The sequence below is a fragment of the Scomber scombrus genome, chromosome 3, assembly GCF_963691925.1.
Source record: "Scomber scombrus chromosome 3, fScoSco1.1, whole genome shotgun sequence".
Taxonomy (NCBI): Eukaryota; Metazoa; Chordata; class Actinopteri; order Scombriformes; family Scombridae; genus Scomber; species Scomber scombrus.
The window spans coordinates 12,178,476-12,249,780 of NC_084972.1; the positions used below are offsets into that span (position 1 = coordinate 12,178,476).

General features: G+C 39.2%; 5 protein-coding genes across 5 annotated transcripts; 3 read left to right on the plus strand and 2 right to left on the minus strand.

Annotated features, from left to right (window-relative positions):
- Positions 1 to 7,005: 7,005 nt before the first annotated feature.
- Positions 7,006 to 8,069, minus strand: LOC133978049 (cytokine-like protein 1). The gene is made up of 4 exons (XM_062416374.1): positions 7,870 to 8,069; positions 7,724 to 7,768; positions 7,200 to 7,346; positions 7,006 to 7,107 (listed from the first exon to the last, which is right to left on the minus strand). The coding sequence occupies exons 1-4, from the start codon at positions 8,005 to 8,007 to the stop codon at positions 7,006 to 7,008; spliced, it is 432 nt and encodes a 143-aa protein (XP_062272358.1). The 5' UTR covers positions 8,008 to 8,069.
- A 671-nt stretch (positions 8,070 to 8,740) lies between these two features.
- LOC133978204 (limbin-like) lies at positions 8,741 to 19,820 on the minus strand. Its single transcript, XM_062416586.1, has 23 exons — positions 19,755 to 19,820; positions 19,401 to 19,479; positions 18,326 to 18,510; positions 17,930 to 17,986; positions 17,606 to 17,792; positions 17,382 to 17,482; positions 17,170 to 17,235; positions 16,940 to 17,074; positions 16,660 to 16,799; positions 16,091 to 16,415; positions 15,697 to 15,936; positions 15,315 to 15,490; positions 14,947 to 15,106; positions 14,669 to 14,845; positions 14,227 to 14,537; positions 13,935 to 14,109; positions 13,172 to 13,315; positions 12,710 to 12,937; positions 12,191 to 12,423; positions 11,998 to 12,085; positions 11,630 to 11,805; positions 9,478 to 9,579; positions 8,741 to 9,235 (listed from the first exon to the last, which is right to left on the minus strand). The coding sequence occupies exons 2-23, from the start codon at positions 19,417 to 19,419 to the stop codon at positions 8,833 to 8,835; spliced, it is 3,828 nt and encodes a 1,275-aa protein (XP_062272570.1). The 5' UTR covers positions 19,420 to 19,479; positions 19,755 to 19,820; the 3' UTR covers positions 8,741 to 8,832.
- A 1,510-nt stretch (positions 19,821 to 21,330) lies between these two features.
- On the plus strand, positions 21,331 to 29,256 carry LOC133977829 (evC complex member EVC). Its single transcript, XM_062416120.1, has 20 exons — positions 21,331 to 21,510; positions 21,618 to 21,743; positions 21,990 to 22,076; positions 22,452 to 22,675; positions 22,807 to 22,891; positions 22,995 to 23,093; positions 23,219 to 23,347; positions 23,444 to 23,605; positions 23,751 to 23,967; positions 25,283 to 25,431; positions 25,615 to 25,713; positions 25,874 to 26,086; positions 26,262 to 26,371; positions 26,594 to 26,795; positions 26,973 to 27,197; positions 27,341 to 27,476; positions 28,428 to 28,530; positions 28,655 to 28,781; positions 28,891 to 28,981; positions 29,065 to 29,256. The coding sequence occupies exons 1-20, from the start codon at positions 21,331 to 21,333 to the stop codon at positions 29,211 to 29,213; spliced, it is 2,913 nt and encodes a 970-aa protein (XP_062272104.1). The 3' UTR covers positions 29,214 to 29,256.
- A 2,208-nt stretch (positions 29,257 to 31,464) lies between these two features.
- On the plus strand, positions 31,465 to 34,595 carry minar1 (membrane integral NOTCH2 associated receptor 1). Its single transcript, XM_062416456.1, has 3 exons — positions 31,465 to 33,468; positions 33,963 to 34,181; positions 34,401 to 34,595. The coding sequence occupies exons 1-3, from the start codon at positions 31,465 to 31,467 to the stop codon at positions 34,593 to 34,595; spliced, it is 2,418 nt and encodes an 805-aa protein (XP_062272440.1).
- Positions 34,596 to 39,409: 4,814 nt separating this feature from the next.
- LOC133977733 (rac GTPase-activating protein 1-like) lies at positions 39,410 to 44,873 on the plus strand. The gene is made up of 16 exons (XM_062415994.1): positions 39,410 to 39,500; positions 40,055 to 40,257; positions 40,524 to 40,678; positions 40,965 to 41,034; positions 41,202 to 41,255; positions 41,448 to 41,525; positions 41,687 to 41,804; positions 41,940 to 42,088; positions 42,244 to 42,408; positions 42,513 to 42,608; positions 42,786 to 42,984; positions 43,126 to 43,231; positions 43,432 to 43,564; positions 43,773 to 43,881; positions 44,430 to 44,538; positions 44,716 to 44,873. Exons 1-16 carry the CDS (start codon positions 39,416 to 39,418, stop codon positions 44,789 to 44,791), a joined length of 1,905 nt encoding a protein of 634 aa, XP_062271978.1. The 5' UTR covers positions 39,410 to 39,415; the 3' UTR covers positions 44,792 to 44,873.
- Positions 44,874 to 71,305: the final 26,432 nt, after the last annotated feature.

Sequence of the window (71,305 nt, forward strand, 5' to 3'; positions counted from 1 at the left end):
AATTCATATTAACAATATAGACTGAAAACAAAACAAATTTACTTAAAATATACTGTCATCATTTTCTTGCATTCAAAATACAATTAAACTGTGTTGGAAATATGAGAAAAAGTATACTATGCTGTATTTTCTAAAAGCAGTTTACTATGCTTTCATGCACTGAAAAAAGGCACTTTGCATTCAATTGTTAACAGGTTGAACAGGTTAAAATAAGTGTACTACTAGTTGTATCTATGTTATACCTTAATATATTGAAATTACATGTGTTGGAGATTTTGAGGTACTTTAGACTACAAATGGCACACTATCCTTTAAATACACTTTATTCTACTCCATAATTAAAAATGCATTAGTCCACATTATTCACCCTGACAAAAATGGTACATTTGCCACAACTAAAAACTTTCAGATCTTCTGAAGCATATGAATAAGTTAAATGAAAAACGGTGAAAATGCTTTTCTGTAACAAACTGTTTTAACATTTTTTTTAAATACATAAACACACAAACCGAAAACAGTTCTTTCAATGCTGTGTTGTTTTTGCTTTCTTGTTGGAAAAGTCCTCATTGTTGCATTTTCTCCATATGGGCAGCTCCTGTCTCAGATTTACTTGCTGCAGTTAACACTGCCATAATAGTTCCCACACATTGTTTACAAGAATTTTCAAAACTTTTCCATACTATGTCAACAAAAACTGAAAATGTATAATCTTCATAAAATTTGAATTTAATACAGAGCTGGTGTATTTGATTAAAAGATTATTCATTCCAGTTTTGGAGAGTATATTTTGCATCCACTCTGAGATGTTCTAGACACTTTATGTCCCCTAGGAACTCCAAGCCTACATACCAGGTTTTCACCTGCCCCCCATTCCCAAATCTGGATGTGCAGGACCATCTGTTTGAGTTGGAGAGCTTTGTTGAGGCTTTCCTCCAACATCATTATATAACCAGCCTGTCTGGACACCTCTCTGACAACAAACGATTTGAAGTGGGGCACAAATCCAAATGTGGTGGACTTTGTTTCCCCACAACTAAATTTGGTGGCTATTCCACTATCTGAAACAGGGCTCTGAAAACGTCACCTGTGTTAGTACATGAGCTGTAAGAATGATGTGAGTCCGTCGTTTTCAGTGCCCGCATCACTTCAGCTGACAGCAGATCATTGGGTGCAATGGACTGGTTGAGCATCAGTTGAAGTTGTCTCACAGCTATACCAATGCTTGTTCTGCTGGCTTCAGCAGGCATGAAATATGTGCTGACGCTGGCAGTCTGTTGGGGGGCTTTTTAGTTTCTCTTAAAGCTTTTTCACTTTAGCATGGCTGACAGTGCCGCTTCCCTCATGTTGCCAATGTCAAACGTTCTAGTGCAGAGCCTGCATCCAGTGCTGCTGGGGACTCCCTCTTTCTTGAGCCAAGTTTTTATTTATGTTTGACAGCCATACAGTATTAAACACACTTTCCAGGCATTTTTGTGGATAAGCGCATGCTAACGTTACTCACTCAGACAACTAGCTGCATACACCAATGTGTATCACGTGATACGAGGTGAAGTTTCAACGATCATGGAGATGCAGTTTGTGACAGGTGACTAGTGTTGATTGACACCCACTGCATAATGTACATGTTTTGGGATTTATAAGCAGTGTACAGTGTATACATTAAACATTGAAAAGTTTTCCAAAACATTATTTTAAATACAAATTTTTCTGGGCCTGGGGTACAGTTTTCTAATTTCATAACTTTTGCAGAAATTTCATGACCATGAGAACCCTTATCTAGAAGAAATGACGGACTTAATGAGTAAGCTATGAGAAGGTGATAGCACAACATAGACAACGTATTTTCAGCTCTATTGTGAAGAAACTGAGTGTTTGTAACATACTGAACATACAAATCAAATAAGTGGATTAAGTTTTGATTTTGGTACAATTATATTAGCCTTCACCATTGTAATCCATTAGAACTACTTTGAAACTATGTTGATTACAGCTGTTGTCCTCTATTAAGGATAACCCAGTTATATGTTGCACACATATATTAAATATGAACTCTGCATTATTTTAACTTTTCCTAGTTTTGTACAGCTAAAACCACCTGCTGTTTGTAACGTGCATGCAGGTGGAAGTCACCATCTCCTCTGTCTTCATGATTGATCTTTTCACATCCATCTAAATGTTTTGTTGCTTTCAAAAAACTTTTTAAATAATTTCTCTGAAATTATCTGGAAAAACACACACAAGTTATTCCCACTTACTCTACTAACTATAAGTATCTATAATGAGTAATCATAGCAACAGGTATGCAGTCAAAACCTAAAGTAGTCCTTCAGTGCCTCAGTATTTGCCTTTGTATCAGATCATCTCACATCTCGTTCACTATTCACTAAGGTGACCAGATTTCTGAAATGAAAATCGGGGACATTTTCAATGCGGCAGTGAAAAATCATTAAATATTATCATTATGAAATTAAAAATGGGAACAAGTACTTTTCATGTATTTTAACCAGCTTTTATTACACAAAAGGACCAGGTTAATAAATCAAAATATCAGCACCCACAAATATCATGTATCAGTAGCGCACAGCAGTGTCAAAAACACAAATATAGAATAATACATGAGAAAAAACATCCCTCTTCCAAAGTTAAGTGTCATGTGCAAAGACAGCTGCCAGACCAGTAGCTAGTAAATATCATCAAGATGTAATTAATAGTAATTACCAAGTCAAAACATATAAAAAGATGTAAGTGGATCACATAATGTGTGCCACTGGAAACTGTGGGCCTGGCCCAAATAGTACAAAAAAGTCACAACAAGAAAATACATCTCTAGTAAGAAGGCAGGGATGTCCTGTGTCACCATATTTATTTTTGATATGTGCTCAGTTGCTCTCTGACTTCATCAAGCAGAGCCCCATCAAAGGGATATCCATAGCAGGCAAGGAAATCATCATTAGTCAACTAGCAGATGACACTTCCTTATTTTTAAAAAATGCCTCACAAATTTCTGTTGCTATTAACCGAATTTCAGCTTTTTCCAGTGCATCCGGACTTCACCTGAATTTAAGTAAGTGTGAACTGTTACCACTTAAAAACTATACTCTTTCATCTATCTCCAATATACCTGTAAAAGAGTCCGTCACCTATTTGGGAATCACCATCAACAAAAACACAAGTAACAGATGCTCTCTGAATTTTACCCACATTATAGAAAAAACACAGAAAAAATTCAACTCGTGGTTTCAGAGAGATCTGTCCCTTCAGGGCAGAATTCTTTTATCTAAAGCAGAGGGCTTATCCCGGCTTACATACACAGCAATATCTCTGGAAGTAAATAAACAGACCACTACTGCCATTGACAAAATTCTTTATAACTTTGTGTGGAAAAACAAAATCCATTACATTAAAAAATCAAGTTTAATGAACTCATATGAGAATGGAGGTTTTAATTTTTTAGATTTCTCCACTCTTAATAACACATTCAAAATCAACTGGATCAAACAATTCATCAGAAACCCAACTTCAATCTGGAACTTCATTCCCAACTATATATTTTCCAAAGTCGGTGGCCATAATTTTCTGTTACTCTGTACCTACAATATTGAAAAACTTCCCATAAAACTAGCCAACTTTCATAAACAGATACTTCTTTCCTGGTTTTTGATTTATAAACATAACTTCACCCCCCACAGATATTATATTTGGAATAACAGGGACATACAATATAAACACAAATCACTTTTTCTAGAGAACTGGTTCACCCACGGCATTATTTTGGTTAGTCAGATTTTCAATTCTAACGACACACTATTATCATATTCAGAATTTCTAAACAAATATACACTTCCTATTCCTCCGAAAGAATATGCAATAGTATGTGATGCGATACCCTCTGGTGTGATTATGTTACTAAAAAATGTTTTGTTACCTGAGTCTGACCCCTTACCTCTGGAGCCTGTACAGACTGAAGTTGGTCGAATCTGCTTCTCAGCAAAAAACAACCGTACTGTACGTGCATTATTTCAAAAAGAAAACATCAGTACCCCCAATGTTGTCTCATACTGGAATAATTTATTCACAAACCTGATCTGTAAAAACATATGGTCCCTCCCCTACAAATATTTTATCACAAATAAAATCAAAGAAGTATCCCTTAAACTAATCCATCGTATCTATCCCTCCAATTTATTTATGCAAAGATATAAAAAAGACATTAATGAACTCTGCTCATTCTGTAAACAGGCTCCAGAAGAATTTCAACATCTTTTCTGGTCATGTCCTCATCTGCAATCCTTTTGGAAAAATGTAACTACCTTTATCCGTCAGCATTTCGACAAAAACTTTGCTTTGGACTATAAAAATGTATTGTTTGGTTTCTTTTCAGTCACGGCTTCCCAATTAAACCAATATTATATAATCAATTTGATATTATTCTTAGCCAAAGCTCATATTCACAACCGCAAATTTACAAATCAAATACTTTGCACTCACCGTTTCAGAAACAAAATCAAACAATACATCAACCTAATTAGTCAATCTGAAAATAAGAAAGCCATCAAGACCATATCACTATTTTCTCTGTTTCCACGTTTTTGAATAGACCTCTGTTTGCCTAACATAAAATGTACTTATCCTTTGTCTTCTCCTGCCTGTCATGATACTATGTAACTGAACCTGTTGACAGTATTCCATTTTTTATCTGTAACCCCCTCATCCCTCATTTCACAATGTACATCCCAACTAACAAATCTTCAATAAAAAATAAAAATAAAAAAAAAAAGGAAGCGAATAGTATCGGATCTGAGCAGCGCCATCTTGAAAATTTCAGGTGCATGCTGGGTAAAAAAAAACGGATTCTACTTATATGGGCATCAGGAGGAACACGAGGCGCCCTCCTGAACCTGTGAACCAATCAACCTGTCAATCACAACGTAGCCACGCCCTAATGCATACCCTCCTTTATCGTCAAATATAAAATCAGGGAGGCCAACATTTCACAAATGAACATCATACTGCATTGAAGAAGGCTTTAAACTAGCGATTGAGACCATATACACATTTTGAAAACGTTTACTGAGTTTATAAATCAAGTGAGAAGTTGGTGAATTCTCCATTGACTTGTATAGAGACGGAAGTCCTTTTGACACCAAAACGGTCTCCCCCTGGTGGCCTTTTGATAGAATGCAGTTTTAAGTTACTTCCTCGTTCGCATCATTTCAGAGGACCCGAACTCCCCGCCTGGTTTGGACGAGAGGGTGCAGCTGACCCTGACGCTAGCTATTAGCTTGCTAGCACAAAAAGTACATCCTATTGTCTTTTCCTAACCACTTTTCCTTGATAACACGTCACGAGATCAAGTAGCCTACAGATGTGATGGAGAATTCATGGGGACATAGGAAAAGATCCTACAGCACTTTCTAATAAACTGTGATAATGCTAATGCTAATTTTCGCTAGCAAAAACAATTTAAACAAAATATACTTACCAGGGGTAAAAAACTTGGGACAAAACATCTGACTCCTTGGAGAATCATTGATTACCACCAAAATGTTATGATTAACTTTCACAGACTGAAAACACACTGAAATGGAGAACGCTAAGGCTACACGTTTACTCTGTACGTTGTCGCTGTGTCAATCCCATCATAGTCACGCACTAAAGTATATGTTAACCATATTTATCGTCAATTTTAAATGAAGTGGGCTCCATATTTACAAAATGAACATCATGCTGTATTGGAGTAGACTTGAAACTGGCAATTAAGACCATAAACTCTCTTGGAAAGTTACTGAGGTAATAAATCAAGTGAGAATTAAGGTAAGGTAAGCCTACAGACAGACATTAATGCACTTAAAAAAAGAAAAGTAGTCTATATATTTTTATAGTCTTATTAAAAATATATTTTTAAATGAAGTGCTTTTAACAAATACATTACAAATTAAGTTATGTTATCTTATCAAAATGCTTTACAAAAATGTACTTTCAATACACTTTCATTGTATTCGTACGCTTTTACTAATGACATATTATGGAGACACACCAAAAAGTACACTGTTACTAAGCTTCAAATGTACTTGTTTGAACTTTTAACACACTTTTTATGCTAAAATTTAAATATAGAACAATTTACTCATCTTTCACTTGTGGCTGGTTCACACAGTGGACATGGACCAGTTTTGTCTCATGTGCTGTTTCTCAGAAGCAGCCTGCAGACATTCTGGAGACAATTTTAGAACATAAATCAACAAAAACAAGTTGATAAGTTGATACATACAGCGGTTTATTACACAATATAAGAAATGTATTGTCATTGAGTACATATAAAGAAGGCCCAGTAAAATACAAAAACTGCGAATGTTTCTACTGTGTCTGACAGTGAGAGCTCCATTATATCAATTTTTCTTAAGAACATGAAAACATTGACTTGCCTTGAGTACAAGCAGCAGCATTGTGGTACCTTCTTAAAACAAAAGTAAAAACACATCGGATGCAAGAAACTTCTGAAGGAACACACTGTTCAACTGTGAGACAGCAATGCTTAGGAAACCTTTTTCTTACATAACATTCTCAACCACCTTGTTCAACCCTTCAAATGTTTACTAAATGCTGTATAATGCTCCTTTAAGACATGTTAGTCAGACTGAGGGTTATGGCAACATGACATATTTCTCTTAATGACACTTGAACCTTTGATCAGCCCTAGTAAGTAAGCAGCAGTTAAGCACGACTCACAAGCATCTTTTATTGCTTTATTATTTCAAGGTCTCCATCGGCATGGTTGGCATTCAGCAAATTTCCTGTGGAAAGTTCTGCACCCCTTGCTGGAATGTAACCACACATGTCCACTAACATGAGTCTGCAGCTAACACACGCAAACAACTAGGTAGAACATGAAACAGTAATGTAATAAGCTTTGGTGTTTATTGTACATGCTTTAGCATTCCACATATTGCAGTTTTTATGAATGTTAAAGGCCAGTGTGCATCTGTTGTCTCCTCTCCGTGCTGCTCATCTCTCCTCTTGCAGAAGCTGAAGTCTGTCTTCTCCCAAGTAAGGGCTGCTGTGTCCAGTATCAATACCCTCGCAATCATTTGTGAAAAATACCATGTCCTGTCAAGTACACAAAGACATGATGTGATCAAGCCATTCTCGAGCTCAAAAACAAGGATCTCAAGGTCTAACACGCTGCAAATGTTCCTCACCCGATAACAAATTCTTGTGATGATCGTGTGCAAGTTCTGGACTTTGCGTTTCAGCAGCACCATTCGGGGACGCTCTCTGCATTCCTGGCTGGGATGGTTCAGCAGCAAGTAGAGAAGGTCACGGAGCTTGGTTGTGACGCATGAGTTCTAGAGAGATAAAGCCACAAGTGTGTACTACTGTGTGTGTCAATCAGTGATTCCTCATCAGTGATTTTGTTTTTGCCTGACAATACAGACTGTACTAACACCCAGTAAATGTAAACTCACTTGGTTTTCTTTTGTTCTTAAATATTAAATTCATTCTAATTTCACAAACCCTCAAACTTATAAACAACAGGGCATGGATGCATCAGATAAGATTTTGTCACATCTAATATCTGTCTGGAATGAATAAGTAAAAATGATTGTAAGTGAAAAAGAGAAAAATGTAACAATTTCCAGTTTCCATTACTTTCAATAAAACCCATTTCCAACACACCTGTGTCTCCCACACTTTTTGCATAGCACTGATGTTATAGACTTACATGCACATCAATGAAGATCGTTGGTAGGACCTCAGCACACGTTTTCTGCCAATACAACAAACATTATCGTTAGGATTCACAAAACTTGAAAATAAACAGCTTTTTCCTGCAAAAGACGACAATGCAATAAAGGAGGGAGCTCTTACCGTGCGATGGTAGTTGTGTATTTTATCCAGCAGATCCATCACTTCTTTACCCAGGCCAAGCGCTCTGGAGTAGCAGGTCGGAGGTGCGCACTCCGACAGCCACACAAAGCTGAGGAAACACACGAGTCCCAGCCTCATGTCGGATAACTGTGCTGACGCTGCTCGGGACTGTTTCCAGCTGCCTGTGCAGTCAACACTGATCCAAACAGTGAAGTGGAGGGCTCGCAGCACTTTTAAGGATGGAGTGGTAGAAGGAAAAAAAAGGGAAAAAAACAGATGGACGGTGACGTGGAAGCACTGCAAAGGCTGAGCAAAAACATTTGGGCTCTGCTGCGTTTTGGAGAGTAAATCAAAGCTCTGTTCGTGCAGTGTTGGCTGTGTTATCACCTACTTGCTGTTTCAGTGAGATTCAAGAAAATGTTTTAGGCTCAGGTGGAGTTAGGAAGTTGATGTGTGTCTCCAGTGTAAACGTATGGTCCTCACATCAGACTAGAAAACCTCAGTATCTGCAGTTTTGAACATGTAAACAGTAGACTTTGGCATGGATTTTTACTACTTTTCTCTACTACAGACAGGAGTTTTATTTGTAAAGTGTAAGCTTTTCAGAACATATGTTTCTGTAGATTAGTGAATATTTATATTAAAAAATTAAAAAAGTCAATTCAAGACAAAAGCCTATGTTTCAACATCATACCACCCGTGTATGACCTTGCACATCATACTGCCTATAAAAACGAAGTACTGAGAAATGAAATAACTCTGGAAACAGTTTAAATCAGATGTCTTTACTTAAAAACAAAGCTGCACACTACATCAAACATTTGAATATAGTACAGAAAATGTTCTACTCTTTTGTGCTACATATCAAAGTTATTGGTTTATTTTGGGTTTTATCATAAATCAACAAAGTACCATCATTATGGAGATGGAAGAAAAACTGGCAATATCAAATGTCTGTAAATCTCAAGGTAGGTTTGTTGGAGCCACCGAGCTTTTCTTCAGATTAAGAAAGTTCCTCTTTCTTTTCTTCTTGGGGGCGTAGGTGCTGTCTTGTGATTCAGGTGGATCCCGAAAAACGAACAACCTTTCCCCAGTCGTGAGGCTGCCCAGTGAAGTGCTGGCAGAGAGCGCTGAGCTGTGTAATGTTTCATTCACTGCCTCTGTGACACTTTCTGCTGTAGTGCCACTGCGTTGCTGTGTCACTGTGCTTTCAGTCGTGGTTGATTTATAAATAGACGGTTGTGCTTTAGTAAAACTGTCCTCCTTTCCTTTCTCTTCTACCAGCAGTGGTGCAACATCTCTTGTAACTGAGAGGCGGGAACTTGGGAGCAGTTTTTCCATCAGATTTTGCCTCTTTTCCTGGAGTCTGTGAGAAGTGGAGGACAAAGGAGCTGTTGTTAGTGGGACTGGACTGTTAAGTGCTTACCTCATGCATGCAGTCACTGCAGCCCAGCTATTAAAGTCCTCCGATGATGAAAGGCATATTTCACTTCAATAAAAGGATTTGTCTATGATGACTGCTGAACTACAAATTAGTCTTGATGATAGTGAAACATCAAGTTTTAATACAGCAGCTGGCAGCAAAACACAGAAATGTGTTGAACTTACCTCTGCCTGTCCAAAGAGCAGCTTGGCATATTTGACATACTTTTATGCACCACATCTTCTCTCAGTTTGACAGGTAGAAGTCGATTAGACCCCCCGGCACACCTGGTCAGAAAGTTATCATCATATTATGAAACTGACAACTGCAATCCAACTTCTGTAGACTTTACTTTAACTAACAATGGTCATTGATACCTAACCATCTGAAAAACAAAGTAAAAACTGCACTGCTTCTTTACATTTTATTGCATTCAGGGTATTTCAGGTTCTACTGGTGTTTGATTAGTTACATGTTGAGAATATGCCACAGAAACCATTTCAGAGCACACTTTTAAACAGTGTACTGTGGTGAATGATCAAACTGTAAGATAACAGGGAGGACAAACTGAGAAAGGCCAGGGATAAATTCAACAGCAATGAGTTAAATTAGTTAAACTAACTAACATGGACCATTTTCACCAACAAGGCAGTTTGATCAGGTCAGGTAAGAAATAAACCTTCGGTCCATTTCAGCTTCCTTTAATCATTTCTTGTGTGTTTCAACACAGTCCTTCATGTAACATAAGTATTGTTTCTGGCCTTTAATTCGGTTACTGTCATCAGACGACTGCATTGCTATAAATAAAGCGATTTGATCAAAGATCTCACACTTAACAGTGCAGTAAATGAGCCTTGGCTGGTCAGATCCAAGATGTTCTCAAATTATAATGTTAGTTCCACATTTAGGGCATTTGAGTTTCACATCCCACTATTTATTTAAATTCACATTAAAAAGATCTTAGGCTGTTTTCAGTAATGGGTAAACTTGAATCAACAAACAAAACAGCAGAAACAAAAAAACTAGAAAAGAAAAGAAAAACACATGTCTTGCAGATTGTTCCAAACTTCTCTTGTCGTGTGGCCAGACAGCTCAGATCCAATGAGACTTCATGCATGAGACATTCATTATTCATCAGTAATGAAATCCAAACTTAGCAGGGGCCAGACGTGAATGTTCCAGCGTATCATGAAGAGAGGGAAATTAAATGAGGAGTCAAATAATTTATCTCTTCCTCTTGGCTCAGGTAAAATGAACCCTGTGGAACTGCGTTCAAACAGTATTTTTGTTATTTAAATCTAAAACATTGCTTGGAGATGGCAGTGTTTCAGCCAGCCGCTGTGGCAATGCTGCCTTTATTTAATCAGTGACTTCATTAAAAACTACTTTCTCTGGGCGCCCTGGTGACCTCATGGTTAAGGCACATACCACTTAACCATAATGTCCACGGTTCTCCGAGTTGGAGAACCCCCCCCCCCCTCTAGTTTCCTGTCATAAAGCCTGAAAAAAGTCATCTGAAAAACAAAACAAAACACTACTATCTTAAACCACAGAGCTAAAACTGCTGAGACTCTGGCCTCCTCATAAGTTTATCCAAGTTGTTCTTTTCTTTTCCTGATAAAAGGAAAAAAATAACACAAACTAAGAGACCAGTGAAAGACAAAAGCTTTTGTTGGCACATGCAAAATGTACAATTTGCCAGAGCCAGACAGATTTCAAATTAAGATAAATTATTTGATCAAATGCTCCAATGACCACCTGCCCTGTTTTCAGTAAAAGAGTGGTGTTTGCAACAATAAATATCCCACGGTTTCTTGTCTAACTGGTACAAAATGACCTAAATAAGTATTGAGTTTCCTGACATAAACAATTTTTAAAAATACAACTATGACCAGGACTTTAAAAGTAGAAAAGCCATGACACCTTTTGCAGACAGCTAAATCCTGATTTAACTTTAAACTGTTGATAAAATAAAGGCTCCACTGTCCATTTTGGGGTTCAAATGTTTCTAAGTGTTAGATTCTAAGGTCAGTGGCTCGGCATACAAATACTTAACCAAAAGAAATGTAATTAATTTTCTGACAGCAATGAACAAAGCAAATTGTTAGATATACAGATTTTTTAGACAGAAAACTGGACTTTTACAAGATGAGTCACTGCTAAACTACAATAGAGATACATTTTTATATTATTACACTTAAAAGTAATGGTCACCTCTCATGAGTCAAATATATTAATCAAATGTGATGCTACTATATATATTAGATGTATAAAATTCTAACTCTCGACATTAAAACTAGTGTTTCCCAGTAGACAGATTGTGAACCTGGTTCTTACCCTGCGTGCTCCTGCTCTGTAGATGATGAAATGGGGTGCTGTTTGGGGCAGAGGGCATCAGTGACGGAAAGGAGCTCACTTTCAGGCAGGGTGGGGAGGAGAAGACGCAGGGTCTCCAGGAGAACCTCAGCAGACACCTGACTCTGCTTCACCAGCTGAGATGCAAACTCCAGGTCCTGAGATAAAGAGAGGTTAACATATTAAATGTTATGGGGATTAAAATGAAACAGGAGTGAGGCATAATGACATCTGAAGTACAGATTTCTTCTACTAGCATTCACACAGAAGTGTGGATAGGTTTGCCCTGCATTTTCCCATGTCATTTATATTTTTATAATAAAAGGTAAAAACATAGGAAAAAGTCAGACCTGGTCACAGTTCGCATAAAGTCTCTTGAGCTCCATTTGTTCTTTCAAATATTCCGTGGCTTGGCTGTTGGCAGTCGTCTCTTGTAACCTAAAAAACACCAGAGAGTTTCGACACATCAATGGTCTGTGTCAACCTTAAGTCTTTACAAAATTCCTCATTGCTCCCGAGATCAAAACTGACATAACAGCCCACCTCTCAGCTAACAGTGTGATGACCTGATCACACTTGTAGAGTGCCTCCTGGAGGATGAACATCATCCTGCAATCCTGCCTTAGCTGAAACAGCCTCTCCTCCTCTCCACCTTCCTCTCCTTCATCGGAGTCGTCTTGGTTTGTTTGATTTGCCTTGACTCTGAGAGGAGACATTTCCAGGCTGTCGAAATCAGTCCTCTCCTTATGAAGCTGTTGTTCCGCTTCATCTAGGCCCTGAAGAAAAGAGTCAAATTAACACTTAAACATTAAACATTAAAAATCTGCAAGTTCAATGAGAAAGTAAATACCTCAGAAGAAACATAAGAATGGAAATTATAGTTTTCTGAGAATTAAATATTAGTTTGAACCTTAAAAGGTACACTATGCAGGATTTTCCTGACAAACAATGTATAGAGTCACACACAAATAATCCCTCTTAATCATCACTTTTGACCCACTACAAGTGTGTGGCAGCCCAAAAAACATTCTGCAATGCAACAGCACAGAGGTTAACTCCTACCAAGCAGTGGCTCTGTATACTTTGGGCCATGTCTTGTCTCTCAAGGCTCTTTCTCTCTCTGAGTTGATGAATGAGCAGACTGTGCAGGGTGAGCATGGCTCTGGAGGTCTCCAAGACCTTAGTCCTCCTCTCAGCCTTCTGGTAGTGGATGGTAGCCATCTGCATCGCCAAACTGTCCGCCTGAGAACGCAGATCATCCTCTCTCTCCTTCCCCATCTCCTCCATCACCTGCCAAATTTACAATGGATGAGTTTTAGTCATCTTGTATGAAGTCAAACCACACTGTATGCCATCCAGGCATTGAAATTAAACGCAATTTAATTTAGATGCATTTATTTTGAGGATTATGGCTTCTGCTACTGTATGAGCTTAGTGGAAGGGTTAGATATAGTATAAAATAAATACATTGGTAGACGGTAGTGACAATTGAACCTTCCGTCCTTCTTTCCCTCTGTCCTTTACCTTCTTCATTACACCATTCTCCATCTCCTTCTCCTTCTCAAACAGTTGAATCCTGTCCTTGAGCTTTTTCTGGAAATGGAGCAGGTCAGATGTGTCTGTTTTCTGTCTGGCCTCGCTGGTTTTTCCCTTGGATTGTGGTTTTATCTGCAAAAACCATAATGTCCATAAGGTGGTTGGGAAAGGACTCCAAGCGTGCTGTTATGATGTGATTAGAAATAAAACCACTCTGTGGAGCCCTTTATTATTTCTGAATAATAATGTACACTCATCCAGCTGCTGACTGCAGTGTGGTTTGCACTGGCAGCCACCATTCACCACTTCTCATTTGAGAAACGTTAAATGCTCCATTATCTCTTGCTGTAACTTAGTTCCTTGGGGTTCATGTTGAGTTACCTTGAGAATTGTCTCGTGAGGATATTTAAAACAAAAGCATCATCATCAAATCACAAGGAAAACTGAGTGGGTTTCCATAGAGACATCCTTGTATAAAACGACAAGGCAGAAGTACAGAAAAATTCAAATGCTGTCAACTGACTCCAATGACAACTCTAATATGTAATCATACTACAAATATACATAAAGTATGTGGGTCTTAAAAATGGGGGAGCTGCTTGTTCTCATTACCATGCCCAGTTCAATAACACTTACATGTCTTAAATTATTGGACAAATCAAGGTAAATAATACTTCACAGGACCATTAGCAGTCTGCCTGGGGCTTTTAGAACATAAACTAAATTCAATAATATGTCATTATATGTTCACCATATGTTGCTCGCTGTCTTTTCTCCAAGCTGCCAGGGCGGTGTGGAGTTTGGTTCTGGAGATGGCGTGAGGCAGCACCAAGCAGCGGTCCATCACAGACAGACACTTCTGAAACTCCAGTTTCATCCTCAGCCTGTCATCCTCAGACAGGGTCAGCTGGGACGAGCACAAACACCTGAGAGCAGACACAGACAAAGAAGGCAATCACTTGAATGGCTATGTTGAAGCACATACAACTTAATTTATACTATATCCCCTGGAAAAAAATGCATCATTATACAATATCACTGACCTGAAGAAAGCTCTGCAGTGATCCCTGAGCTGCCTCTGCTCCTGCAGCTCTTTCTCCATGGCATCCTGCAGAGCCTCCCTGGTGCAGCTGAGGGTATGTAAGGCAGCCTTGCCTTCCTGGTGCAGCCTCTCCTGGCCCTGCAGGAGAGCACTTGCTCCTTGTCCCTGAGACTGCCCTGATGCTGCCTCTGGTTCCACCTGCAGCAGGGAGCGTTGCATCCCTGGAGGAGAGAGTGTAAGCAGGGTTTGGGTCGCAGAAGGCTGGATGGCTTTGAGCTCTGCTATGGCACCCTGGATCACACGCATGGTCATCTATAGAAAAGGTATCAAGGATCAAGACAGGGAGTGAACTCAATGAAGCTCAACTCTATCATTTTGTGTGTATTTTTATGTTTCTTTCAAGAAGATTCGCTCAATAATTGTAAGTGAATGTGTGTGAGCACCTTGCGGATGTCAGCGGCAGCTTCCTCATCTAGATTGTTGATAAGCTCAGCTAGCTCCAAGTTGTGAGCCATCAGTAAGTTCTGCCAACAGTGTAGGTGTTGGGCTACCTCTATCCCTTCCTCCAGACCCTTAGACAGATCTGACAGATCCTTCTGTCTTTGCTTGTGGACCCTCAGCTGGAGAGGGTAGAAACAGGATTTTAAGCGAGGAATGAAATGAGCAACATGTTTTGTGGTATGAGTCCACAATGGAATAAAACCCCAAATACACTCCTCACCAACTCAGAGATGAGCTCCCTCCTCTTCTTAATCAGTCCACAGCGCATGGCTCTCCTCTCTTGGCTCAGTGCCTCATCCAGTCTCTGCCTCACCATCACCTGCTCTTTCTTGGCTTTGTCCTGCAGCTGGTCTATCTGCTCAGCAGACACTGCACTCCCTCTGGTGGAGAAGACATGTCAAGTTAAAAAAAAAGCTATAGTCTAGCTTACTTATTTTGCATGAGCTTAGAACTCTAGGTTGAACTGTAAACAAAACTCAAGCTTACTTGGTCACCTTTGCAGTCTATAAATGTAGTATAATGTAATAGTGCAACCAGGTACACCCGGCAGATTGTGTTGAAGCACTGGTAACTACTATAGGCACTAACCTCCTGATGTGAGTGAACCAGCTGTCCAAATTGCAGGAAGTGGTGGAGAAGGTGTCAGAAATCAGACTATTAAGGCTGTGCAGGCTATGTACCAGGAACTTCCTCTGTGCATGTCTTTCAGCTAGCACATAGCGCTGATTGGCAAGGACCACATCCAGCACCTCCTCTAGCTGATCCTGGTCAGAAAAGAGAAAGAAATGGCAAAATATGCACTCCTTGATTTACGGTATCTGCCAATTTTAACATCTACAATTTTTTTTAAGATTAAGAAAATAAACAGAATACATACATAATTATGTCTTATCTACTTTATTTACTGAGCATGACATTTAAATAGCCAATTCTAACATCCCACATCTATAAATCTACTTTGGTTGCTTACCTGATAGGCAAAGTAACTGTGCTGAAGACTCTTGGCTGTGCTCTTCTCCAACTCGCCCATCCTTGTGGCCTCCTCCAGTTCTTCAGAGAAGATCTTGTGTAGTTCCACCCGGCGCCACTCAATAATCTGCCTCTGGACCTTCGCTGAGGCTTCTTCATGTCGGACCAACAGGATGCGCTGGAGCTGACTCTGGCTCAGCTTGTGCAGCTTCTCCAGGAGGACACTGCACTGGAGGAGTTCCTGGTAACATACAAAAATGGGATTTAGTTTAGTGAGAGCATGTCATAAAAAGTAATAAACCAAAAGTATTCTACAAGCTAGAAAATCCTAATTATCACAATCAAGAATTTTATAACAATGAAATCTATTAACAGTATAAAAGTGGTGGATCGACCTGTTGATCTGCATGTTGACACAGCAGCTCTGCCTGGGCCTTCTCAGCAGCTTCCCTGCAGTGCTCTGCTTCCATCTCTTCCCGAGTCTCCAGGTTACACTGGCCAGCCAGGGCCGCCATGCGGGCCCCTCGCTCCTCCTTCAGCCGACCCTCCATGCCCAGCAGCTGTCCGTGGAGCACACTGAGCAGCCTTTGTTGGGCCTGGGCACTGGCCTGGCCCCGAGACCGCAAGCCACCCAACAATGAGGACATCACGTCCTTGTAGATCTGAATCCGTGTGGCTTCCAGGTTATTGGTGGCACGCAGCAGTGTAGACATTTCAAGGCTTAATATGTAGAGTTAGCAGAGAAAGATAGTGAGATATTTATGGTACTATGGCACTAATGGCACTATAGTCTGTAACTGAACTAGATTTTATAGTGAATACTCATTTGGGCGGAACCCATTCATATATTTAAAAATGTATTTCCCTTGTTAGTGTTTTTTTTTTTTTTTAACAATTAATGCCTTATTAAATTAGATTAAAAATATAAAGAAGTATGTAATTCCCCCTTGACTGGTCTACTAACTTCTCCAAAGCCTGGTACATGTTCTGCGGATCCTCCAGCACCATGGTGTCTACCATCTTGTCTTCAAATGCTGCCTCATCTTTGATAGTTTCACTCATGTTGCAGTCTGCATACTCTGGGTCTGAATCACCTCTGTTTCTCTGAGTCAAGGAAATATAATGTGTAAACAAACAAAACTAAGCAAATTTTGAAACGAACAATGACCAGCCAATTTTTAACAAAGTAACAAACACAAATAAATACCCTGTACAATAGATTTAGATTTTTTAATGTGTGATACCATGTGCTGTAGAAGGCTCAGTCTGGTTCTGAGACCTATCAGGTTCATGGCCAGAAACCCCAGCGACAACAGCACCAAAGTTACAAAGAACCCACCGACAAATCCAGCAAAATGCATACCATGGTTAGGATAAATCTACAACAGAAACATCATCAAAATTGAAAGCATTAGAGGAGTACACATACAATTACGTGTACACTACAGGTGTATGTCAGGTGCTTACAACTTACCCTATCAGTTGAATTCACCCTCAGTGTTAGATTAGCTGTTAATGGGCCAAACATGCTGACATCATTCTATGGGATTGAGTTAACAATGAGAACAGAGAAAATGATCTTATCAGACTGTAATTCTAAAAACAGAGATGGTTTTTGGTTCAATGCAATTGTCACTTTGGGAGATTGCTTTTCAAGTTGAAGACAGCTGAAATGAATCGGCCTACCTGTGAGGCGTTAGAAAAGGTGAGATAAGCTGGAAGGTTCAAGACTTCGCTCTTATGACTCCTTATGTGTGCTGTATAATTGTAAATTATGTGGGATCCAGCTGAAAAGGTAATATCAGTATTATGTTATTATTGAAGATGCAACATGCACAAAATATTTGAACTCAACTCAAGTTAAAACAAGACGATGTTAAAAATCCTCTTTTTAAAAAATCCTGACTTACCAGCCAGTGAATCAATGGCAAACGTCTGGTAGCCTCTTTCCACAACCTTGCCTTCAGTTTTCACCGGCACTATTCCAGATATGGAGTCCCGGATAGCCACCTGAGACAGGTTGGTGCCACCTACTGGGCCCATGTTTTTAATCAGCAGGAAGAATGTCAGCTGAGGAGGATCGGTGTCAAGCTTCGCCTGAGGCACACATGATTGAAAAGGAGAAGTAAGAATCACTGGGTGTTTGCTCTTAAATGTTTTGTAATGTTCATTTGGGGATTAGATGTGGTCATGCATCTAGCTAAGTGCTAATTGAAATTATTATACTGACATACCTCTGCACACTTAGAAAATTTGACCCCAAATGCAGATGGAGGCGCCACACTCTGAACCTGTAGAAACATGCAACACAGTATAATAAGTTACTTTAAAGTTGATAATCTTTCTTTGGTTGGTGTGCAGTAATTTTATGAAGAAGTATTTGGAAGGGATGTAAAATGCTGTAGACATGCAAGATTTTCACATAATTTAATGTCCATTTTACTTTATGAATGCTGATTCAACATACATTCACTTCACAAAAACCTTTTTTAAATGTTAACAGTCAGTCACCTGCAGGAGTGTTGTACAGAGGGAAAGTCTATATTATAGAGCTATAGACATCTTACTTAATAATTACCAATTTAATATTAAGAATAGTTTACATAGGTAGTAATAAAGCAGAAACACACCTGAGGTAGAGTGTGGCCGGGGTTGTATCTGGTGAGTGTGCTTCTGCGGCCCCGAAAGCGTAAGGTGTTTGAAATGTATTTAAATGGAGTGAAAAAGGAGTGTCCCCATGGGCCAGCAGGGGCTGAAGAAGAGAGAGGCCCCTCTGCAGTAAGCACCATGGGCTCATAGTATGTTTCCATTGTACCTGTCAGGAATATAGAGGACATTTTAACAACTTTGGTTAAGCACAATTACAGAGGCTAAAATTGACAATCAATGCGCATAAATACATAATAAGGTTGCACATGGAATTTGACATTTCCACTAGGGATGAGAGATTATGGCGTCTAACAATTACAAAAAAAAGATATCTGAGATAAAGCCGTTGTCGTGCCGCATCCCATTTCGCAGTGTTTTGTGTTTGTCTTGTGTTATAAATCCAGCGCACCCCTTTCCTTTACAGCTGAAGATGTTCATCCCTCGCTAAAAAGCCCAAACTCACTCTCAGCCAAGCTATATGGCATGATTAGTTCAGCTAGAGCCAAGATGACAGAAAAAGAGTCTTTGGTCAACAAGAAAGGTAAAAATCAATTGAGCTGTTGGGAAACACTATGGTTTCAATGAGTCCAACGAGCAACAAATACTGAGTGATGTCTGCACCACAAAGCAATACGACCAATTTGTTAATTATCTGAAATTCAATCACAAAAGTCGTCTATGAACAAAAAACCGAGAATTTGTTTTATTAATCTCCTGTTTTTACATTTATTGAATTTGTTAAATCATATTTAAAGTTCAAGGAAATCCACTATTAAAAACACAAATTTCTTTTAAAAGTTTAATAAATGCATGATGTTTCCAAAGCTATTGAGTGATGGTGTGAAATAATTGTGATCTCAATATTGACTACAATAATGGTGATTATGATTTTTGCCATAATGGAACACCAATACTTTATATCAACTGTAGGTCTACAGCATTGAATAAAATGCACAACTAGAGTGTATTTAACTATTATGACATTTGCTCAGGCATTTGATATGTTATTTATTTTTAGTGCATAGAAGTAAAAGGAACAGAGAAAAGAGAACAAACCATCAATTTTAAGCAGCATCTGCTCTGATTTCCCACCAGGGTCATGTTGAGTTACATGGATACTGGAGAGCCTCTGACACTGGAAAAAGAATATTCAGCATTAAAGATTTAGCAATATTACAAGCATGCATAAACAAAAACATCCCTCGAAGGTAATAAATGTCTGTTATAGGCCTGATTACATAAAGTTAATCAAAATGTTTTTAGTATCTTTAGTAGCACCTACAAACAAACAATAAACAAAAAGCATCCTCTGTGGTGACTGAATCAACAGACACTGGAGGCTTAAATTAGACCAAATCCGTGTTCCTGACATAAAAAAGTTCTGTTACTACTGATTGTTAGGCTACTCACCAAACGGTTCTCCAAGACAAGCTGTGATGGTGGTGCGGAGTACCAGGACGTAGCCTGAGAGGTACCGTTATGACAACGCTGATGTCCAGCCCCGTCCTCCACAACACCGGCATGCGTTTCACGCCGGGTGTCATCATGACACCAACGGGGATACAGAGGAGTTGGAAACCAACATGAAACCTCGGTATTCAGGAAAAAGCACCATATCGTGACAATCTCGGCGATAAAATGTACCTGAAGCATCTACTTGGTGTTCTGCTCTCACCGAGCAGAGCCGCTAGCTAACTGACTGCATTGTTTCTGATGTCGCCGCGGCTGAGAGGAAAACATTTCCATGGCTTTTCCCTGAAAAACATCAAGTTTAGCTGTGTTTCTCACGCACATTACGTTATTACTTAAAGGAAAACTATGGACGACCTTTCAAATGTGCATATACAGCCAAAAAAACATTTTATCCGTTGCTGTTCAACTTCGACAAATATTTCCAAAACTTTGGAAAAAACGACTCCTCCTCAATTCAAGTATGTCAAGCACAACAAAGTACATACGAGTGTTTCCGATTGCCTTTCAAGATAAAACAACATAGCTGAGACAGTACGATGATTGAAACTTTAGATACATCACGGCACATAAACATGCGAAAAAACAATACAAAATAGATTATATATTTAACACACGTGCTTTCTGTAGCCGTGGATTATTACCCAGCAGAGCAATACGTCCTTTTTCCTACAAGGATCATTTTGTACTTTTATATTGAAGGCGTTGTCACCCTCGTCTACTCGTTAGCTAAACCAATGTAGCATTCATGTGGTATCAGAATAATCGGAAAAATTAGACCCTTATCGGGAAAATTCACGTGAACGCCCCCGAAGTCGGAAAAAACGTCGCTGAAAGTCGTTTAATATGTCGATACATGACTCGCAGAGAAACACGGCGAACGAAAGTAAATGTTTGGTTAATGGCAAGAAACTTTTTGAAAACTCACGTGTTGCTTATCAATGTTTTTTTGCTCACATGTAATTTGTAAGATAATATTGGGTGATAACTGTACATAGCTATTTAATAGCATTAACCACGATAACAAGTCAGGTAAAACAATATTTTAGTGGTTTTGGGGAATCTACTCGTGCAGACTTGTATGGGTCAAAATACACATTTTTCTATTGTCCATGCCTTTTCCACATTACCACTTTAAAAAGCTCATGAACATTACCAAAATCGGAAGAAAGACTTCCCAACTCGGAAACTGGGACCATCCGAGGAGTACCTGAATGCAGCATAATCACCGAGTTTGTCGTTTTGGAAAAAGGAGGAGAAAAAAAGTCTTTGCTACAAGAGCTTGTTGCAAATCGGAGCTATAGCTATTGTTTGAAAACTTAAATCGTTTTATATAAGCTAAATATTTTAAATCATACATGTGCAAGAAATCTCAGTGTGGAAAACCAGAGCTGTTTTTTTTTACTCGAGGAGATGAGTTTTGCTTGTTAGATGTCGAGTGGCTGGAGGTGTTATCCTACAAAATGCTAGGATTCAGAGTTTCCCCACTGTTACAGTTTGGTGAGTTTACTGAGAAATGACAGAGCAGGAGCAGATAGGAGACTGCGGCACCGATGTGTTGGTCTGTTTCGCCGAGTCTCTTCACATATACACAGGACTGCTGACAGTGGCTACAGTGTGTGGAGGGCTGTCGGGAATACTAGCTGCTGCTCTGCTGTATGTCTTTTGCCTGAAGCCTTTGCTGTTGACCAGACAAGTAAGAAAACGCCATGCATGCAAGATGTAACCACCGACAGTCACTTTCCTTCTGTATCTGTTTTCATCCAAACAACATATTCCCATACTCTAATATAATCCCATCAGGGTTACAACGCAAGGAGGCTACTTGACCCAGATGATGGGGAATTGGACAACAACCAAAGTGACTGTGTCAGCAACAGCAGAAAGGAGGCTCCGAGTGGGACAGCCAATGACAAAGGATTACTCCCTGTAATACCCAAAACACTGTTTGAGACTTATTGTAGCTTGGCACAGGTGTACATTTACATGACACTTATATTTGTAAAATGATGTCAAATAGCTGGTAAACTTCATGCTGCGTAACAAATAAGATTGGATTGTGTGGTACAGTTTGCACATCATTAACATAAATATGTACTTGCATTCAGGGTAGCATTTTTTTTGTTTACATATTAACATCTCACTAACTATGGAGTCTGTTAACTCATTGACCAGGAGAAGGTGCAGCCACCCATGAATAGTGATGTGGCAGCTTTTGCATCCAGAGCAAAGGTGGTTTACCCCATCAACCAAAAATACAGAGTAAGTCCATCATAATTACACAGCACAATGCCCAAATCCATGCAGAAAGTAACACTCATTGAAAATCTCCTAAACTTTTTTTATTAGTTTATACACAAATAATACCATCATATAATATCTAGTAATGAGTAGAGTAGGGCAAATGTTCCCATAATATGGTACCAATGCAGAGGAAACAGTAACCTGCACTATATAATACATGCAAATGCATGTATAATATAGTGTGTTATATTCAGTTTGTGTGTAATGATATGTTACATATTGCATGATACTGAAGATACTATGTACGGCTAATAAAAAAATATATGTCGTAAAAAAAGCAGCTGCTGACATTATACTAAGATATTTTCTGTAATTTGTCATTGTATTTGGCAGCCTTTAGCAGACGGTGCATCCAATCCCTCGCTACATGAGCACTCAAAGTTGCCAGCGATGCCAAATGAGGAGTCGTCCTCCTCTACAGATGGAGAGTCTCTGAGCCAAGAGCAGGACAACGATGACAGCAGTCAGTTTATCTCTTCCTCACTGGTTCCCAAGAGCCTGCAGAACCAGAGTTTCATCAGGGTCTCTAACTATCCTCATACACTTACACAAACAGGGTAGGAGTCTCTTGACACTTTGGAAGGGTAACTCTGGTTTGGAAGCACTGACAATACATTGTAAGCTTACAATATGTATGTACAAATTTAAAAAAAAAAAAGCTTGATAATGATAATACTCTTGTCTGCAGCTTTGAAGGTAGGATCAGCCTTTACTGTTTGGCTCTGCAGGATGTACAACAGAATTGCTCTCAGCTTCAGGAAGAAAAATGTCTGGTAAGTTTATATTTTATATCAGTCTATATATTTTTTAAGTGTGCCAATGTCTAACAGTCAAATGTTTTTTGTGTTCTCTAAATATATATTTTTCTTGCCATAGGTTTTTCTTCAAATGATGAAAATAATATTCAGCTGTCGTTTCCCAAAAGACAAAAAAGATGCAGATTTGTCCAAGAATATTCTTGACATGCAGCAAAAGGTAATGCCACCTGACGAATGGCATTTAATACATATCATGGTTTGAATTCATCGTACAGTTATTAGTGTATAGAAAAACTAATCTTGAACCTTTAGTTCATTTGAAAGTATATTTTGTCATTTTAGGAACTGGATAAGCTGAAGAAACAGTTTCCAGCAGGCCACACTGCCAGCGAGAAACCTGTTGATGCACCCTGCACTTTGGAGGAAATAGAGAGAGCTCAGAAAGATCTTCTTGAACATGGCCTTCAAATGGTAACAGTGAAGAGAAAACTCAGAAAATCATATGAAAGTGATACCAAGTTTAAAGTACCACTTTGCTATGCAACTAAACTAATGTCCTCTTTATAGTCAAAGGGTTTAAGCAAGCAGGTGGAGGACTTGTGCCAGCATCTGCTGAAGAAAACCAGCATTTTCACTCCAGATGAAGCCCAGAATGTAACTGCTTCTCTCATCCAGACTCTTCTTTCAGTAGAGGATCACCTGATGAACACACAAGAAGCAGATGTAAAGGTGAACAACACAAGTTATTGGCTGGCACGGTTCAATTCGCATCTCACCCATTGTGTCATCATTTGAAAAAAAAGGCTGGACTAAACAAAAAGTTGCTAATGACTTAATATGTGGCTCTTTGAATATATCTGTTCACATCTCTTAGAGGATCCAGCAGAAGCTTTTGTGGTGGGAGGAGCTGACGGGGCTTCTCCAATCCCAACCTGCCCTGCTAAGGCGGGAAGTGTCTCTGAGGCAGGGCTTGATAGCCACAGTACTGGAGCAGCTGACAAGCAATGATGTCTTGACCTTTGGCCACATGGAAAAGATACTTTCAGAAGTTCAGAGCACTCTTACAGAAGGCCTTCAACAGTGCACTGAGGGTGAGATGCATTGAGTGAAAGTGGTTTCAGTTTGACCTAAGACAATGATAATTGAGTCTCTGCTCGGGTATTAAGTAGCCAGTACTATAAGGTCAACACAGATAATTGAAAAAATATGGTTTGATAGTGAGCACTTTAAGGTGATTACAAATGAATGAATGAATGTAGTAACACAGTTCTCTGAGAAACTAACCAAATGTATGTGGAAGCTGCTGGTGGCAGGTAGCAGTGGACAACATCTAGCCTAGTTTTCAAAACGTACCCTCTCAAAATAGACAATTTTTCTGAGAATCCTCTTTAGCTTCTAAAATAAGGTCACGTTCTTTCAGGACTGCACTGAATATTATGCCTGACTCTCATGCAACATCTTTCAGCATAATACTTTACGGAGACATTTACTGCTGTTACTGTAGAAACAAAGACATGCTAATATAATTTAAATGACTGGTAACAGTGTATACATTGATTAAGCAAGGGATTTTTCCTTTATAGGTTCTTTTTGCATGTTCGTTATGTAAGCCCGATGAAATATCCATCATAGCAGAGGTTATTCACTATCAGCATACCTCTTATTGTTGCGTAAGAGGTTTGACCACTCTTTAAAAACAATATTGCTCTTCCCATTGCTAACACTGTAAGTACATCAGCTTTTGCTTTCTCTGTCTACATTCACAAGTGGGCTCTTTAGTAGACGTAAAGACAGGTTGAGAGTTAGTGGGTACACTAAAAAGAGTGGATTACGATTCAGAATTACAAAATAACTCCTGGGATGTTTTAAAATCACAGATTGATGTGAGAGATGTTTTTTTAAAGATGTAGTGTAGCATTGACTCCAAACGAACAAACTGTACTAAAAATGGTAAATGGACTGTACTTATATAGCGCCTTTCTAGTCTTTTTGACCACTCAAAGCGCTTTACATTACAACTCACTCACCCATTCATACACATTCATACACTGATGGCAGGGGTACCACGCAGGGTGCCAACCTTGATCATCAGGAGAAGCTAACTACACATTCATACACCGTTGACACAGCAACGGGAGCAATTTGGGGTTAAGTGTCTTGCCCAAGGACACATCGACATGTAGACTGGAGGAGCCGGGAATCGAACCGACAATCTTCCAATTGGAGGACGACCGCTCTACCTCCTGAGCCACAGCCGCCCCCAATACTACATATTTATTACAAAAGCAATATATAAATCAACATTTACAACTGCTTTACAGACTGCTATTATCATTATTATTATTATTGTTTTTGGTAAAACACAACCTGTCAGGGTCATCTTAAAGTTCAACGGTTATGTTCCAGATTGCATGAGGAAGACAAAGGAGCTGGTGAATGAAAAGTGTAGCAAAATGGAGTCCAAGCGAAAGAAGCTTCAGAGGAGCCAGGCCAAGGAGAAGAGCTGTGCCCTCGAACTGAAACAGACTCATAGTGACCTACAGCAGCTCACAAAGGTCAGAACATTTTGGATCACTGTTGCATATTAAATAGGTTACGCAAATGACTGTTGACTCCAGCAGTTAATTAAGTTTTAGGGATGATAACGCAGTCATGAACAACTTCTGGTTCATAATTGTTACGGTTGGTTTTCACACCTCCTCTCCACTGTTAACTTTACTATTATAAATCTCCTCCAGGTGTATCAGGAGCTGCTGATGAAACAAAGGCAGCAGCTCTCTGACTTGGAGCTGCAGCAGGACAACAGGGTGGCTGAAGCTCTTTGTGGTCTTTGGAGGGTGAGAGATTTCATCTTGTTGTGTGTGTGTGTGTGTGTGTGTGTGTGTGTGTGTGTGTGTGTGTGTGTGTGTGTGTGTGTGTGTGTGTGTGTGTGTGTGTGTGTGTGTGTGTGTGTGTGTGTGTGTCCATTATTCTTATATAAACATTATTTATCTTTAGAAACTCCGTACCTCCTGGTCCAAGAGGCTTGGAGAGCTAGCCAAAGACATCTTCCTCACCTCTATCCCTGCCCAGTCAAAGATATCTGCTGAGCACTGTGAAAAGTTGTGGTTGGATCTAGAGCAGGAGCTGGTTGCCCAGCTGCAGCAGGCAGAGAACACTATCAGGCTGCAACTCGAGGACATGAGGGCTCAGCTGGATAAAGATGGACAGGTAGACACACTTTTGGGGATCAGATACATACAGCCTCTCTATCAGTGGCCCATTGATTCTTTCAGCACTTTAATTTTTTAACATTGTTCCATGCATGGTCAATTCAGGTCTATGAGACATTGGTAAGTTTTATTACTCTAAATTTCTTTCATTGTTTGTGACCTTTTTTCTGTAGGTATGGAGTGAGGAGATGGCTCTGGTGCAGGCCTGTCTCAAACACTTGAGTGAACAACAGATAAAGATCCTGCGAGCCATGGTGATCAGACAGAGCTACACACTCAACAGGTGAGACTGGAGGATCTCTATTAAAATACCTAAAGCTTTTCTATTATCTGACATGTTTAGGAATTAAAGGCACTAATTTTTTCCGTAATGACTAAACAAAAGCTAAATCAGTGCTAACACCAGGATTACACTTCAGCTTTCTTCTACATATCCATCTCCATTTGTATCGGAATCTGTGGTCATGTGTTTTAGTAAAATATTGCAATATGATCTTTTTCTCAGCCAAGTGGGGAGCCTTATAGAGCAGAAACATGAGCACCTGCTGGTGGCAGTGCGTAGGTACTTTGTGGTCAGGCACTTCTGTCTGCACACGCTGAAGGAGATGAGGCTGTCCAAGCTGAAGGTGCTCTCTCAGACTGATTTCAGAGCTGTGCTAATGGAGGATCCCAGTAAAAACCAGACCTGTGTCAATTCAACTCTCAAGGTGGGGAAAGTACACATTACTGAAGCTCACTGTAATTTGTTTCTGGGTGTTTTTGAACACCTCTTTTAGCCATTCTCAATAGATGCCAACTGCAATAAGGGTGCTACAGCACAACTGATTGAGAGAACTTGGTCATAGCTCAAATTCACAGCTGTTCTGGTGTCATAACAATCACAGAATAGCAGTGCAAGCCTAGCAGAGAGGCATCTGGGTCCAGAGAGTCATCTGGTGGGCCACAGCTTCCAGCAGGAGTTTTTGTCTGAGCTGGAAACAGGGACAGAGCTTCTTCAGGGCCATGCACAGCTGGTGCTGGGTAACGCCCTCAGCCATGCCATCCAACAGATGATGGAGGCCCCACCCACTGAGTCACAGGCCCCCTGTAAACAGGACAATGGTTTGAAGGTAGGGTTTATAGGTAGGAGTTATTTCATTGTTAGGATTCTTGTTGTTTTATTAATCCCTTGCAAATTAAAGTTAAATCCCTGTGGTCTGTCTGATGAGTTTGTCAAGTATATTTCTGTCCTTAACCTGCGTTTCCTCATTAGCGCCACCTGACAGAGGCTGCATCTGAGAGTGTTTATGTTACCAAAGATTCTCTCACTGCACTGGTCCAAAGCTACTATTCCCACCTACAGGACATCACCAAAAAACTACAGGAAGATCAGTCAAACATAAACCAGGGTGAGATGACACACACACACACACACATACACACAGCCACATGATTAAACCCTGATTTTAGTGTAAAGGTTGAAACTTTACATAGACAAAATGCTTTGTGTGAAGTATTTCACCATTGGGTGCTGTTGTTCAGAGCCTGACTGATACAGATTTTTTGGGGCCATATATATGTGTATATATATATATATATATATATATATATATATATATATATATATATATATACATATAGAGACAGAGAAATGAGAAAAAGGATCAAATATACATAAAATGCTGCCTGTATAACTTTTCTAAAAAAAATATTTTTCCTAAATATCAGCACATATCAGAAAACATACACCAATACTGATGTATACCAATATATCTGGGATAGGCCAATATCAGCTGACATTTCTATCAGTCGGCACTACTTATGTTATGCATTTCATTGATGAGTCACAGGAAATGTGAATTTACCAAATGATTAAATCTGTAAAAGATGTATCTTAATATCTTTGATTGATAAATACAGTTTTCAGTAGATAAAACACCCCCAAGTTACAAGGAGTGTTTCAGATTCAGTCAAGTCCTTTCCAAACGAGTTCACACAATGCTTATTAAGCCTATCACCACAAGGCACATCTCTCTGTATTACAGTATACAGTTTTTAATATGGTGTCAGTTTTGACATTTCCACATTGGCTGGATGAATGCATACTGTGCATGTGCACCAGAGACTTAACGGAATGGAAACATTAATCTGATTGAAATTAGTCATTTTGCAGGGGTTGTGTGATGCTCAAAACAATTTATCCACTGTTTTACAGCCAGAATAGTAGGGGCGCAGTAGGAAATGGGGGAGCCTATGATGTAAGCGTGTCAACAATGTTTTTGTAATTACTCTCACTGCCATAAGGGGGAGACAAAAGTCTGACACTCCAGCTTTAATTTAAGAGAGGTTAACTTTTCCAGATATGAATGAGAAGCAAGAAAGCAGCAGTCAGTTGAGCAAAGCTTTGCTGAGAGAGCTGGTGAACTGGGGCAGGAAACCCACCTCTGCCGAGTTTCAACAGAGGTACGATAAACCTGGCTTTGACAGTAATGTTTGACTTGTTACCACTACCCGTTTCATTTTCTAACTCTTAAAACACATTAAATAAGTATAGTTTTTTTATTTTTTATTTGTGTGTATGTGTCAGGGTTGAACTCCACAAAAGGAGGGTGTTGGAGCAGTGTGATCTGGAGCAGGAGATGATGTGCGAGGAACTGAGGCAGAGGAAAGTAGCCCAGGATCAAACCATAGAAAAGATCAAAGGACAGCTACTGGTTAGTATGCTTCATGCCTTCATGTGTTCTATATTTGATATTAGGTTTATTAACAAATGTTTTATTTTTCTGTTATTTTCTGTAAGCACTGTGTTGTTGTGTCCATTAGGAGGCAGAAGAAAGCTTCATAACTGAGCTGGCAGCCTTGGCCCGAGTTTCTCTCCACAGTCCAGATCAAGAAGCCAGTGAAGAGGACACTGGTTAGCAATCTTACCCTACAGTGTAAAGATATGTATACTGTACTTATATGTTTGCTGTCCCTCATGATGTCAAATTTCAACAGGTGATGAGAATCCTAACATACTGGACCTACTAGCCCTGAACCCAGCACTAGACCCTGCCTTGAATCCATCACTGACTCCAACTGTTGTAACCCCAGCTGTGAAACCTACAAAAAAGAAGAAAAGAGAACTTGAGTCTCGTGTCAGCTGAAATCTTCACACAGTAGTGTTTACATATGCATACAATGGTGGCCTTTTGCTACCCTCTTATTTTTATTGTTGATTCTTGATAAAGTTTTGCATCTACTTTTGGTAGCAGTGTTGTTGTAAGAAGGTAGTATGTTAAGGGATCTGTTCTTTATTTATATAAAAATGGAGTTTCCAATCTGGTTTCAAATTTTTACATAAGTATTGTGCTTAAATGTTAATGATGATAATGATTAAAAATTGTCACTTTCCTTTTTCCAAATTGTTAAGTGTTTTTGGTGATAGAAAATGGCAACATAGTCATTTCTTCATTCACTTTCCTCAGTAAATGGCACATACCATCAGATCATACAAATCTCTCAAAAAGAACAAAGTAGATTACTGTGAATGCATTGTTGAGTTTTGTTATTTTCACCTGGCATAAAGAAGTGCCATGTGACAGCCCTGGTGTAATACATTTTACCTAATGCACGCACGCATTGCTTTTCATAACACGGCTCATTCACTGCATTGATTCCTAGTGATTCCACTGAGTACATAGGATGATGGATGTGCTCCTCTGTGAGTTGTCGGTTGAATTAGATGTCCATTCTGATTGTAGCAGAGTGCTACTACTCACCGATGAAAGCCTTGCCCTTCTCTTATCCTAATGGGGTTTTAAGTACAAGCCTTTATGGATGATAATGCAGAGTAATGGTGAAAAGTCTAGGAGGGCTGAAGTCTGGCACAGACAGCTGTGTGTAGGCAGCAATCTAGCAGGCAATTTACCCTGGTCCTTATGGTTTACTGACAGTTTGGCGTTTTAGGAGTGTCAATTAGCAGACATCAATTTTTAATCTGATGTTTCTATGCTCAATTTGCACACATAACCAATTACTCCAATGGTACCTTGACAAAATATGCTCCTGGACCTGACCCACTTATACACACTGGATTGTCCTGCCAAGAGTGTCTCTCCTCCTATATGTCAATTAGAAATATGGTTGTTTGCAAGTGTCGTCGCTGATCTGTCGTGAGGGGAAACCGTTTGGATGTATTTTGAGGTCCCGTAGGGGACTGCAGGGACTTGTGGGAAGATGACCTGATTTCTAATTTTTTCCTTTCCTGCCTCGGCTGTAGGCTAGTCGCAGCTACAAACACAGAAGCCCTGAGAATGAGAATGGCAATATGAACTGACCCACATCTATCTGGAATATGTCCTCGCTGTTTGCGTAAAACTGGATCTTATTTGTCATTTTTGATGGATGCAGGTGTGGCTGAAAATCTTATTCAATAGATCAGGTAAGTGGAGAACCACCTAGGCTCCTCTACGCTGAATACTCCTTAGGAAGACGTTTACAACCTAAAATGCATTTGCAACACTGTGGTTTTATTATTGTCCCAGTTGGCACACAAACACAACTGAGGACTCGTTGCGCCTGTTCAGAGGAGACATTTCCCCTCTTATCAATATCTTCTTTCAAAGACAGCTTGACTACATGGAACTAAGTTACTCAATTCTTGTTAGTACTGTCATCGATAGATCTCGTATTGTTCCACAGTTATGAGGGCAAGCCCTGAAGCTGTAATTAGAAATGAGATTAAAATGTCCACTCAGTGAGGTAAAGATGTGAGCAGTGTGATGGCGTCATCAGATCAGATGATCATTTATTTTAGGGCCCAAAATAAGGTCGCTATCCAAATTCCCACTCAAATGGCTTTTACCACCACAGCTGAGACAATCTACTGCCATACATACATTTCAGATGTTATATGCTTTCTTAAAAACTACTAAAATGTGAAATACTATCAAACTTGTGATTTAACTAACTCTACATAGAGAGTTGCTATCAATTTAATTCTACTAAAACTATTAACATGAAATATAATAAAAACCATGAAGAATGATAACGTCTTATTATATATTTAAACCAATACGACATGGTAATGTACAATGTTTTATTACTGCTTTATTATTCTTATTAAAATGTGATATACATCATTAGGCAATGTACAACATATTATTAATATTCAATACTTGAATTCAAAGGCAGATTCTTTGGTGAGAAAAAGGACTGTAAACTTTCATTTTCATCAACACTGTGAATACCTTTAGTCTTCTAAAAACTCAAAATTTTACCTGCACCTGCAATCCTGTTTATATTTCTTTTTATATCTTGTTTTAATGACTTTTTATGTGACTTTGCATTGCCTTGTTGAAAATAAACTTGCCTTCCTTTGCTAACTGCTTTGCTTTGCCTCTCAGGTGAGCAGCCATGGCGAACCTGCAGCAGGAATACCCCGGGGTCCTTTTGGGGATCCTGGAGGAACTGGCCAATATGCGCCAGTGGCTGACCTTCCAGGACCTTTGTCGCATGGTCAGCACCCGCTTTGACCTGGAGAACCTCATCGAGCTCAGGAGTCTGCTGTTTGCTGCTGCCAGCCGTGATCCCTGTTTCCCAGCCACTCTCTTCAGAGACCGTGTTTCCACCAGAGGCCAGGGGTTATCACCCATAGGTGTCGCTGCTGACATTGTAACCATCTTCAATCTTATCCAGATGACGGGCGGGGCCCCTGATGACAGCCAACCAATGAGAGCCCAGACGGTCCTCCCTGTTGACCAATCTCCAGGCCCCAGTTTGCCTGGAATCCACCAGCTGACCATCTCTGGCCGAGAAAGAGCACGTGCCCACTCTGACTCCAGTAGCAGGTTTATCGACCAGCACTTGCTGTTTCCAAGACCTAATTACTCGGCCCGCAAGCGAGCCAGTCTTCCCCCAGATCCCATCTCACTCGTGTCCTCCCCTCCGACCAGGGCGAGGGCTGTTTCTTTCGACTTGCCTCACACCACACTTTTGTACTCTAGTGGTCAAATTCCCAACGATGTGATGAAGAATCTCTACCTGCCTTTGGAGACAGACAGTGAGTCAAGTGGAGAATCTGGCCACATGGAGGTGTTTGACGCCGAGCCGGGAGCATCTGTTGACCAGAAAAGAAACATCTTTAGGAAGGACTTCCACAACCAGCCACCTCTAATACCACAGGTGACCATTAGCAGTGAGTCTCCCAGTCCCAACAAAGGGCAGAAAGGCTTTGACAACCACAGCTTTGAAATGATCCCCAATCCTTACGCTTCACCCACAACAGCCCACCAATCGCCAGAGCAGCGGGCTAAACATGAGAGCCTTGATGACTTACAGGACTCAACATACTTTGGACCAGGGTCAATGACAGAGTGGTCTCCCCAGCACCTCCACCCTCCCAGAAGCCGGAGGCCCGCCTGGAGCAACAAGAGTCACAGTCTAGAGGACCGGATAGGCCTGGGCAGCATTGGAATGGGAATTGAATCACAATCACAACTTCCAAGACGATCAACCCCTGCTATAAACCGTCTGGGAGGGTCTTCAGGAGGTGACAGTGGGGATAGTGGATTGCCAGGTGGAGGCGATGGAGTCAAGGCTCAGGGAACCCAAACAGATGCCCCGGACCCCAGACGCCTTCGTAGCCTGGTCCATGCAGACCGCCTCTCTTTCATGACCTCATTAGATGACCCAGAGTTTGGTGAAGATGACATCAGTGCCATCTTTCGTTTCCTAGATGACATAAGCATGTGCGGTTCCACTGGAGTCCTGCACCCCAGTGATGGATCTGGGGGCATTAACCAGGACACCCCTGAGGCCAGACGCGGCCGCCTAGGTCAGCTCCAAAGGCTTTTCCACTCTCTGGAAAGCAGTGATGATGGTATGAAAGCCAGTGTCTGTAAGCTGCTGCTCCGTATGAGCCAGATAGAACGACAACTGGAGTCACTCAATGACGTGAAGGCTGAGATTTCCCAGGTGCTGTCCGCTCTGCAGCGACTGGATGAAAAGATCCAGCAGCCTCTTGTTGGTGGTGGACAAAGCACCAGTGGGAGATGGCTGGAGCCTCTCAGTGGTGTCTCCTCCTTTATGAGCCACCCCATAACCCCTTCTGACTCATCAGACCCCCAACCTCTGTCCGCATCTGGGCATCTGTTTCCAGGGACCAGCACTAGTAGTCTGGACTGGAGCAGATGGAACACTCCTGGAGAGCAAACAGAAAGCAGCAGAGGTCAGACAGATTCAAAAGGGGTGAAAGAAGGGAAGAAGGATTTAGCATCTCGCCGTGCATCCAAAACCCAAGTGGAAGAGAAAGTTGTCTCTGATTCGAAACAGCCAACTGTGTCGAACTCTGCAAGAGACTGGAGTGTGTCATACTCAAAAAGTAAAGATAGCAAATCGTCACATGGCAAAACTGGACAGGTAGAGTATTTCTACTTTGTGCTTGTTATTCCATATTTTATATGATATATGAAGATAGAATTAAGTAACATATTAACAAAAATCTGTCAAAATATCTGTGTGCGTGTGTATCTGTGTGAATTATTTAACTAATTACAGGATGACTGTAAAAATGGGGGGAGGGGGACGGGGGGGGGGGGGGGGGGGGGGGGTAGCATATAGAGGGTAAATATTAGACCTGTAGCTGGCATTGTGTATATTTGAACAGACATGGGTGCTTATGTGATTGGTTTACAAGCTGTGAAGGCTTCTTTGTGGGATATTGGTTTGAAGTTTGACAGTGAGTAATACTGTACAGTGAACTGTTTACAAAGAAACACAGCTCACCATTCTAATTCATATGTATGTTTGCAAATTACAGTAATTTTAGCTAATACTTCCATCTTGAAATGAGTTTCATAACTTACAGCAAATGTTTAACTTTTCTAATAATGTTTGCCAACTTTGTTTTTTAGGTAGATCAATCAAGTAGCACAACTAACCTACTGCCCCAGAAGTCATCCAACCTGGTGGAACAAGTATTTAACTCATCCTTGTTCCGCCAAAAAGACAGCAGTCTGACTGGTGGGCTAACATCTGGGAAGGTTGTGGAGCCCAGATTGGCTGAGGGGAGAGGAAGGCCCATCTGGACCGTAGACGACAGAGAGGCACGGATCTCTCCTTTTGATTTACAGGTAAACTTCGAATATTGATTTGCGCATAGCTACATTAGTTAAAATGTTTAATTACATTCAAATATTATTTCTGCAATGTCTCAAACCATAAATCAGTGATTTTGGTCCATTCATATTTTTTTATTTTTTTTTAAATTACAGCCAAGGTAGGCATTCTGGGAGATTTATTAAATAAACATATCTTTTTTTAAACGTATTAAACAACGATATGTCCCTCAGGGCCAGGAGTCTCTTAACCCCAACAACATGGAGTTCTGGATGGACGACATCTACACTCCAGGCTATAATGGTCTACTCAGGCGTAAAGAGGCTGACCTCCGCCGGGCCAGGATTTGCAAGTTGCTTGCACTCATTGCCACTGCAGTGGTTATCATTCTCATCATTGTCATTCCCATTTGCACTGTGGGCTCATGAAGACTCTCACAGAGAGGCAATATTGTTGTCTGTTTTTATTTGATCTTTTTCCAGGAACTTGCACGCCATTCTCATGGAGATTAATAGATAAGAGACTGTGACAATAGGACCCTAAAGCTGAATCTGTGGCCAGTTAAGATTCAGTACCTCCTCAGACTTCTTTGCATGCAGCAAAATAATTTATGACTTCAGAAAAAATGATTTGAACTGTATCTTACTTTATAATCATTTGAATCTCTCCCTCATGCAGTTACAACAAATTGAAAAACTTATCTTCCATGCCAAGTTTTTCCCCCTCGTTTACTGTCATTTATTTCATAATTTATGTTTTTAATTATTTCAGCTGGCTGCAAGAGGAACTAATTAAGGATGGGGGTTTTCAATAATTCTTACATAACACTGCAAGCATATGTTGAAACTAGTAATACTGAGCCAATGCAAAAGTGTCAGTTTCTTTTTTCCCCCCAGTTTGCCTGCTCTTTTCTGAGAAACAGTGTTACAAATGCATTGTGAATGCATTGTGAATCCGCTTCAGCCTGGAACACTGCCTGACATATTGTAATCATAATTTTTCTTCTCTTTTTTTGCTGTTCCCTTGAGACATCTACAGGGCTTATTTCTCTTACATATAAAGATAATTGTTTTAGCAGTATATAAGAGTTTTACATCTGCAATTTATAAGTAGTAATTGATTCTGACCACAGAAGCATATTTTCTTTTAGTTTGAATGTTCTTATACTTCATTTAAGCAACAAGATACACTGCTCAAACTTAAATCAATAAAAATAATATTTTTATAGAGTTCCCCTCCCATTTTTCAAAATGGAAAATACCAAGTGTCAAATCCACTCATGAATGTGTTAAGGCTGTAGAGTGTTTACCAAGTGTCAGGTTTCAAGAAATGGAAAATGCAGGTCTTGTTGTTGATGATTATGTTTTGGCCATAGAGCAGTTGAGGAAAGAGGGAGCCCTTTTCCAGTAAACACTTTGAGTGTAAGATTCTGCTTCTAATTCAATTGAGGTGATGTTTGGAGTGTACCTACGCACATTATCTTTTCACTGTACTCACTTGGCCAGGGCTTTTCCACCTAACTGGAGACTCTCTCAGTGCCACCAGATTAAGCTGGCATCCCTTCAAAGGGGATAAACATAGTTTTGACAGTGATGTGACATTCCATTTTGTAAAAATATCTTGTTAACTCAGAACATATATTTAAACAGATTTTTGGTGCAATACTATTAAATTTATTTGGAGTTGACACAAACATGAACACCTGTAAAATATACTGAATCTCATCACAGTACCTCCATAATAAATTCTACCTTTGTGGAGCTTGTAATGTTATACATTTTTGTGGAGACTGCTTCTGCAAGGTGTTGATTTAATTTTTAGGATGTAATGTAAAAAATATTGCATTATATTGTTGACAAAATAAGAAAGACACCTTACAATGCAATCTATTACAACCCACAACCTCTTCCACTAACGGCAGCCTCAAAATGACCAAATAGTTCTGTGACACCTCCATGACAATTCTCAACAATCAAGATTAACATTATATTGAAAATCACAAGCTTCACAAAGCTTACAGTTATTGTAGCACTGTTGGATTGCATTAAAATCTGCAGGTGTTCATTTTATTGTGTTCACTCCCTCTACATTTCCAGATTTGGGTGATTTTGTTTCTGTTTAAAAATAAGCACTATTCATGAGGTATGCACCAAAGGGGACAGAAACTATGCATATTACTGGGAACTATAAGTATCCAAATGCCTGTTTTATTTATCTGTATCCAGACCGAAAACCCTCACCCTCGCTTTGTGTACACAAATATGCACAGGATGTATAGATGATGTGTTTTGCTTCAATGCATCCTCCTAAGTAGATGTATATCTGCCAAGTGTTTCCCATGAGGCTGTTTGTGGATCCATTATCAATGGTGCCACTGAGGAGGCCTAACCATGTAGTCAGCACAATCCGCAGGTCCTTCCTCTCAAACTTCTGTGCATTAGAGCCTCTTAATACTGAGTTGCTATGAAATTTGGATGTTGTTGTTGCTGTATCTATGAGCCTTTTAGACAGACAGCTAAAAAATCTTTGAACTCATTATTCAGGTAAACACTCTGTCTTAAAAATTGCTTGTAAACGAAAGAAAATAAGGGCAGGTATTATAGTGCAAGTTACAGGTGAGCAATACTTTGTAAAATGGTGGGGCTGTATGTTGACTTATGTTGCCTGTGTGAATAAACTCAACAAAGTTGTAACATGCTTTCACAGTATGTTGTCTTATCTGATAAATAACAGATTGAGACCCAACTGCCATATAATACAAATTCATTTTACCGTAAAAATTGTACGGCAAATAAAACTAATATTTCCTTTTTTCTCTTGGTACAGTGCTTGGTTGATGCCAGATTACACTTACAGACAGCAGAAATAGTCAACTCAGTTCAAGAAAGTACAGACAATGATTGGTGTAAAAAGAGAAGTCTACAGAGATGAATAATTGATGAAGACAGAGAGCGCACGTTGACTGACAGATCTTATAATCTGAAATATACTCTAATGGACCTGCAGTAGTCAGAAGACACATACACATACACTGTTCTGAGGGCAAGTGTAATGCTAAATCAGACGCACACACAGAGAAATCATTTATAGCTTATTGCTGAGTTATTTAAAGTTTTGAATGTGTTGCAGACCCACAAATGTAAATTGTTTGCAATTGCTTCAGTGCGTGCATGTACACGTGTGTGTGTGTGTGTGTGTGTGTGTGTGTGTGTGTGTGTGTGTGTGTGTGTTTGTGTGTCACCCTCATTAAATGTTCCTCAGAAAAGCTGCTGCTGCTATACCCAGATATGCCATCCATGGCTGATTAATGATGCTGTTGTGTGCATCCCATGTGCCAAGCCCATGACAATATGACAACAGGACACAGTTACTGACTGTTTCAAAGGATTTTATGATTTCACACACAATTTCACCAAACTGCTCTGAATACTTTCTTACAATGAATGAAGAACAGGCAGCACAGATACCTGTCTGAATCACCTCAAGTAAATCTTACTTTCATATTCCTTTTTTTCATTGTGCAGAAAAATGTCCTCCATATCAAAGCATAGTTACATAACTGATACTACTAATGGAGTTACTTCGCACAAGTAATGTTAGATGCAGACATTTAAAATAAAGTGATCTTAAGGACAGATCCCATGTCATAAAACCACCAGAGATGCTTCAAGACACAAAATGTTTAGCAGTCTTTCTATACAGTACATGGAGAGATACACTTGGTCACTATATTGATGAGCAATATAATGTATTATGGATGTCATCCACAATGTAATGTATGGAAAACAGTCTTGAAATGATGATAAAGCAGTTCATTCATTGATAATCAATATACTTAAATATGTTAACTCAATGAATGAGTCAAATTAAAAAGGAAATGACAATCATTTTTTAAAAAGAAGAAGAATTTAACCCCCTTATTGATTGAGTTATGCTGTATATTAAACTATACAATGCTATATTCATTTTTAAATTGCACAAATAAGGATTTTCTGAGACTCCTGATGTCCTTTACAGTAATATGTGTTTATTGCAGCTAATAAACACATACTTTGCTCATAGGGCTTCCCTTATTTTTTTGAATATTTATATTATAAATATTATTATTTACGGAATACATATATTGCCATTTTTAATTTTTTTAAATCAATATTTTTTTTATATTTTGTAAATTAAATCATGACGTGGGCTTATTTGGAGCACAGGTGGGCTTAAATGGTCTAACGGTACCAATTAAGTCCATGCTAGACTAAATCTACATGAATCAATGAATACAAATGAGAGATAAATCTTGCTTTATAAGAAATGATCTCCCTTATGAATCATGTCAGTATCCATGAAAAACACCTGAACTTTCTAACATTCTTATTACATTGTCAAATGTAATAAGTTACATTACCTCGATTAAGTAATTGAAATAGTTACATTACTTTTTACATTTTAAATAGAGTAACTAGTAATCTTTAACCTATTTCATTTCCAAAGTTACCTTCCCAACCCTGCCTACTAGTGGATAATACTGTCATCATGGTCCTCCATCTGTAAACCAGGAGAGAAATTCCCCTGCAGTTACAACTCTGGGTGTGTGGGGGCAATAGAGTGCATCTGCTGTCCACCAGATCAGCTGACGAAGAAGAAGAAAACCGGCGCTGATTTTGAACTTTCAAGAAGTATGTGCTAACTTCATCAGGCAGGTGTGGCTCTGCTGCAAATGCTGTGGGAATAAACTAACATCTGCTTTTAAAATCGGGCGTTGTTACATTACATGCCAGCCACACTCTCACGGGAAATATATTGGACAGGTAACTTGAAGTTATTTGTATTTTCTTCTGACCATAGACTGTATCTGACTAAGGTAACGATAGGTTGCTAATACAAACATGCTAAGGTTAATGCAAACACGCCGATAAGTTAGCTTCATTGTTGGCGCATTAAACTTTGCATTAGCGTACGATTAATTTCGCTTACAGTAACAGGTTTAACATTAGTAGTTTGAGTACAATGGGGACTACATTGTCTTTATGGTCGTTAGTAGCATTTGAAAGATAAGTTAGGTTGTTTCTCTTTAGTACTGTAACGTTAGATTAAAATATTCGTTGAACTCACTAGCAATGTTTGATCATAGCACTGCTCATTCGAGACTAGCAACAATATTAAACGGTAACAACTAAAACAAACATTAACTTTATAGCCCTCCCCAGTCACTTATCATAGTTTATTTATCTTAACTCTGCTGCAGTGAGACACTATGGAGCCGTCTGTGGTGAACCTGAACAACCAGTTCCAAACCCTGCAAGCCCTGATGGATGGTGTGAATGAGGGCATTGAGCCACGTAAGTTATTTCCACTCTCTGTTCTGGTATTTGCCACCTCTTGAAAAGCCTGCCAGTGAAACATAAGGGAGTTTAGGTACATGTTCTGGTCAGGTGTAAGTATTTTCAACCTTTCCTGCTGCTGTGTTTCCTCGGTTTCCTTTCCAAAAATGCATCAGTTGGTGAAATAAATAATAAATCACAGACTATGAATGCAGAAGCAGCACTCAGTATTGAGCTTCTTCAGTATGTAAAGGCTGGCCATGCCAGGACTGGTCGTAAAGGAACGCAGCATTGGAGTGAAATAGCAAAAGGGGGCGTTGTTGAAATTTCCACTTCAGTAGTCCACATAATGCAGGCCATTTCCATTTTAACTAAGTGGACAGCTGCGTCATTTATTTGTTCATTCAGTAAAGCACTCTGTGTTTTTGTCTGCTGTCTTACCTGATTTTGCACCATTGCCATTCAAATGAAACCTAATTGAATTTTATAGACATAATACAACCACCAAGAGAGGAATAGTATATGCTGCTTATCAGCAACACAACAATCTGATATTCTGCTCTCTTATCTAGAGTTCCTCCAGGTGGCAGTGAACTTTGAGGATTGCCGTAAGAAGTGGCTGCGGGCAGGTGAGGAGCTGCTTTCCTGTAAAGAGATGCTGACTAAAGCAGAGACTGAAAGGGGAGCTCTGGAGGTCAAGCTAAAACACGCTCGCAACCAGGTGGATGTGGAGATCCGCCGGCGGCAGAAGGCTGAGTCAGTCTATGAGAAGCTGGTTCGTGCAACACTGTTTGTAAATCTTGTATACTTGAATGGTTGTTAATGTGATACATAGCAATTAAAAAGGAAAAAAAGCTAGAAGTTAATCTTCAGATAATTTTCTTGGTCACTGTGCTTGGTAAAGGTCACCTCTGAGGTCTGCAAATGAGAGTAATTTTTAATTAGCTAATGCTCAGTATAACTAATCAATTAATCCTTTTTGTATCTGTGTTTTCTTACATGTGACCTAAATCTCAACCTGCTGATCTATGCATGTAAAAGGAGCGGCAGCTACAGTTGATCCGGGAACTGCTGATATCAGACAACAACGGTAGCAGTGTTCACTTGAGTGAGGAGCAACGCTCCGCCCTGGCCTTCCTCAATGCCCACTCACAGGCAGCACAGGCTGCTAAAACCAACCTCAACACCAGCCGAAGGTGAGACCCTGTCACCTGGTTCTGAAACAGCAAGGCTACTCCAGTTTATCTGACAAATGACCAGAATGAAAGCTATACTTTGAGTACAGAGAGCATTGAGATGACAAATGGCTACATCTAGAGATATTCATAGTGAACAGTGTGGGGAATCAAATTCAATATGTGAAAAGGTTCCTACATTCAAGCTTGTATAATTGAGCAATACATGATGTCATTTTGCAATTAGCTGTGGACACATGAAATACATGATTGGTAAGATTAAATCCTGATTTTGATTATTTTAAAGGTTAATTACCATCGATGAATCAGCCTCCCTGCTGTCAGACATCAGCTATGATCAAACGGACGACTCTCTGGTATGTTGACTCAGTTTTTTGAATATTTCCTTAAACTTCTGCACTGTATTTGTAGTAGGTCCACTGATGTAAGGATCAAATGGCGGGAAAACAGTCTTCATTAAAGGACACCAATAATAAATTAGCCATGATCTGTACTATGATCTGTTTTTACTCTTTTCCTGTAGGACTGGGATTCCTCTGCGATGAAGACTGTGAGGCTGCGGAAACGCCAGAAACGAGTGAGTCACACAGATGTTTGCTGTTATTGATAATAAAGTAATTTTGTTTTTAGGTTAAGTGTAAAGGCACTTTTTAAGATGTATTCATGTTCTTCAATACGTTAACACATGCTTGTCTTGGTATTTGTTGTCTAGTGTTGAGCAGTCAATTGATAAAAAGTGTTTATTTGAAATTTACATTGTAATCCACAGCGTTCCTCCAGAAAACTCTCTGAGGTTCCTCCACAGGTGTTGAAGAAACCTCGCTCCACTGGACGCACATCAGATAGGGTAATGCTGACCTCTGCAGCTGGCTGTGCTCAATAACATTTAAGATGCTGTCTGTGTGTGTGTGTGTGTGTGTGTGTGTGTGTGTGAGCACGAAACCATGATTTATCCTCAAATGTACATAAGTTTTTCAATTTCATAAAAATGTCTTTTATAAAATTCAGATGAATGAGTCTATAGTGGCCAAAACCACCATCACCGTGCCTGTAAATGGTGGCACTGTTGAGGCTGTCTCCACCATTGAGACAGTGCCCTACTGGACACGTAGCAGAAAGAAGAGCGGTGAGAATTCTTTTCCTTTTTTTTTGGTTCTGTATTTGGAATCTTATAAGTAGATTGGTCTCATAAAGTTAAAACCCTTGTGTTTAATATCATTCGGGGTTGTGTGACTTGATCACAATGGGATTGTTTCTTCAGGGTCTTCACCGTGGGCTGATACAACCACTACTAACCAGTCTGATACAACCAGTGAAACTCTCAGCACACCAGTCTTGGATATTCGAGCTCAACGAAGATCCCCCAGATTTAATGGAGGAGGAAAGACTCACCAGTTTGTCTCCAAAACAGTAAGACTACATTCTTATCATTTTAACAGTTAAGCATTTTAATTTAAGACTGTATCTCCGCCCCATCATTACTGCAGGCTTGTTCAGCTCATCAAAGCTTAATCTTGTCACCCTGGTTCTATATGACAATCTGGTCTTTTCGTCCTCTCACTAAGGTGATCAAGTCTGAGTTCTGTGTACCATGTGGAAGAAGAACAAAGTTTGGAAAAATGTATCTTCGTTGCCAGGATTGCAGGGTTGTGACCCATCCGGAGTGTCGTAACCTCTGTCCTCTGCCCTGTAATCCTACAGCTGTTAGTACTCCCATGAGGAACACAGAGGTACGCTGTTTTTCAGTATTCAGTGGCATGTTTCCACTCCATCATGTTTCATTATTATTCCTGTTTCTGTCATGTTACCTATAAAATCTGTATTCTGTGTGCAGAACACCCTGGCTGACTTTGCTCCGGTCACCTCCCCCAAGATCCCAGCTTTGGTTATCTACTGTATTAAGGAGATTGAACACAGAGGGTTACATGAGGTGAGACAGGCTTCATTTAAGTTCTTGTTTACTTGCCACCTTCATGTTTTTCTCTGTTTCGTTCCCTTGAGCAATTACAGGAGATAATTTCTGTCTAATTAGTCATTTTATTCAGTAGTGAGGTATCAGAGCACTCAACAATGAGACTTAGTTTCTTTTATCTTGTCCTTGTCCCAGGTTGGCCTGTACAGAATTTCTGGCCACGAGCGCTTGGTGAAAGAGCTGAAGGAGAAGATGATTAGAGGAAAGACTCTGCCTCCTCTGAACAAAGTAGAAGACATCAACGTCATTACTGGCGTTCTCAAAGACTTCCTCAGAAACCTTCCAGAGCCACTGCTCACCTTCCAGCTTAACAAAGCCTTCATGGAAGCAGCCGGTTAGTTTCTGAGACTAGTAGAATCACTTAGACAGTTTTTTCTTTATTTGTCTGAATCTGGATTTGAATTGAGTGACGCACTGGATAAATGGAGCAGCCATCTACATGTGTATTAAATGACTGACATTAATGTTCTTGTAGAAATCAAGGATGACGACAACAGTCTTGCCATGTTGTACCAGACCATCGGTGGGCTGCCTCAACCCAACCGAGACACTCTGGCCTGCATGATGATCCATCTGCAGAAGTATTTATCACTATTGGCATTTCAACAGTCCTGAGAAGCATTTAGTTGTTTCCTCAGTTTACTCCTTTTTGTTCTTATCACCTTCCGACAATAAGTCCGGAGTTGTGTAAACCCATGATTTGAGACAGAGACACCTCTGCTTTACATGTCAGCTTTCACTGTTGAGAAGACTGTGTAACATTTACCCACTTTTTCCCCAGGGTGTCTCAGTGTGTGGATACCAAGATGGATGTGACCAACCTGGCCAGGGTATTTGGCCCTACCCTCGTGGGTCATGCCGTTCCTGACCCAGACCCCATGACCATCTTACATGACACAAATAGACAGCCAAGGGTAAAGTAAAAGAGAATAAAGAATAACTCTTGATGTTCAGAGCCCTAGCCCTAGTTTATAAAGAAGCACACAATTTTACCTTGGTCTCTGTTTTGCCTTGTGTGCCTTTGTTTACTTTGACATCAGTGTTTTGTTTCTTTTGAGATAATTTGACCACAGATCATGTCTTTTTGACAACTGATCATGTATTTATTTTCTGTCTTTCCAGGTAATCGAGCGCTTGCTTAGTATTCCAGCAAGCTACTGGAGCCGGTATGCTTATCCAGATGATCTAGGCATGGACAATGCTCACCATGTTGATACTCCAGATCACAAAGGTAAATTACTGAAAGGTAAATTTTTGTAAACAAGATTTAAATGCTTCTCCAAATATGAATGGTGGAATAACGGAAAAATACTGTGATTATTTGTTAAAACTAGGTCACCTATGTAGTATAAAAACAGCAATAATTTTTGAAAACTGAGACTTAGGTGTTTTGTGAGTTCCACATTTTACTGTCCCTAAAGGCATGATTACAGAAAATCTGGAAATGTAGTTTGTAGTCTAAGGCAGATAATGTCCACCAGATGACGAGTTTTGTGTCACTCATTGAACTTTTGCCAACAAATGTATGGGGAGCTCTGTGTGCAGGCAACACGGAGGGAAGTTAAACATTGTTCACTTACATGTACTACCCACATTGTTGGTAAAGTTTCCCTCTCAGAGAATTCTTTTTGATTTTCAGTTTTTAATAACTAAGTTATTAAAAACAACATTAATACCAACTTTTTCCATTTGTATTTAGCACTTGTTCTCAGCATATTTGATTAACAGCCAACAGTTGCTGTATCAAACTAAAGATGTATTAATCTCATGTATTTACAGTGAGCATATTGGGACCAGTGACCACCCCTGAGCACCAGATGATGACCAAAACACCTTCCTCCAGTTCGCTGTCTCAACGTATGATCCAGACCTTCTCAAGCACCACACTGTAAGTTCATTCACTGTTCCACACACATCATTATCATCTCATACAAATCAGACTTAAATCACATATTTCATACATATCTTAGCCTAATCCAAGCTAATAATAACATTATGTTTGCCACAGTTACTACCACAAAGCTTAATATCCCTCCACTTCTCCCCTTCCCACCTTCACCCTTAGATTTGGGAGCAAGAGCAAAGCATCAGCTGCTTCTAACCGCCAGGGCAATTTCTTCGCTTCTCCACAGCTGAAGTAATGGCAAAGAGGAGAAAAAAACGGTCACCCATATTGTACTTTATAATTTACTGCAATAACAGAATATATATTAACACAATAATGTGGGGACAACTACTGTATTTTTATCATGTAACAAATGTATTGATTTTCTTATTCAAGTGTTTTTAAGCCTTTTGAGTCTTTCTAACCAGAATTTTTTTTCTTTGAAAATATTCCTACACATACATGTTAAAGTTTTGTTTTTGTATCTTTGACTACTAATGATTTATCATTGACCCAAACTGTGGTAACGCCTATATGAATGTAAAAGGTTTCAAGGCTTTAATGACCAGGCAACCACTCCAATTCAAGGATCTTTTGTTTTCTGTTTAACACTAGGTGTGATGTTCCTTAAGCTATGTATTTACTGGTGTATGTCCATCTTTGCATCAAGGATGCACAGGCACACATGAAATACACAGCTGGATTGAAAAAAAAGAACAGGAGAGAAGTTGTGTTATTGGTCAGTGTCACTTTGTCTTGGCTTGATTGGTTTGTCATCGTCCTGAAACCGATATTTTGTTTTCATGATTGAACATTTTGCTTTATATTTATGTTGATTGTGTGGTAACATGCATACTAATCTTTTTATACACCTTAACAATACTGCAATATGAACACTGATAATTAATGGGAATAATGTGGTATTTTGCACTGTTACTATGGGACAATCTGAGTAAATGTTATTTTCACCACTAGAGGCTACTATTGCACCACTTTTGATAATGCAAGCCTAAACAAATGAAAATGATATACTGTATATTATGCACACAACCAGTTAGTATTACTCACACTCCTTACTCTGATATATCAATAGATCATTGAAAAACCTTTATTCATTCCTCCAACCTATGACAGCTCAGTCAATATCTTCTCCCTCACAAACCTGAGATCTGTCGGTCATGACAAAATAAAATCTGGGGCCTTAATTTATGAATGTGAAAACTGATTTGTATACACACAGAATGTTTTAATTATTTGTGGCCACAGTAGCCTTCCAGCTCTCATCAGTAATGCACAAAGGCTACTGTTCCTCTGAGAATATTTCCTCACCGTCACCACTTGCAGCTCCAGATTTTAGTGTGATGATGATACCGGTTCAAGTATTTGTTATTTAGGGGAGAAGTGTTCATGTTGACAAAATGTACTTTAAACCAAAGCCAGCCAATTCTTTTTTGCCAGTAAAAAATTAGCATAGTTCTAAAGTATTTTTTAATACTTCTGTACTACAGCAATATTTTATATGTATTTTATACATTATTGTACATTTATTTCATGTAATGGTTCTGTTTCTTTAAAGAAATATTGTCTAAATGATGTACTTTCTCCAAAGATCAAGCGGACTGAAATTAGACTCATATGGGACTCAAATGAGATCACACAGATGTCTATAGTTGAGCTAAAAATAAAACATCAAAAGACTGGTTCTTTTGTCTTGGTGTGTGCTGTTCATGCATGCGAGAAGCATATGGGGTGATGAACCCTGCTGAAATGAGGCCCTATAGCTTTTGAGGCATACATGTGGGATGTGTGGGTTTTGTTGCTAGTAATTCAACCCTCTTACACCTGTGCATGGATTAGTGTTACCCTATTAACTGCAACTATGTTAATGTTATATTACTGCCACATTCTCACAGTCTAAAACCTTCATTCATGTTTAACACTCTTCGTCTTCATTTTCCTGGTGAAAATTGAATGTTGGCCATTGTTATGCAAGATCTTCAGCGAAAGAGCAAAAAGCACAGCGCCAGTTATTCCAAGGCCGACACGGCACTGAATGATAATGCAATTTAGCTCATTGTTCCAATAGTCATTACAGCTATTTCCATAATCTATTGGGCTGAGTGGGCAGGCGATGAGGTCCAACATTATTATGAATTAAAGCAAGGATCATTTATACATCTTATAGTTATTCCATTAACAGTTACTGTTGAGAGCACTAAGCCAGGCTGAACCCATTGACATACATTGTATATGGCCTCATACAATACCAAATTTCAGCAACACACCAGGCCCTTTGAGAACCAAGCTCTGCTGTTTGGGGGAGGAAAAAAAAGAAAATATGGTGTACAGAGTTCATCCAAATTAGTTTATTCTCTCTCTATGCCCCCCCTCCCTCTTTCTCTCGCTCTCACACACACATATACACATATACAGAGCCATGAATGACTGCAGAGGAAGACCCTCCAAAATGTTTGAATTTCAAATCAGCATTAATAGTTCATTAGCCTGAAATAAGGTCTCCTGTGTGTCGATCTGTCCTCTCATCTGGGGATTGTGTGTTTATTTATGCTGTACGGTGCAGCATACGCTCGGCGGCTGCAGACATCAAACAGCTGGCTGTGTACAGTGTGTCTCTGTAGCTCCATATTCCAGCATACCCCAGTGTGCAGTGATGGAGCTCCACTCTGCTGTGGGACCACGAGGGCCAAATGAGTAACTAGTCCAATTAAGAGCTCTTAAATAAATTACAATGTAAGCTGGTAAACACACAACAACAACAGCACTATTTAATTCCTCTATTTATACAGTGAACTGCAGGCAGTGATGCCAAAGGAAACAACAGTGCTATTACCATCTGTGGAAGCTGGATACCACCAATACATTATTCAATTCATAAGGTTTAATTATTACTGCTATTGACTGATTGAATGTAGAGTATGTACACTAGCTGTGTAGCATGTAGTGGCTGTCTGCCTGTTTGTGGTCAGGGCCAATAATGTCAGCACCTCAGAGATTTCAACTCAATAACTGCCAGTCAAACCCACACATATCTGATCATATATCTAATCAATACATGTTTTACAGTTAAGAGCTGTGTTAACCACCAGACAAATTGTCCTTGTATGTCTCTTGTTCAACTACTTGTGAATGTACATTTGTTGCAGAAAACGCACTGTTTTACATACTGTTTTTTTGTCACTTGCTTGAGGGCATCTCTGTGTTCCTGCTGTGTTGTGGTACTCGCTTGCTAGTTTAGAAGATTTACTGGTGTATTAGGCCAGACATCATTCAGATTTGCTTCTGAAATCACATGAAAATGGGCAAGGGAGAAGGAGCAATTAGTCAGGTATAGAGAACAAAAGTGTAATGCTGCACAATTATAAACATCAGGATCAGGACCAACATACTGCTTCCTTAGCAGGCTTAGCATGTGCTTGAAAAGTGGGCTTCCAGATTTGTTTCTGACACTGTTTTCAGTGAATTATGTGACAGATTATGTGATCAATATGCTTTCCATTTGGTGCATTAAACATACAACACTGTTGAACAGCTGAAATACAGAAGCGTGTTCTTCACCGGGCCTATAAAGCCCCTGAAAAACAAGACAACTCAAGTCATTGTCCAATCTACACCCACCTGAAGGCTATGAGGGTTTTTTTGTACTGCAAATAATTGTATGGCTTGTTAGCTTTTAATGCTCTTTCTCTCTCAGTCTCTCTTCTTTTGCTTCATCCCTCGTTCCTTGTTTTGTTTTGTTTCCCCCTCTGCTCCTTCTCCACCCCTCCTTTGAATCGAACCGCCGTCTTAGCTGGCTACCATGCATGGTCGATACCTTGTTACCACAGAGAAATCAATTATCTCGACCAAGCAGCAGGGGAAAGAGGCAATAATGAAAGAATGCTCCTCCTTCCCAGACGATGGCTGTGGTCATTAAATATGAATTTATCATTGGCTGAAGAGATTTATGGAGCAAGATGCAGGCCTGTCATGCTGTCTTTACAGAAGAAGTTCACAGCCTGGTTACAAGTGCAACCTAAGTCAGTAACAGGTTGTCACACTGATGATTGTGTCCTAAAGCTTAGCCAGTGACTTGATTATTTCAGATTGTGGCAAAAGGTCATTCTTATCTAGATGCAACTGAAACAGAGATGTGACAATCTGCCATCCTGTACCAGAATATAGTCTGCTTACAGATGACAAGAATGTGTCCTTACTTGTTCAGATGACATACCTTTAAGCCAAATAACTGGCCTCTGAGGGGAAGGTGAAGGACTACGAAACACCAAAAATGGTTTAGCATCTGTTAGGGTGTTCTGCATACAGAGTGGTAGTTGAATGAAATGCCACCACATTGATAAACAGAGCAGGATTTTGATGTCTGAGCGCCACTTCCTCAGGTGACAGGGAGAGATGGCAGTGATGCCAGGGATGGCTGACGGGTAGGTGGGCATGCCGGTGTTCTCTGCCTACCCTTCCTGCCCATTCAGGTCTGTAATGAGCCGTTCTGACGACTTGTCTGACAGCTGCTGCAAGTAGTGGGGGAAAAAACCCACACCACTACCATCACCACTGCCGGGGAAAGGAACGTGCAAATGAGAGAGAGAGAGAGAGAGAGAGAGGGGAAAAATGTGTGATTCTGGCTTGCTCTTAAGGCAGCAATAAATTCCATTTTAATGGGGCACCACAAGCAGTAGCAGGCACTCAGCAGTCTGTTGTGTTTGATGCCAAATTGTGCAGAATAAACAGATTTGCTGTGCAGCTGGTCCAAACACACACTTTCTCTCTGTCTCTCTCCCCGACTTGCTCTTTTCCGCCTTTTCCTCACACACATACCATCTCTTCATTCCCCAGCTCCTTCTCCATCTCTTCCCCTCCCCTCCCCTCCCCTGGACATTCCAGACAAGAATTAGACAAATCATCACAAAAAGATGGCACGCGCTTTGATTTATTTTCTTCCACTTAACTGAGTACTCATCTCCAGCTGTCACACACACAGTCAAGGCAGAGTATTTGTTTTAACTGGGAAAAGAGTGAGCTGCGTGGCACTAATGAGAAACAACATGCCACATCTGGCTCATTTCCTTCACAAAAGATGAATCTTTGGTCATCCTGCACAAGTTCATCATAGACAAATGTGCATGCCTCTGTATTCAAAACCAGCACTGCACTCTGAGAATAGGTGACATAGTGTTTAAAAAAGGAAGTCACTGGTTGTAAAGAGGGAGTGTAGCAACATGCAACCCTAACTTACAGTTGGAGAAACATTTTAAAAATACTTAAACTGTGACTATTAAAAGGCAGTTAAAGCCATTTTTATTTAAAAAAAATAAGTCTCCAAAAAATAAAAAACATGTTTTTATATTTCTTGCCAGCATTTTGGCCTGTTACAGTAGGCATTACTGGGTGCATCCACATACACACACATTCACATTGTTGACTGCTGCCATTGCTTTTTTGTGATTTATGTATTGTTTTCAGAAGCAGGGCTCCCGCACGTGCATCCACATACACACTCAGGCACTAAAAATACCTGTATGCATGCAGGTGGGTGTTTGTGTGTGCCTTCCTGCATGGGTGCATCTGAATTTGTGACATTGAATGTGAACATGTGTGCAGGGGTGCATGATATGGAATAGTGCAAGAGGGGCTGTGTGCATGAATGCTCATGTGTTTTCTGGTGAATGTGTGCAGTGACCACGTGTGGAGGTATGTGTGTGCCTCTGCCTCTGAGTTTGGGATTGTTTTTTTCTGCATGGATAGACACAGCTGTAAATACTGTATAGATATTGTGTATGATATACTCATATTTTCTGAACCACACACCCCAAATGTCATCTTAGCAGTTAATGAAGTCTCTTTTTATGAGCTTCACTTTTAGTAAACCCCACTGCCATTGTCAGTTTAGCTCAGATCTTTAATAGGCTGTAATATAAAGCAGTTATGCCTCTTCTCATGATGATTCCCACAGTTAAAGGACAAGGCACTCTCAAACAAGGTTGACCTAAAACTGGACCATCAGAAATAAAAATGCATCAGGTCTTTGTGCTGTTACACATCAAGATCATTCTCAGCTTTTATTATTTAGTTTTGTAAACATGTCTCATCATTCCAACTGGCCATATTTCAACCAATGCACACGCTTACTGTGATTCTCCTATTGGTCACTAGAATGCACTGTTGCACCCTGTACTGTAATCCACCCATTGAAGTATGAACGCACCCCAGCCTCATGAAACAGCCCCTTACCATTGGAACACACCCATTAAATTCATCCATCTCCACAACTCTATCATGGTTCCCCTGTGGTTGTTAGGATATGGGAGTGGTGTTGTCAGTATTTGTATCATTTGCACCATTTGAGCTCTAATATGAACAGATAAAGTTTTGCTTTGACTGTAGCAGCCATGCAGGTGACAGATATTAACATCTTCTTTCCCTGGATTTCACCTCTAGGGAAAATATTAAATTGGGGGGGGGATCAGAGTTCATAGGCTACATAAATGTCAGCGGAACAGTGTATGTATGAGCCTTATCACACATGTAATTCACAAGTTCATGGTTACATCTTAACTGTAAGGGTGACAGCTGTTTTGCATATGTAGGCATTCTACTTTTATCACACCCTGCTTGTGTTAGTTGATACCTGTCACATAATGTTCAACAGCCAGCTCTTCCTAGTGATAATTTTCTTGTGATTTCCTGCACCGTGCACTGTGTGTGTGATTGATAAATGTGAATTAGCTCCACATGTGCTGTACTGTGTTGAAACATTGAACACATTGAATATATCTGTAACTTACCAATATTAGATCAGCTCAGCTTTTTGTGAACCATGAGAACACAGTTCATTTTTAAAGACATAAATAAATATATAGCTCTTAAATTATTGTTTTAATAAGTAAAATAGTTCCATTTTTGTCATAATGCACAGTGTGCAATAGGATATTCCTCCTTTTTAGATCCTGGATAATGATAAAACAGAGCAATGTTTCATGACTAAATTATATGACTAAATTATGTGTGACAATTTACAAATTTGAAAAGGTTTATGAGATGCATGTTCAAATATTTTGAAACCATGCTAGGCCTAATTATAAATTAAAATATGCAGAATGGTTATGAAACCATTGGCCAAAAAAACATTTTAAGGCTCATGTTTTGGCACAAAAGACCTTGATGGAATCTCGTATGTTCACTTGGTAAATGCAGCCAATTCAGAATGCTACATTTAAGCCACCAATAACACCACTGATTCCCCAAACCTGTTGCTTTTCAATTGGCAATCAAGGCTTTGTAAGTAAAATGGCTGAAGGGTGGGTTCTCCATTTCTAAACACATATTAAGGACTAATCCTAACCCTTTTTCTTTTTACAGATTTGTGTTGCAGGTTTATTAATGCACTCCACATGAGTCCTAGTCCTTTTATACAGGCAATGGAGGAAGCTTGTGATGTAGCTGCTGAAGCATATCAGGGCTGGATTCATCATAACACGTGATACTTTCCCTTCTGCTTTGCCAGGGAGAAAATAGCCTGTGATGTCATTTAAAACAAAATTCCAGTACATGCTGAAAACTTGAAGATAACATCTGTATTTCCAAGAAATCTCTTATTTTTTTGTTTTATAATTGTTGTTATTTTTAACATTTTCTATATTTGAGCATGAAAACATACAGTAATTTGCAATATGCTATTGTATAGTAATGTTACCTTCAGCTGCTTCTGGTCTCATCATGTGGGTATATACATGGTATGATGAACATTGTACCTATTGTAGTGTTTGATTTGCAAGACATTTATGGGATTTTGTTTGCAAGTTTTAAGAAAATAAGCCATATTTCAGAAAATATGTGTAATGAATAGAGAGAACTGGAAAAGCCAAAAGCTTCCATAAAGGCTACCATATAAATGACACAATGTTACAAAAGTGTTAGAGCAAACAACATAGTTAGGCATTTGGTGTTGTCAGAGAATATGCTAAGTTTGTTCTGAAAGTGGCATAAATAGTATTGTTTGAATTCTTTTATAAAATATCCTGCCTATTGGATTTTCAATATTACTTGGGTAAATGTGGATCTTTTTTCTACATGAAAAGTCAAGGAGTCACCAAATTCATTCTCTGGGGATCATAGATATACATAGCAAATTTCATGGCAATCTACTGAACACTTAGTGAGATATCTTGCTCTGGATCAGATGGACAAACTGCAGTAACCAACCAATTAATCATGAAAACTATCCTTTAACTTGCCACTTGCAGGAAATAAAAAATCAGAGCTAGCTGTGATCTTAGTATAACTTCATAAATGATTGGGGCAAAATACCCATTTTAACCGTGAAGTGAAAATGAAATTGTACTCAGAGGAATTAGTTGTGTGACATCCTAAATGGTCTATTACCCATAACAAAACTTAACCGCTACTCTATTTCCAAACTTGCGACTTCCTTCCTTTAAAGGACATGTGACATAAAACCAACACAGCAGAAATGCGTCAGATAGTACAGAGATGTCCTGCAGATTCACAGAGAATTCAAATCTTCTTACAAGAGGTAGACTACACAAGAGGTAAACATGGGAGACATAGTGCTGTCTGAGTTCGCCACTGTACATGAGATTACAGGATGGAGGCAACCTGACCGTAACAGAAGTAACACTGAACAATCAGGTAAGAGCATAAGTGAATAGAAAAAATAGTTAAAAAATCGTGAAAAAAGATAAATCTAGTGCAAGATTGAGTTTATACATAACGTAGTGTTGTTTCATTAGTTTGAAATCATATACATTTTCTAAAAGCAAAAGAAAAGGCTTTGATGCCTGTGTTATATTCAACATGGCACTCTACTATGTTTGTATTTTAATATTTTTATATCAGAATGGCGATGCATCAGTCAACAATGTCATCATCATCCTTCAAGAACCTTAGTTCAAAGACGTTTTGCCATATACATTAGATGACAAAAATGTGGTCAAAGTTTAGAGTTATTCAGATGGAAATGTCTTAAACCTGAATTACAGAATCATGCCTGTACTTTGTGTGTGTGTGTCGTTCACAGAAAGAAGACTCCTCAAAATTGGACTTTTAATTTTAGGAGTGTTATGTATCATACAAGCCACTCTCAATATCTCCATGCGTCTTGCCTGTAAGTTGTGTCTCACAAATGCAAAATAAGCAATGCCACATGCCAAATTATGCCTGTTATTTCTATAAGTTTGTCAGTTACTATTGTAACAGAAAGTTGTTGTTCAGTAAAAGTATTTCCATAGTGGAACGTTTCTTTGTCATAACCCGCAACTTCTATTTCATTCCAGTATATTCAAAGGAAGATGCAGATCAGTTTCCCTTTAACTTCTCCAAAATAGAAGAGGTGTGCCAGCTTGACCAATCTCAGCAGAATTCAACCCAGTTCTGCTTCTGCTGCAAGAAACTACTCAGAGGACTACTAAAGGAAAATAAAGCCTTGGAATCAGAGAGAGATCGCTTACAGGGCATAATCAATACATTGGCTCAAGAACATGATGACTATAACAACCTGGAGTCTGGATCTGGTTCCTTTGATGGAAGTTCAGAGTAGATCATATTTAGGCATTAGGGACAGCAATGTTAGGACTTCAAGCATGCAACAGTAATGGTTCCACTGTTGTGTTTGCGTAGTTAACATTAACACAGCTAAAAGGACAGTATGGTAGTAGCCAACTTGTTTGCCAAGTGCCTGTCATAACAGCACATTTGCCTGTAAGTTACTGGTTCGTGTATGAGAATTGCAAATCAACATGCTTAATGATTAATGGACTGTTATCTGAAACAGCACAAAAAACAAACTTTTACAAGCAAAACTGTAGTATTTTCATTTTTCATATGTTCATATACAGGGTTTCATGTTTCATATGACAAAATATCAAAACATTTTGCTGTGTGAACCTCAATCTGTTCATGTAAATTCAAATATTCTGCATTAAAACATTGATATTGCTTTTTCTTTTTTTTTTCTTTTTTTTTTTAAAGTAGTGTTACTTTTTGACAGTTTAGTGACATACCACCACATTTCATGGATTCCCCTGCAATCAATATATAGAATTTTGCTTATATTAACATGTCTCAAATGACTACTTGTGTGAAAGGGACTTCTGATAATGAGAAACCCATAGACAATTATCACCCAACTATTCCACTCAACTCGGTGGAGCTTCGTAGCATCTTTGAGCTCATTGTAACACAGTTGAGCATTTAGCAGCTAAACAGCCATATATTTCCCTAAGGGGTTGGTGGACACCAGAATAGAGCTAGAAGAAGTGAAAAATGGGCTTACATTCATCAATTTATCCATCTAAACTGGAAGCTTAAATAGGCAGCATTTGCAATATAGGTGATAATGTGTCACTGGTTTGTTTACAGCTTGTTGTGCTGCTTCTCAAGTGGCCATAAAAATCCATGAATGCAGACGTCTCGACAGGTTTCACCATAGACAGAAGTGAAAGAAACAGACTCAGGATATTTGTGGTTACTCAGATCCTCCAAAAGTAACATCCACTCAATTTTGTAGTTATCAACCCAGTTAAACGATAATTAATGATAATAACAGCTAATGTATGAGTATGGTTTTTAGAAAGACTTTGTAAATATCAAAGGTACAATGTGAGAAAAAAATTTCATTAATGTCTGTAGCTGATGGGACTCTTCTGATCCTTGTAAATGAGGTGAGGTGGTATGAATGTGGGGGTGTGACTTGTGATAGTTTCTATAGACTGAGCACTTCCCCAAAAGAGCACTTGCATACATAATAGTCAGAGAGGTTGTTTATGAGCTAACCTTAATTGCTTAATTTTAATCATAAAATTAGATTTTGCTCTTCTTTTCCTATATCAAAGGCAATCTACATCATACGGGAAATGGCAGTGAGTGAGTAGAGTGCAGTTCAGAGCTTTCATGTCAAAAAAGGATTTTGCTTGTAGTTATTTGGCATGGTCTTTGTTGTCATTGTCCAAGCGTATACCTGAATATAAATGAGAGGGCAAATTAAATCAGGACTTATATAATACTTGGCTATAAAATTTGGTTATACTTTCCACTAACCCATTACTCACTCTGTTTGCTTTCAAATCTGGACACAAGCATGAGGAAAAGTACTATGAATTAATTCTCCTTTGTCTGGTACTTTCTTGAGTCTTTCTTAGCTGATAAGTTTGTCAAAGGTAAACTGACAGAAATGAGAGCTGCAGCACAGTCACTGATCATTTCTCATTAACACTGCTGGCTTTGTTTTAATTAGCTGTTGTGACTGACACCTGTGTTCCTGTGACACTGTATTCCAGGCTTGTGTTATCCTCCTTCCCAGCTGTTACTTGTCAATCACTCCAAAGTTGTCTCTTCTCGATGTCTCAAAATGGAACCACATGTGTAAAGCTGCCTTCACTGTTTGGTGGCCCTCTGTCACAGCAAGGGATAAATTATTGTTATCTTTTTTTAGCTTTATGAGTTCACCACACATAAATTGTGTAATGTGTCCGCAGATCTTGGGGGAATAAACATGACATTTTGTCATCAAGCACCCACCATTATGTCAGTAGAAACACTGATTTAAAGGGGCATATGGTGCTTTTTGTGATTTTCTGTCATTTATATAATGTTATAATGACTGATGTTAAACATAGTCAAAGCTTTAAAACTATGTAAATATGTAATAAAAATGCTTGCTGAAAATCTGGCTTCAACTTACTCTTATGCTCTATTTGTAAAGTTAATTCTACTTCCCCAATGTACTGATATCTGATCATTTGCACACGCCTACAAGTGGGGGTTGTTTGTGTGGTCCACTCATATATTTCTGGTCAGACTTTGAAATATGATGTGATGATGATATGTCCTTTTAAAGTATGAATTTCGACCATAAAAATGTCAACCTTTTTTTCAAGCAACTCAAATTAAACATTTGTTATGAGCATCAAAAATACTTTAAATGACAACAAAAGCTAAGCACCTTAAGTCAGTGTGGTAATAAAATAAGACAAACCCCTGACAGTGTGCTCTGAACACCATGAAAACAAAACACTAAAGCCAATTAGGTGCACTTGGATATTGTAAAATATCAATTTTTACATGTCACCTTCTATAGGCACCACAATAATTTTCCATCTGTAGCTTAAGTTAAAATTATTTATTCATTTTGATAGTTTCTACTGTGATTGAGCTATTAGATAGATAGATAGATAGATAGATAGATAGATAGATAGATAGATAGATAGATAGATAGATAGATAGATAGATAGATAGATAGATAGATAGATAGATAGATAGATAGATAGATAGATAGATAGATAGATAGATAGATAGATAGATAGATAGATAGATAGATAGATAGATAGATGGGAAATTTGTCTTGGACTCTAAGTGCTGAGACAGCTGCCGCCATAGTTAAAAAGAACAAAGAAAGTAAAAGTAAATTTGCACATTTGCACAACAGTTAAATGTTCCTGTTTTGGTGTGGGCAGAATGAGAAACTGTGGCTGTGAGGGTTGGTTGCTGTGACACCTGTTCACACAACAGTTGTTTTGGTCCAGTAAACACCTTATTCCCTTCACTAATGTGGGTGCAAGAAAATCATCCTTGAGGCACTTAACATGTAATATTACAGTAAATGTAGTGTGAGAAGTACAAAAGACTTGATACACCGAATGTTTATGTGCATTTATGCAAATGTAGGGTATGGTTATGTTTTTTGTTTAAGCTCTTCTTGCTGGAAGGTTTTGTCAAGGCAAAATTAGGGTCATAATTAAGATAGCAAACATAAAACAAACATATAAAAGCCTACATAAGAATGTAAACATTCATACTCAGATATACATATAAATACTAAGCATTTATATGTAGATACTGATAAATTACCTCCATATTTACTGGAATCCCAGAAAAGACCTGAGCAACAACAAAGCACAAAGTTGAAGTCCAGCATACCCTGAAGTGTTTATACAACATGTGTTGTGAAATACTATTAACTAACCTGATTTCTACAGAAAAATTTGCATCACTGACCATTTGGCAACTGGAAATAACAGAGTCCTCTGGGGGTCAGCTGAGAAAAAAGAAAGATACATGTGTAATGTTTATAAACCATGCGAATTATGAATTCATGCCCACGGATTTGTAAACTGTCACTTGTGAGCGAGGTCAGACAAGAGTACAGTGCCTAAGTATAAACAGAGGCCATGACAGATTTCAGACTGTGTTCCTGTGCAAACACAGTGGGCTGACTGTTAGCCACTGCCATGCAGTCCCTCTGAGGGTGGAGAGAAATGCACGCAGATGGTCAACTATTTTGAAATGGCGCAAGACAGTCCCAATTTAAATACAGATGACAGGATTATGTGTATATCCATGTGTGCTCAGTACATATACACACAAACATAGAGTTGCTTGCTGTACAAACAAGTATGACTTTGCTGCATATCTGAGATGTAAAATGCCAAATCAAGCACAGAGTTATATGAGGTAGATGGGGGCCAACTCTCATCATTATAGACCAGCTAATGAAATCAGTTTACATGATAATATGTGACATCTAAAAAATATATATCAAATCATACTAATCAAAATCCTCAAATCCTTTTCTCAGTCTTGAAGCATACTGTTTGAAAATGAACAGAAGTCATTTAATGTGTTGCTTGTCCAAGTATATAGCAAGCTTTTTAAACCATCTGATGATTACGTTACAATTCTCATTCTAATTAACTTATTCAAAATATTGGATACGAATGTTTAACCAGTTCTAACCTGAAATACAAAAACAAGTATGTTTCTTCCATTCCATGTTTTCCAATCATCAGTTGTGAGAATGCTGACTTTGTCCAGGACATGTGGCCTCATCTTTTATATGAGGTATGTAGCCATCCTGTTCATATTGAAGACATTTTACCGGCTTCTCGTTTTTAAACAAGTCAGCTGGAAGAACTAAATTTCAGTGTAAGCATTAGCTCATGCTAGCTAGCTACAGCTCAGGAAGTTTGCTACAGTCATCATTTCAGTCGACAAGAAATGAGAAGCCTTCTTTTGTTTTTGCTTTTGTGTGAAATTGAAGACCCACTGCACTCAAATTACAGCAAACCTGTAAACCTGCCACCACATCATTATCACTGTTAACCACATTATGTGCTTCATGCTGAAAATGCAAAGCTTGACAGGTGTAGCAACAGTAACCTACGGAGGCGGGGCTTAATCACTACCTAAAAGTTTATTTTAATCCCAGAACATTTTTATACTGTAATTTTCTGAAGAGAAAAATATTATTACAATATCTTCAAATAAAGTGGAGGAGTTTAAGGAGCATATGTCCATATGTTTATATGCATATGCATATACATATGTTTACTGCATATGTCCATTTCAGAGTGAAATACTACAGAAAAAAACATCTCACACATAATGTATTGTCCTATTCTTGTGTTACATACAGTTTTCCATAGAAAGAAACGGTCAACTGACAGATTCTTAAAGTGCATTTTGGGGAATGGAGATAATTAAAACTTCAAGCAGCAGCTTAATGTACTTCAATTTGCATGTTTATTTATGAAACACCAACAGTTATGATGGGAAGTAACGCTCTGATTTTTCCCCCCAGATTTTTTTCTTTGTGGCAGAAGAAGACTGTTTTTCATTTTTGTTTTTTGTTTTGCAAAGGACACATATTCACAATAATATCCTTGCAAAAAAGGCTACCATTAAAATGGGGCTGACAGCTGAATTCTGTTTAATTATAAACATGTCTTTATGTCTTTGGAATAAAAGATTTGCTAAAGCCTTGACAAACTTTTTTCTATTCAGATACTAGAGAATTAAATATAGTATAGAATTAAAATAGTATAATACACAACATGTCAATACAAAATTATTAGAGCACAGGTGGACTACAGAGGTGAAAAGTTTACAAGGTCACAGTAGTGTCTGGATCTTCATATCTTTAAGAAGAATGTACAATTATAGTATTTCTTCAATAAAATCTCCGTGGAACGCTTCTTCTCTCTTACTTCTAAATGTCAAAATGCTGAGGTAAAATTGTAATTGGACCATTTGTGGTCTTGCCCTGCCTCTAATGCTTGTGTGATTCTAAGCTGTAGACAGGAAAGCCTATACCACACAGGGCTTAATGAACAAAATGAGATCTCTCTGTAGAATAAAAGTGCAGCAGATACGGTCAAAGTTCAACAGTAGCCTTTCAGCAGCTAATTGGCTGAGCTTGTGATTTCTCCCAGAAGGTCCCATCATCAGAGCCTTCAACTTCCTGCTTTTAGCCCTCTTGCTGTGACAGCTTAGAGCCAGCAACTGACCCAGATCCACTGTACGAGTGGTCATAACTGAGCTTTAAACAGAACTCATTTCTTGTATTTTATGAGAGCCTGACATAAGGAATCCCTATGAAGTATACACTGGGGATGGTCTGAGCTTCAGCAGAAAAGAGGAGATATACTGCAAAGTATCTATAGATGTCATTGGGGAAGTACTGTATCTTTGTAAGTGGAATTTCTTTCTTCTCCTCTCTGTTTAATTATTTAATAAAAGTGAAGGCTTAAACTAAACAGGTTTGACCTCTCCCCTAACCACCAACAGCTCTGAAGGACCTCCAGAAAAACATGGTTAGAACGCCAACAGAACCGGCTTAATCTTGGCTTATGTTGGGCTCCTTTATGTTGTCACAGAGGGAAAAATCTGAAACTGACAAGAGCTACAGAGCTAATCTTCCTGCAGTCAGGTTGCAGGGACAAGTTAAAGATAAGACAGGGCTACAGATAAGACTGGAGACCCCTGCAGCAGAATCACAAGCTGCTAGAAGGAGATCTTTGGACTTGATAGAAAATGAAAGGAAGAGGCTCTGCAGCTCAGTGGCCAAATCTCCCAGAAAATTAATTACACTGACGCCCCCATGCCGCCATCTTCAGCACTTGACATTCTGCTTGAGTGCCTTGGTCGGAGACTGAAAACAAGATCTTGTGGAGGTCTATGTGTCAACAGACAGAGATATGTAGAAACCTCATTTTGGAGAAATCAACATGACAGGAACTTGCACAACTTGAATGTATAGAAGAAAGACAACACATCAGTCAATGTTTCTTCTGTCTTCACTGTTCCTCTCTTATTTAGTGCTATCTAAATTTTGTTATATTGTTGTCTGACCCTCAATATAATGACAATAAAGCTACTACTACTACTACTACTTATATCAGTTTGTTCTTCTAATTTGCATAAGCTTGCCACTAACTCATAAATCATGTTTCTGGGAAAATAGTTTTTATAAATCTTTTTAAAAACAATACAATACTCCTTCTATAGTCTCAATTACATTTAAAACGAATAACTTATATTGATAGTATTAAAAAGTAGAGTATTTGAATTTTTTCTCAATTTCCTCCAGAGTAAACAAGGTTGAGTCAGATATAGATAAGGACACTGACGACACTTGTATATAAAGTTATATCAACTTAATAACGTATACCCTTAAAAACCTCAGCCACTGAGGAAAGTTGCCCCACTCCCTGGTTCACTCATGACCTGTGTAAAATAAAAACAGCTGGATGTATCCAGGAATGATGCTTCAGATGTTCTGGGCTTGCTGTGAACATCAAAGGACTTTGTCAAAGTCCCTTAAATATACTCAGTCACAGTTCTGCTCCAACCTAATTAATAACAATCTGGCAATCTTAAGCATCTTTTTTCTACAATAAATCATCTCCTGAAGCCACAATCTTCATCAATTGAGGCTACAGAAGAGTGATGTAACAACTTCATTGACTTTTTCAGAGCCAAAGACAACAACATCCCCTCACTGATGTCCAGCTCTTCCTCTCTGCCTCCTCATGTCATTGACCCTCTGTCTGACAGCTCACCATTTCTACTCCATTTCACTGGCATCAGACAAAAATACATTGAGAGAATCCTCAGGAAGATGAAGCCCTCTACTTGTGCCCATGAGCCCATTCCCAGAGTTCTGCTCAAATCATATAAACAAGAAGCCCATCCAGAATTACAGGTCCCCTTCTGATTCTCCTTAACCTGAGTGCTATATTTGATACTGTTGATCACATTATCCTCTTAGAGTGCATCCACACCACTATTGTCAAACTCTGCACTTAAGTGGTTTCAGTCCTACCTTTCTGGTACTTTTCCAGTAGGACTGCGTATGTCTCACTAGGAGGATGTAGTTCTATATATCACCCTGTCACCTGTGACAGGGTGAAGGATTCTGAAGGATCAGTTCTTGGCCCCATCCTGTTTACCCTGTGCATACCCCTACTCTGACGTGTAATCAGCAGACATGGGATGTCTTTTCATTGCTATGCTGATGATACCCAGTTGTACATCAAAAGTGCCCACAAGCCCTTCTGTAGCCATGTCACCCCTCAGCACCTGTCTTGAGGAGATAAAGGCCTGCAGGGTTCCCATCTCTCCTATACCTGGATGAGCACAAATGTCCTCCAGTTATACAGCAGCAAAACTGAAACACTCCACACCAGATTCAGGCATCCCTCATACCTCATCTCACCTTTGATGGCCCTCTTTCCTCTAGTCACTAATCTGGGTGTTAGGTTTGACCCTCAGCTGACTTTTGATGACCATATAAGACAAAATGTCTTTATACCATCTCAAAATATATCTGAGCCCCTCTCTAACCCTGTCAGATGCAGGGAACTTCTCCATGCTGCACCACGCTTATGAAACATCCTCTTACTATCTGAGTCACAGACCCTAGTCTCTTTATGTTGTGTGTTCTATGTTATTTACACTATATCACTTAATAATAATAATAATAATAATAATAATAATAATATTATTATTATTATTATTATTATTATTATTATTATTATTATTAAATGAATGTCTTTCCTAATATACTTGCATCACACATACATACATAATCTCACCAGTCCAGCTCTCATGCAAGGATACATTAGTGCTAGTGCTAGTTAGCGCCACAGCATCATTGAATCAGACATTTTATTGTAACCTGACTACATTTGGAAATAACCTGCCAAGGAACCGAGTGCAATATTAGGTCATTATTCTATAACGGTGAATGTTCACACAGTGCCCCCCCTCCCACAAAAGTAGCTGGTGCTCTCACTTTGCAGACGGTTTGCGTGTACTTGCAGCAGTGTTCCTGCAGGTCCCATAGGAGCTTATTAGAGGGAATGGTAGGGCTTCTCATAACCTCAGCACACGCTCGCTGGCTCCCATCACAACAGCCAGTGGAGGAAGGGGAGAGAGGTTCACAATTACCAGGCTCATGTCACCCGTACTTCAGACACATTCTCACTGCAGTGGCTCTGCAGCATTAAGCAGAAAGGTCACTGGTTTGTTTGAAATTCTGTTTTCAAAGATTCTAATCATAAAGTAGATAATATAATCCACATTCATGGCAATTTTTTGCTTGCTGTGTAAGGATACATAAAGTGATCCACCAGTCAGCGTTTTGTTGTCCTTAACAAATGGCAAAATGTGTGCATGCCTGTCATATTACGAAGCACATTTTTAAAGATTCTTTTTTATTTTTATTTTTTTTATTTTTGTCTTTTAATTTTATTTTTTACAAATGACATTAAATAGTGACAGAAACCAGGGACAGCAATTACATGGTATGCATTTTAGAAAACTTGGACAAGGACACTTAAATTGTAGGGTATTGATACCTTTTCGGGGAATGTAAAATATGACTCCTCTTTTGGCTCTTCTCAGATATGGAATTCCTCTGTTACACACCCCATAGAGGAGGGATACACTGGGAAAGAACAACAAGTTAATCTCAAGGTAAAGCTTATTCTAAACTAGTTAGGAGTCACAGCTGGAATTTTCTGATCCGTAATCAAATGTGATGTCTATTGAACCACTAGCCCCAAGGACTGGAGCAGATTTTGATAACTGTCCCTGCTAGTTTGAACTTCTGTCACACTCAGATTGGAAAACTGCCATTTTACATCATTTTATGTGCACTAAAGATAGTGGACGAGAAAAGGCTAGGCCCGGGATAACTGACTAAATGTGACCTAACAAGGGTTTGTTTGTTTTAGAATGTAGCCTCTGCAGCATTGCAGCTAAACAACATGGAGTAGCTTCGTTGGTTTAGCAAGATGAGCTGAATATGCCAACATCATATGACAAGGAGTAATAAGATAATTGATTAAATTGAACCCCCATTCATTTTGCACTAATTACACTTCTGGTACAGCAACTGTGTCTTTCAGAGATGAAAGAAACAATATGAAAATGCATGGAATTGGAGAAAGATGTAATAATCCTCAGTTGCAAAAAAAGAAAGAAACAACATGAAAATGAAATGACATGAATAGATTTTAACATATTGCAATATAGTATTTGTTGCTTGATCCTGGAGTCAAGAATAGCTTGCTGAGAGCTAACTAGCTATAATATGATCTTAAGATCTTAATGTGCTTAAAATAGAGTGCATGTCATTATTGTTTAAGCTCTTTTTTAATTCTTCAAACAATCTGAGTGTTATACCTTGAATGTTTTCTAGGAGAGACTACACACACCCATGTGCCCTTATCTCCATTTGTATATTTCATTGCATCTAGACTACAAAGAAAAGCAAAAGAGTGCAAACAGCTACAGTGTTCTTGGATAGAAGGTAGCCAGGAGGAGACTGTGGCTGTGTCTTTCAGTGTGGCCATTTGGAATAGGTATGATCACTGGTGCCTTAAATGCTTTAGCACATTGTACAACCAAGTTCAGTTCAAGCATATTAAACTCTTATCCCTTATAAAATCAACTAGTAGTTATCCTTGGATAACCTTATAACTATTTGATCAATCTGAAATCCACACATATGTTGAAGACAAATAGTAGAGGTCCATTCATACCAGTCTGCTGCAAGTGCATGCTGGTAGATGACATATGACAGCTTGTTGGGGCTCAACGTTTAACAACAAATATGGCTAGAATAAGCAAGTGGTTGTGATTTCCACTTTGCATCAAACTAATTTATCTAAATGTCCCATCCCAAGTTTACTGTCAACTCAATGTGGCTGCCATGGGAACAAAAACAGTTGATGCCTGCTTATGGGGGCCTCACACAACATCCATTATCATTATCACCAGGTTTGTGTTCATTTACATTAATCTGGGTTGTCGAAAGTATATATGTAAACCTTAAATTCATTTCAGTGGAAATCCATAACTGCCAGCATTATTTTCTTTCCTCACCACTCTCTCTTATCTCTTCTTTAAGTCTGGAAATAGCTGGCACCATTGGAAATGCAGATCATGGGCATTTTGACAGGAAACTCTGAGGTAGCTGTGAGCATTCCCTTGTCTAGATAATGGGGTTTAAATGGGATATTCAGTTGTGTGCATTCTGGTTAATTGGACATCAAACACAGCATGTACGTGAGAGATTAGACTTGTCAGAATAGAGGAGACTGCCGTATTTGCTCTCTATCAGATACTTTGTTCTAAATCTGTATTATTGGACAAGAAAAGCTTCTAATTCAATTTCTCACTTTAATTTACTAGGGGAGGATTAAAAGGAGCTCATGAGAGATGTTGCTGGATTATGCTATAGCACTTTTAGCTGATAAATTTTAACATGTTCTAGGAGTGAGTCAGGCTGATAGCTCTTGTCTTGGCTTTAGATTTCTATACTGGGATATACAAGTAGTATAAGTATAACTTAAGAAATACCTCATGTATACACACTTGTTTAAAAAATTGTCATGATCCATCAATTCAACAAACTCAACCCTAGTTTTAAGTAACTACATTTGCACCTACTGGTAGTAAATTGGTCAATGGTTAACTTATCATTATTGATCAATATTAATTCTCCACATGTCACACATTCATACAATAACAGGAACATTTATACAATATGACATCTGACAAATGTCAAAAAAATACCATAGGGTTGAATCAGTGCTTCTTTCACAAAGTCTCAACAGATTTTAAACATGGTACGCTTCGTGATAGTATTTCTGCAGAGCTATTGTACCAGGTTTTATTAAGCTATGAAGGTTTTATATCAATGTGTCCACCCCCTGATGGTACTTCTTATTTGATAGAAACACAATTGTACCTCTACAATATATTGTTATTCTTCCATAACAAGCAGATGCGCGCACACACACACACACACACACACCTTTCTTTGCTGATCCTTTCTGGAAAAGTGTCTAAACTTTCCCCATTCCCATTTCCACAGGGCCCCATATCTCACTGTGGGAAGGGAAAGAAATAAGCAGCAGCGTGCTGCCTCTGCCAGGCTGTCGGATTTGAAGTTTATTAAGTATATCAAACCAGGGCCGGCCCCCTCAGGGAACATTTGCAATCCAAAGCTCTGCTTGCTGTTCCTTCCGCCAGCATCAAGCTGTCACAAACACTCCACTTAATTTGCAAAGCAGTGCACAGAGGAGGAGGAGGGGTGGGGGGGGTAAGAAAATAGGAAACAAGTGTCATTTTCCACCATGTGTGAGTACACCATTTGCATCTAAATCAATCTGATGAAAGTTGTTGGTTTTTGCTCTTGGGGAGAGGTGATGCATTGGGTTGTTAAACAGTGCTAGGTTTTATAGTTTGTTGTGCTGTGTAAAGTAACCTCAACATGAGAGCTCTACAATTCTACTAAAGCTACAGTATATTAACTTTGATTACATTTACCATCCAAAATTGCCTGTGCCATGTAGCGTACAGTAGTACATCATATATGTTCAATGATGCTGATACACAGTCAAAAGAAAAGCTTATCTTAGTGGTGAGGGTGTGTTTCATTCTTAGTGCCCTATTGAGCTTTATTGATTGATTGATTGATTGATTGATTTTGAGCCAATCATGGATAGCCAAATAAACATCAACTGCAAGTGAATCAGTGAATTTTGAGCCCCCCCACAGCCACCAATAGCATCATCACCACCCTACACACTTACGAGCTGAGTGCCTCAACTCAAAAAACTGACGGACCGTCCCTGCTCTACACTCCCAGACCAGATATGCAATTTATCAGCTGGAAAACATGCAGGAGGGCTAAAGGTGGAAGAGCCTTCTATCTGGTCTCGCTACACCAGCCACTGCTCAGTATGCTCTACCTGGGCTCATTTCACCCTCCAGCAGACAGGATAGTCTATATGGGCCCCTCGGTAAAAGACCTGAGGCACTCCCACCCAGAGTCCTTCCACCTCTGCTCCCCCCATCGCCTGAGGGGGAGATCAGACTGACAGGGTCAACAGGACATGAAGTTATGATGCTCCTAGCTTGTGTGCATGTGCATGATTGTGTAACTGTTATTACCACTGTGCGTTCATGTGTTAATGCAGGATTTGTCCATCACTTCATTGTGCACTACATACACTTACAACATCTCCTCTCAGAGAGGATGTGTTACAATGAGATAATAGAACTTTTAAGCAGGAAAACGGATTACTCCCGCTCCAGAATTAAACAATTCATTACCGCCTTTCTTTTTATAACTATAGACTAATTACATTAGCCATGATGGTTATGTCATAAGTCTGTCGTGCTGCTTGCATAGTGCAAATGAATGGACCGACTGGGGAAGATTTGAGCCATTTTAAAAGTGGTTCTGGGAAACTATGAGACTAATGTATAAGCCTACAGTATAGAGCACAAGTTATGCTATTGCTCGAGGTTATGGCGCTGACACAAACGATGATCATACAGGGTGGTCTCACTATGAAGACATTAGTCTTGTTAGATGAGGAATATCTGACAAGCTAATTTCTGGTGTCTTTTATCAAAGGCTAATTCAGCCTCAGTCTCTCACTTTTTTTTCTCTCCTTAGTGATTTTGCTTTGATGCCATCCTTTCATCAAGATATTCCCCTTTGTAACCCACAGACTCAGTAGACAGTGTGTTTGTACTGGAGCTTGTCCTCAACTGCTACAGCCTCCATCTCCTCTATCTACAATTTCCGTTCTAGCATGTGTTCTAACAATTAGTTGTTAAGCAACTTCTGAACAGTATCATAAGTGTTCTTACATAACTGAACAAGTAAACCAAACAGCAATTATTACACCTTACTCAAATGTCACACACATTTTCCTACATTTTAAATTGCTTTTCTGTTGGCTTTAAATACACCAGAGACAGCTGTTTTGGTGATGGTTATTTTTGTGAACCAGATGGTAGAAATATAACAGAGCAATGAAAAGTTTGCTTGTTGGAGGAATCCATGGATGATTCTTCCATCTTTAAGAGTGTCTGTGTTTCTCTCACACTCAAGCTCCAGAGTATCATTCAACAGACCACTGTTTCAGTCTGCCTATTGGCCCCAACAGCAAAGCGATGTAAGATCTCACAATGACATGCCTTCCTTTGATCTCTCAATAACACAAGAGTATTCTCCCTGTCTTACAATGTCAGACCCTTAACCAGGTTCAGAAACACACACATATACACACACATACACACAAAAGATCAGTCTTCTGAAAAAGTACAAAGTCTCATTGGAGCTATGCATGTAATGAAGAGAGTGTGTGCCTGAAGCCACAGCCAGCACTGGATAAAAAAAGAAAAAGGGAAGCTGTCAACCTCAGTGGATATTCCTTTGGTTTTATTTTATTTTAGAAATGTTGAATGGAGAATTGCAATGTGGAAAATCTGGCATTATATCAAAAGGAGCGCTATGTGAATACGTGGACAAAATACATCTGCATTTAAATATGGTGCATTTTAATGGTTTTTGTAGCTGCTGCATGCTCAAGGGGTAAAACAAAGAAGATGTCTAGGGTCACCAAAGAAAACAGGTGCATTGAAATATTTTTACTTAAAGCGTGTATTTGCTACTCAAAGATGAGCAAATTAAGGCTGTGCTATGTCAACAAATGTTTCATATATAATACATTTCTCATATAATGTGATATGCATGTTAATCATTTTACAATTCACATATTAATGGTGCTGTTCCAATTGATCTGAGCAAGATGAGAAGAGCTATTTGCATAAGGCAAAATCTGTGTACAGCACTCATACATAAGTAAGTTCAAGCTGTGTCTGTTGCTTTTTTTTAGTGAGCAACCTAAGGCAAGTGTTAGCCCTTTAGCAGATTTATGCTAATGCTTTTGAAGCACAATTATGCATTGCTTTAAAATTTTAACACCTACAAAGCTAACAGCATATGGTACGCAGCAACATGTGTGTTGACTATATAAAGATTTGGTTCGCGGATGGATTTTACACAGCTGGGACTTGCGGAGGTTAATTAACCTCCAGTGAGTAACATGCACATAGTGGCACATTTATTTTCATATTTTTCATAGCAGATAAAAATAGAATTGCTACATATCTGCTCTTGATAACATGTTTTGTGTTTCATTAACAGTTGCAATAATGATATCTATATATTCTATACTGTATATTTGACATGGATGGATATTTATACAATCCATATAAAAAGAGATCTACAGAAGGTATAGATTCTAGAGCAGTGTGTTCTTACATTTTACAAGTGTCATTTTAACATGTTTTATGTGCAGAGCTGCTGTGCAAAAAATGGCTCAATCCAGTCAACCACTTCTATCAGCTCATATCAGCAATATTATAGTCTTCTACATTATTACATTATTAACAATATCACCATCATTTTGACTTGTATTGATGCAAGCACAGGACCTTCATTCCATGGTGCCATTATCACCTCATCAGATGTCAACCAATGCTCTCAGCCTTCATGCACCACTGCACACCCCTTGACCCTTTCTGGGGAAAAATAAAATAAGAGCCTTGACATGAGAGACAGGACATCTGTCACCACCATGCTGTTTGGAGTGGCAAGCCAAGCCGGCTGCTTGGAGCATTGCAGGCTTGCATTGGCAACACCACCACTTGTATTAATGCGCAACCATCACTCTCCCCTGCATCTAAATGTTTCATTACAGCCTAGGCGCAGACACAATTTCGCGGCCTATATGCGGCCGCTCACCAGCAAGCGTGCTCTCTTAAGGGAAAAGTAAAGCATAACAAATTGAAATAAATGAGAGAGGAGAGGCAACGTGGAGTAGGAGGATGACAACAAGGCCTTTTCTCCATATGGCCTTGCAGGGAGGCTAACTCTTGTATTTTTGTAATATCTCTCTGTTTCTGTCTCCTGGCAGTCAGATGTTTTCCAGTCTACTTCTCTGGTCTTCGTCCATTTATATTAGTGGTGATCACCTGATCTTTTGTTATCAGTTCTGTATGTATTTTTGACGAGACTGGACACACAAAATTGAAACGGATTGAAAAATTGAATTTTGCCAGCATCTAAGATCATTCAAAAGAACCTTAAGATGTGTTACATTGTAATAAAATTACAATTTTCTGCATCATACATGGAACAAGTCTACCAAGCTTATCTTATACACTACAGTCAGTATAATACATTTCTATGACAGGTGATCTTATCTTTTCATACAGCACATATATGATACTAGTGTGCTGGCAAATTGAAAAAAAGCCAAACAAATACTGTTTATCATTTCCTTATCAGCTGTAAACCATGTGGGATTTACAGTAAGTTTTATTATACATCCTTGATCAGTGCAATCTGTGTTGTTTTTTATCAGCTAAAGGGCTGCGACCCTTGGAGCATCAAGGAAATGACAACTCAATTCTGATAATCTCACCAATTATTTAGCAGACTCAAGACTGTGAGAGGACAATGTGTTCAGCCTTCAGGTCAGTCACTGGGGACAGTTAGATAAAAGTGGACTCATGAAACTGTATTATCTGTGATGTTTTCATAAATTTCAATGCTATGTCATAGCAAGAGATTTATTTTGAGGAAGGTATAGGTACTTTATGTCTCGTGAAAGTGTCTCATGAAGCTTTAGGCTTGTGTTGATATCATATAGAGCAAGGAGGTTAGAGTGAAACTGATTGCATTGCTATTCAGTATGTAGTAGCTTGTTAGCACACATATGCAAGTATACAAGTATGAACACACACAAACAGACACACGTGCGCGCACACACACAAATAAACGTGTGATATTTCCCCCAACCTCACTCAAACCCCCGTGGTCTAAAACCCTGTAGCCCTCATATCAATGAAGCCACACCGATATTCCACAACGGCATGTGTGTTGCCGTAGCAACACGACCCTTTCATCTCCTGATTCCTCATTGGGTATGCACATTCCGTTTGGCACTCTCATCCCCAACCCCTCCACCCCCACCCCCAAGCCAGTCAATCACACTTTTGTCTCATCTCTTCCTTCTGATTGGCTTGTTCCTTTCATGACCTCCTTCAAAGTATTGACCTTCATACACGGCTGACTGCTGAATGACAATGAGGAGAGAATCACCTGTACTGCTGTCTGTGCATGGGAAAGAGAGAGAGAGAGAGAGAGAGAGAGAGAGAGAGAGAGAGAGAGAGAGAGAGAGAGAGAGAGACAAAGCACACCTGTTGCATATTTGAGTTGAGGCTCAGGAGCTGCTTGAAGCCAGTGCTTCTCAAAAATAATGCCTTAGTTGAGAAAGGGGATCAGAGACAGAGAAGAGGCTTATGGATTTTTCTCTATATGCCTCTTTTTCCATCTTCACTTCTCGAAAAAAAAAAAATCACAGCTTTCTATTCACCTGCAAATTATATGGTATGGTTCACAGAAACAGTGATAAGAAATGAGGAGAGAAAATAAGTGTATACATATGTGTTATGATAGCATGTAAAGGACATCTTGTATATCATGGATATTTTTGACAGGTATGTTATCAGACACAATACTGTAGTTTGATTGATCACTTATGTGTATTTGTGTCATTTTATGTTTGCAGCGCGCATTTATATG

Excerpts from the sequence above, each read along its gene's own strand:
- LOC133978049 (XM_062416374.1), bottom strand. The coding sequence starts at position 8,007 with ATGAGGCTGGGACTCGTGTGTTTCCTCAGCTTTGTGTGGCTGTCGGAG. Across the intron at positions 7,769-7,869 it reads TACACAACTACCATCGCACG|AAAACGTGTGCTGAGGTCCT; the intron begins GTAAGAGCTCCC and ends TTGTATTGGCAG. Across the intron at positions 7,347-7,723 it reads CGATCTTCATTGATGTGCAT|AACTCATGCGTCACAACCAA; the intron begins GTAAGTCTATAA and ends TTATCTCTCTAG.
- LOC133978204 (XM_062416586.1), bottom strand. Across the intron at positions 14,110-14,226 it reads CACTGCAGAGCTTTCTTCAG|GTGTTTGTGCTCGTCCCAGC; the intron begins GTCAGTGATATT and ends GTCTGCTCTCAG. Across the intron at positions 9,236-9,477 it reads TGCTCTTTGGACAGGCAGAG|ACTCCAGGAAAAGAGGCAAA; the intron begins GTAAGTTCAACA and ends CACTTCTCACAG.
- LOC133977829 (XM_062416120.1), top strand. The coding sequence starts at position 21,331 with ATGACAGAGCAGGAGCAGATAGGAGACTGCGGCACCGATGTGTTGGTC. Across the intron at positions 22,892-22,994 it reads TTCAGGAAGAAAAATGTCTG|GTTTTTCTTCAAATGATGAA; the intron begins GTAAGTTTATAT and ends TTCTTGCCATAG. Across the intron at positions 25,714-25,873 it reads CTCTTTGTGGTCTTTGGAGG|AAACTCCGTACCTCCTGGTC; the intron begins GTGAGAGATTTC and ends ATTTATCTTTAG.
- minar1 (XM_062416456.1), top strand. The coding sequence starts at position 31,465 with ATGGCGAACCTGCAGCAGGAATACCCCGGGGTCCTTTTGGGGATCCTG. Across the intron at positions 33,469-33,962 it reads CACATGGCAAAACTGGACAG|GTAGATCAATCAAGTAGCAC; the intron begins GTAGAGTATTTC and ends TTTGTTTTTTAG. Across the intron at positions 34,182-34,400 it reads TCTCTCCTTTTGATTTACAG|GGCCAGGAGTCTCTTAACCC; the intron begins GTAAACTTCGAA and ends TATGTCCCTCAG.
- LOC133977733 (XM_062415994.1), top strand. The coding sequence starts at position 39,416 with ATGGAGCCGTCTGTGGTGAACCTGAACAACCAGTTCCAAACCCTGCAA. Across the intron at positions 39,501-40,054 it reads GAATGAGGGCATTGAGCCAC|AGTTCCTCCAGGTGGCAGTG; the intron begins GTAAGTTATTTC and ends TCTCTTATCTAG. Across the intron at positions 42,985-43,125 it reads AGCCTTCATGGAAGCAGCCG|AAATCAAGGATGACGACAAC; the intron begins GTTAGTTTCTGA and ends ATGTTCTTGTAG.